The following is a 60948-nucleotide window of genomic DNA, read 5'->3' as shown; positions in this document are numbered from 1 at the left end:
GGTGCCTAAAGAAGTATAGTATTCATGTGCACCTTAAACCTTTCATTCCAACATTCTAGTTATGTGTTTGTTGTTTCTCAGCTTAAAGTGGGGAGAAGGTTGCAGGAAGTGAGTTATTTGATTCTGCTTTTCATTTTCATTTTTCTATCAGGCTCTGCTTGGTTTTGCCTCCAAGAACACCTTGGATAAGTTCATCACCTGAAATTTCATCATTATGGAGGTTGATTCAGCTTTGAAACTCAACACCCTCTCAGCACTTTCAGCTGCTTCTCCCCTTTGATTGTAGAATTGGGAGGTAGAGCAATGAATTACTCCTGAAGCTGTTTTGTTTTTTTTCTGAAGCCAGTTTTTATAGAGTGCTCAAAATTTCCAGCTAAACTCTTATTTTCCACCAGCTGTTCTGCTTGATATTGACTCCATGAGCAACCCTTTGATACCCCCCTTTTAAATTTCATTTTGTATACTGTCTTCCCTTATTAGATTGTAAGATCCTTGAGGAACAGGATAGTAATTCTTTTTCTTATTTGTACCCCCCAGCACTTGGTATAGTACATTGTAGGTCTTGTTAACTATTAACTATTGCTTAAATAGAATATCAACAAAGGAGCCATATGACATGTAGAGACCATAGAGATGATCTAATTTAATTCTTTTTTTTTTTAAGATAAGAGGCTCAAATGGGGGAAATTTACCTACCAAGATCACACAGTTAGTTAATAGCAGGAGTAGTCCTATAACTCTATACCCAGGCTTTCCCCCCATATTCTCAATGCTACATCTCCTCCCTTATGCTATTGTAGAATCTAAAGGTCTTTATACCCTATGTTTTAAAATTTCCAGGGAAGGAGTCTCTATAACCTGCCTTTGTCATACATTTCAGTGTCTTATAGCTCATGCCCAGAATCTTCTTCCTTCTCTCTAATTATTGCTATAATTCATGCCCGTTCTCAGTATAAACTGAGAAGATCCTTTCTGTGCCTTTTTGAACAAGACAACTTTTCATATAGAACTCCCTCATTGGTTCCTTTTACAATGACCTTTTCCTTTCTGATACTAATATATTGAATTCTGTAGCCTTCCCTTGTAAAGTCAAGTACCCCCAAACTCAAATCTAGTGTCAGAGCTTGATCTCTCATTTTCAAGGTTCTTTAAGAGCCAAAACCCAGAACTTCAGAGTCAAAAATCCCATGGCAACTATGCTAAATTCACAGATCAATGGCAGTGGAAATATTAACCACAGGAAGGCAGCTCCCAGGCACTCTGGGTAGAAGCAGCAAATGAGTTAGAAAGGATAGACTTTGATCTGTATTCACCAATTCAATCCATTTTTTCTACCTTATAAAAGGAGCAACAATACATGAAAAGGAGGCACAAAGAACAGACAGAGAATAACCAATTTAGTCAAAGGTTCTTTGTTGCCCAGAAAACTTAATATACCTCAAAGTTTTCATACATTCGCTAGCACCTTGTCCCACATTATAAATATTAAGTGACCTATTTAAAACTTGTATTCTAAGATTCATAAGACAAATCTATTCTTTTCAATCCAATAATTATTTGAGAATATTTCTTATGTACAATGCACTATACTGAGTACTGAAGCTTCAAACACAAACATGAAAAATCCTGCCCTTGAGGATCTTACATTCTACTGTGAGAATATTCAGTGTGGAGTCAATATCAAGCAGAACAGCTGGTGGAAAATAAGAGTTTAGCTGGAAATTTTGAGCACTCCATAAATAAATAGGTAAATAAATGTTACATATAATAACATAAAGTAATTAGAGCTAGTCACATGAGGACAAGTGAAGACCGACAAATGAAAGTCCAATTACAATGACTTATCTATGACTATACTTTTCCCAACTGGATGCCCTCCTCTGGACTTTGCCATCATATCCCTGTGCTTCATACCTCTCCCTCTCTCTCTCTCTCTCTCTCAGGCTATATTTGAACACGGGTCCTCCTGACTTCAGGGCTGGTACTCTATCCACTGCACCACCTAGCTGCCTCCGTATCTCTTTTTTTGTATGTTGTCTTCCCCTACTATATTCCTTGAGGATAGGAATTGTCTTCCTTTTTCTTTTTTCTTTGAGTATTCCCAGTGCTTGACACAATGCTTGACACAATATCTATGTGTAGTTACTAAATAAATGTTTATTGACTGACTGGTCAAACAATAGATCAGGTGATTGGACCAAGATGAAGGTAAAACTATTTTTGTTCATTTTTCCAGTGTTCTCCAGCAAAATCAGTACTTCGTTGTATGTTGAATTTAAATTATCAGTAATTCAGTCCCTGTGTGAAATGTTGTGCTTCTCTGTTTCACATCTACAGAAAACACTAATTATTAGTCATTTAATGTCATATTGTGTTACAAGGATCAAAGTATGTAGATGAATTGACCCATATATTTTATCACTTCTTAAAAAACTAGACACATTCCTTTTTCATAAGACTGCCATGGCACCACCCTATATACAAAAGACAATGATTGTAAGTGTCCAGTAGAGTAGCACTGAAGTATAAGGGTAATGAATCCAGGAGAAGTTGTCTCTTCTTTGGTCACTCAGACAACAAGTGTATTTTATTTGATTACCTCCTTAATCCCCAAATAAATCTACCTTTCCCCAAGGAAAAAAAAAACATTCTATCTGCTTATTTTTTTTTAAATAAGTTTATTCTCTAACCATAAGTATTGCTTTTGAAAACAAAAGCATTAAGTAATTTACAGATTTTATATATTATTAACACTCTGACAAAAATTAATTCCTGCTTAGAATTCTGTACAGATACCATCTTCTATAGTTCACATTCAGAATGGCAGCAGGAATTGAATAAAATCCAGTACAGTCCTATAGCCTGAGTACCTGAAGGAAGAGGGGATGGGAGAGAGAGTTGGAAGACTGGTCAGTTTCTTGACTGCTACATTTCACTCCTGTTTATTCTCACCTCTCTTTTGGAAAGAGCTGGATGATAACAAGCTCTAACAGACAAGTTCAATGAGCCTTTTTTGAGTCTTTGTTTGAGTTTCCATTTCAAGTATAGCTTCATACCTTTAAACTCCTTGTTGGATCTCTTAGGAAGATAGACCATATCCAGTGTAACAGAATTTTCACTTATAATCCCAGTCAACATAGGGAGAATATAGGTGTCTTTTGGGAAAATGTTATCACAGCTTTCAAATCAAGTATTTATCTTTGCAAGGAAGTATGGATACAGTTTCCAATTCATTGACTTAAGATGTGTCTGTCTATACATACAACATGAAACAGAAATTTTAAGCTGTTAAATTGGCCAAGAATCAACATGAGGCTTGAGTTTGGTTCTTTCAAAAAATGATTTAGCCTCCAGATCTCTGCTCCACTATAGGTGTGGGTAGGCACAACCAAAGAGGGCTCATCTGTGTTAAGCAATTGCTGGACCTTTCTGGGTACTGACAGCCAGGAGTGGGAAGTATGGCCCATAGCCCAAGAGTTATTTTTAAAGTTGGATCTGTATAGTTTAGTTACACAGTTACTCCCTTTGTTCAACAGCCTCCTTTTCTTTCTGGCAGTCAGGGTTCTCTCCTCTAGTTGAGCCCATGTTTCATTTGTGGAAGAGAATGTTATAAGAGAGATGATTCTCGATTCTCAGCATCAGCTGAATCAAGTGAGAATACAGCTACCCTGAGAAATTCACAATTTCTTTGAGGGGTGATGGTATGGGAAAGGAAAATCATTCTTTCAGATCCTACTTTGGGATTTCAAAGTGATATTTGTGTTTCCTGTCATTGTGAATAATTCATGAACCATATTTAAGTTTCTTGGGGAAAAAAACCCAAATGAGTATTTCTTTTGCTGAGACCTTTCAATCAGTTCAATTCTTGGAGCCTCAAGTTTCCTTTTGTAAAAAATCAAGGAGGGTAGACAAGATGTCTTGTGAGGACCCTTCTATCTCTAAATATCTTTATCCCTTCTATTTCTAAATCCATAATTATTAGTTACTGATCCCTTCAATGCTTTATTAGGGCTAGTTTTCATTGGGGCACTGCATGTTAATAAAAGGCATGAAAATCAAAGAGAAACCAGGGAATTATTAATGACAATATAGACAGCCAGGTTGAATCATCAAGATAAAATATCTCTATTTTGTCTCTTAAAGTTGTATGTTGTCCCCCTTGTTGAATTATATAGATAATTCAACTCTTCAGCTTTCTTTACTTTATCAAGAGTAACACATGATCTGTTGTAATAACTCTGGCTAAACACAAAGTAAAAATTTGGACAGATCCTCTCCTTCCTATGATCATTTATATGCCAATGATCAATATTGCCAAAAATAACTCCCAGATTGCAAGGGATGGGAAGAGGGACATTGGAATTTGCTTACTTCAAACATTCATATCACTTCAATTCAACAACAAGCTCTAAAAGTTAAGAAAGTGAATACACTTAGGTTCCCTTAGGAACTCAGGGGCAAAAATGAAGTAGCTCCTGCTCTCAAGGAACTTACATTCAGATGGTTTGATGTCCTAATTCAGTTGCTTAAAGAATCTCCTATATACTTCTACTGCCTGAAATTGTTAGTTCTATGTTCTGTAAGGAAAGACCACAGAATACAAAGAATAATAGTACTCATTAACTTCCTCTGAAAGTTCTTGTTCTGCTTAAGTGTCCCTGAAAATTCTGATTGCTTCTTTGTGTTTCTAAGTTAATATGGTATTTTTGCTTTGCTTATTCTAAGTAGTAATCACTACATTTTGGTATCATCTGTTTCACTGACCTCTGCCAGGACAAAGTTGGGATTGTCATAGCCTTTCTTCAACCTGGCTCTGGCATCTTTCTCATTGTAGAGGCACAAGGCACAATGTGGGGTGTCTACTGCTACTGTCTTGCCAAAGTTATGGAAATCCACTCTATACTTCCCTTCCTTGGTCTTGGACACTATAGGGGCAAAACGATAGCCCCATAATACTTCTTCAGGGATGTAGGATGTGCGGACCTGACAAGTGGCACTGGTGGACTCCACTGTTCCATCTAGAAACACCACCAATTCAAAATCTTGCTGGAGAAGGTTTTCAGGTGCCATGTGGAAGAAGGGACTGTTCTGGTCAATTACGTGATAGATAGTCAATGGGGAAATAAAGAATAAGTTTTCATTGCCTGCATCAACCACAAAATTAATATTGATCTGGTCCAAAATGATGGTCTCTCCTTCAGGTGTAACTGTGGTCCTCAATAGCTTGCCATAGATGTGACTGCCAATCAAGAGGCTTTTCCTGAGGTTAGCCACCCGAATCAGAAGACAAAGCTTTCCACCCCGTTTACTGATGACAGCATTCTTACTAAAGGTGATAGTTTTAGCTCGTTTCTTTGGTCTAGAGATCTTGGCTAAGATGGCACCACACATGAAAGAGTTGATAATAACTCCAAGGATTGACTGGAAAATGAGAAGAAAAATAGCAGTGCCACATTGTTCTGTCACACATCTGTAACCATAACCAATGGTAACTTGGGTTTCTAGAGAAAATAAGAAAGCTGAGGTTAAACCATTAATGTTATCCACACATGGAGTATGGTTGCTAGATGGGTGAAACTCTGGAAGATCTTTATGTATATAGGCTACTGCATACCATAGGAGGCCAAAGAGGAACCAGCTGCCTAAGAAGACAGTGATGAAAATAGTCATTTTGTACCTCCACTTGAGGTCAAGCACTGTTGTCCAGATATCCACAAAAAAGAAAAGCCTTGATTGTGCTTCCACATTGCCAAACTCTATGTTACACCTTCCATCTTTGGAGACAAGCCTTGCTCTCCGTTGGGAATGTCCAAAAAGGTGTACAGCAAAATATTTCTGGAGATATTTGAACATCCTTTCTGTCAACACTCCAATCTGGAAAGTCTATCAAAGTAAAAAAAAAAAGAAAAAAATTATAATTCTATTTACAGCTATGATGATGGAAGTAACTCATGCACGGATTTAACTATATAAGAAGAGATTTTTACATTACAATACTGGCTATCAGGCTATTTGGGCTAACTTGGGAATATGGATTGGTCACCAAAATTCTCTTTTCTAAAGGAATTTTTCACTGAAGGGGAAGTTAGGATTCTTAGATATAATATAATATAATATCTTAGTGATAATGGTTTCATAAAACAAAGTTAGAATTCTCTTTAGTATAATTAAAATCAAGAGGAATTTTCTGGAATGCATTTTATGGTCCCAGCACTATTTAGACACAAGAGCAGACTATCCCAGTGTCACAAACTACAGAGAACCATTGTCACAGTGGTTCTCTGTAGTTTATCTGGATCTCAGTGAAGGTAGCAGTCATGATCAGCCTTCCCCACCCATCATCTCATTATGCAAAGATTTCATTATTAGGAACCAGTTATCAAGAAGCAGTCTCAAAATTTCTTTAGACAATGCCATTCTACTCAGTTCTTCACTGCTTCTCTGAGTCAAATGTTACTCTCGTGAACTCCATTTTACAGAAACAAAAAGATTTTCTCTTTAAAAATTCAACTAGTTACTAGTGGAACCAGATAAAAATTTGAGATTCCTTGATTATTGGTCTTTTGTCCTAATCACTGTTTATCACACAGAATTTGAGAGCTGGGAGATGCTTTAGAGATTCTCTAGTCTGAATCTTACTTTTTTTTTTTTTTTTACAGATAAGAAAACTGAGACCATAATCTCACATTATGCAATCAGGAAGCAGCAAAGGCAAGACTAGAATTCATATTTTCTGAATGTCAATGGGTATTAATTAGCCATTACTACATGCCTGCCACTGTTCTAAGTACTGAGAAATACAAAGGGGAAAAAAACCACTTTGACCTCAAGAAGCTTACATTCTAATGGGAGGAGGGGAGATGATGCTAATAAGTAAGTATATATAAGATATATATAGAGCAAGTGGAAGATAATCTGAAAAGAGAAGTCATTAGCAACTGGGCAGAGAGGAAGATTGGTAAAGCACTTCTGCAGAAGGTGGAATTTAAATAAAATCTTAAAGAAGCCAATGAAGCTGAGGTAAAGATCAATGTTCTTTCCATTATACCATGTTGTCTTTCTAGAAAACTTTCTTTTACCATCTCCACCATCAGCCCAAAAGAAAAGATAGGAAGAATGAAAGAGGTTCTAATGGTCCCTATGCTTAGAAATACCCTCATGACACTTTGAATTAAGTGCAAATGTAGTTTTTAAATAAAATTCAAAATTTCCCTTCAGCCATCTATACATTCATAGGACCCAGGAAGTAAAATTAACTAGAGACTGATTCTAAAAAAAAAAAAAAAAAGGAAATGCTCAGAGGTAACTTGTTCACTGAGTCAGACAGCTGAAAACAGAGAAAGACAACTCTAAGTAAAAGTGATCATAATTTAATTACTGCCATTTCATTGCCTACTTTATTTGTATTTGGCAAACCTTAAAGCAAAGAGTAAACGTGATCTAACATTTTTGCTGTGAAAGGGAATTTAAAGTAGAAAATGCTGGTTGACCTTGTCATCAATGTGCTAACAGAAGACTACTCCTCATCCATCCCCTCAAAACTGGGGCTAGAGAGTCTAGATGCAAGAGAAACTGCTTCATTTCTCTACTCCAAAGGTAGACCTCCTATTTCCTGACTTCTTACCTGTTCTGAGGCAAACAATAACTCAGAAGATACAGCACTGGATGTGGAGACAGGATAGACTTCAATTCAAATTTGACCTCTGACATTATTAGTTATGTGGCCCTGGGCAATTCACTTAATCCTGTTTGCCTCAGTTTTCTCATCTCTAAAATGAGTCAGAGAAGGGAATGGCAAACTACTCCATTTTCTCTACCAAGAAAACCCCAAAAGGTGATCAAGAAACTTGGACATGACTATAAATGATGAAACAATAACAAACAACTTTTACATAGTTATGACAATAAAATGAGATAATGTTATAAAAGTGCAAAGTAAAAAAGGGATAATTTTGTAAAAGTGCACAGTACAATATCTGGAACATAGTAGGCCTTATGTGAATACTTATCTCCTTCCCTTCCCATTTCTTGCAATCTCATCCATTCATGAACCTTGTCCCCTGGTACAAAGTATTTTAGACTCTCAATTGGGTGTTTCATACCAGGTTACTCAATGGAAAAAAGGTTGCATATAAACCTTACTTTTACTAATTGAATTTCACATGATAACTTAGATAATTTTTAGGTCACTGCAGTTTTAATTGATCTTTAGTTGACAATGATATCTCAATACCAGCTTTGAGTTTTTTCTTATCATATCCTTAAAATAATGACATTTATAGAGCTCTTTTCATATATGATCTCATTTGATCATAGATTGATAGATTTAGAACTGGGCAGGTAGAAGCTCTCTGACCCCATCACTTTACAATTAAAGAAACTGAAGTCCAGGAAAGTCTTGCAGGTTGGTAGGCATCAGAGATAGGAAGTAAACTCAAGTCTTCTTTTTTTATTATAGCTTTTTATTTACAAAATATATGCATGGGTAATTTTTCAGCATCAACAATTGCAAAACCTTTTGTTCCAACTTTTCCCCTCCTTCCCCCCACCCCCAGATGGCAGGTTGACCAATACATGTTAAATATGTTAGAGTATAAGTTAAATACTATATCTATATCTATATCTATATATATCCATACAGTTATTTTGCTGTACAAAAACAATCAGACTTTGAAATAGTCTGCAATTAGCCTGAAGGAAATCAAAACTGTAGATGAACAAAAATAGAGGAATTGGGAATTCTATGTAGTGGTTCATAGTTATCTCCCAGAGTTCTTTCGCTGGGTGTAGCTGGTTCAATTCATTACTGCTCTATTGGAATTGATTTGGTTCATCTTGAACCAAATTGTTGAAGAGGGCCACATCCATCAGGATTGCTCATCATATGGTATTGTTGTTGAAGTATATAATCATCTCCTGGTCCTGCTCATTTCACTCAGCATCAGTTCATGTAAGTCTCTCCAGGCCTTTCTGAAATCATCCTGCTAGTCATTTCTTACAGAACAATAATATTTCATAATATTCATATATCACAATTTATTCAGCCGTTCTCCAATTGATGGGCATCCATTCAGTTTCCAGTTTCTGGCCACTACAAAGAGGGCTACCACAAACATTCTTGCACATACAGGTCCCTGTCCCTTCTTTAATATCTCTTTGGGATATAAGCCCAGTAGTAACACTGCTGGATCAAAGGGTATGCACAGTTTGATAGCTTTTTGAGCATAGTTCCAAATTGCTCTCCAGAATGGCTGGATGTATTCACAATTCCACCAACAATGTACCAGTGTCCCAGTTTTCCCACATCCCCTCCAACATTCTGCATTATCTTTCTCTGTCATTCTAGCCAATCTGACAGGTATGTAGTGGTATCTCAGAAACTCAGGTCTTCTTGACTCTAAAGCCAGTATTCTTTTCCCTGTTCCATGTGACAGACATCCTAATTCCCAATTTCCTTATTGGAAAACTGAAGCTCAGAGAGGTTCACACAGCTTAGGGTTGAAATAAGGAGTCAGATCCCATGTTTTCTGACTTCCACTGCAGCAGGATCCACTCCTTTTCCTTGCTATTACAAAATAATCTTTTCATGAAATAGCTAAAAATCTATCAGCCAACAACACAAAGGCAGTGACTTTTGTAAAGAGAAGAATCCTTTTTAAATGGGAATAATTTCCTACTAAATTATCTTTTAGGTGGATGTCATGTTTTTCTAATAGCTAAGTACATCTGCATGGCCACATGACAATCAGTCAATCAAAAAATGTTTATTAAGTGCCTATTATGTCCCAGGCACTATGCTAAGAATCAGGAACATTAGTTAGTTTTTTTTTTTTTTTTTTAGTTGTATCCAACTCCTTGTGATCCCATTTGGAGTTTTATCAGCAAAGATACTGGGGTGGTTTACCATTTCCTTCTCTGGCTCACTTTTAAAAAAAAAACACAGCATTTTATATTTTCCCCCATTATATGTCAGGAAAATTTTTGGCATTCATTTTTACAAAATTTTAAGTTACAAAATTTTCTCCCTTCCTCCCCTCCCCTCTTTCTAAATGGTAAGCTATTTTATATAGGTTATACATGTATTGTTATGTAAAACATATTTCCATATTAGTCACAGTTGTGAAAAAAGAGATAGATCAAAAAGGAAAAAAAACATGAAAAAGAATAAATGAAGTAAAAGAATTATGTTTCAATCTGCATTCAGAATCCATCAGTTCTTTATCTGGATAGGGATAGCATTTTTCTTCATGAGATCTTTGTACTAGTCTTGGATCATTATGTTGCTGAGAAGAGCTGAATAATTCATTGTTGATTATCACATAATGTTGCTGATGATGTGAACAATATTTTCTTTGTACTCCTCATTTCACTTTATATAAGTCTTTCCAGGTTTTTTACGAAACCAACTTTCTCATCATTTCTTATAAAATAATGGTATTACTTCACATTCATATACCACAGCTTTATCAGCCATTTCCCAATTGCTGGATATCCTCTCAATTTCAAATATTTTGCCACCATAAAAGGGCTGCTATAAATATCTCTGTATATGTAGGTCCTTTCCCCTTTTTAATGATCTTTTTGGATATAGACTTAGTAGTGATATTGCTGGATCAAAGGATATGCATAATTTGGTTGCCTTTGGGCACAGGTCCAAAATGCTCTCCAGAATGGTTTGATCAGTTCACAATTTCATCAACAGTGCATTAGTGCCCCAGTTTTCCCACATCTTCTCTAACATTTATTACTTTGCATTTTTGTCATATTAGGCAGTCTGATAGATGTGAGGTGGTACTTCAGAGATGTTTTCATTTATATTTTTCTAAACAAAAATGATTTATAGCATTTCTCCATATGTTTATAGATAGCTTTTATTTCTTCATTTTAAAGCTATATGTTCATATATTTTGACCATTTATCAATTGGGAAATGGCTTGTACTTTTATAAATTTCATTCAGTTCTCTATATATTTGAGAAATAAGACTTTTATTAATGAAAGATTGTTTCCCAGATTTCTGCTTTCCTTCTAATTTTGGTTGCATTGGTTTTGATAATGCAAAAGTTTTTTAATTTAACAATCAGAATTATCTATGCTCTTTATCTTTTATTTGGTCATAAATCTGTAAGTCATTTGTCTTCTTTAAGAATCCAGATTCTAGTACAGTGATCCAAGACAATTCCAATAGAGCTGGAATGGAAAATGCCATCTTCATCAGAGAACTATGGAGATTGACTGCACATAGAAGCATACAATTTTCACCTTTTTTTGCTTTTTCTTTCTTATTGTTTTTTCCCTTTTGTTCTTATTTTTCTTTTACAACATTATAAACATGGAAATATGTTTTAAATGATTATAGATGTATAACCTCCATCAGCTTACTTACTGTCTTGAGGAGTGGGAAGGGAAGTTGTAAAAATTTGTAAATAAATGTGTAAGTAAAAAACTGTAATGAAGGGTAGGAGTAAAAATTTGGAACTCAAAATCTTACAAAAATTAATGTTGCAATAAGAAAAAACTTCTCTAATTCAATTCCATTTAGATCACAGTTTCTAAAATGACCCGTGTATTTATTTTGGTACACATTAATATTTGTCCAGATGAAAAGAAAGGAAGGAATACCAGAATTTGTATGTATTACTTAAATTAAAATTTTGTATTAGAATTACTTTTAAGAAAAAAGAATTTGAATCCTATGGCCCTTGGTGCATATATGTTTAGAACTGATACTATTAACTTATCATCTATGGTTCCTTTTAGCAAGATGAAGTTTTCTTCCTTATCCTTTTTAAATTAGGTCTATTTTCTCTGCTATCCCAATATTGCTATTTTACTTTAGTTAAAGCAGAATAGATTCTGCTCCTGTCCCTTATCTTTCTGTGTGTATCTTTCTGCTTCAAGTGCATTTCTTGTAACCAACATATTGTAGGATTCTGCTTTTTGATCCCTTCTTCTTTCCTTTTCCTCTGGAATCATGAATGGTCACTGTGTTCATCAGAGAAACTAGATGAGACAGTGTATAAAGCACACTTGACCAGAGTTCAAATCTGGCCTCAGACATTTACTAGTTATATGACACTGGGAGAAGTCACCTAAGCTGTTGGTTTCCTCATCTTAAAATGAGGATGATAACAGCATCTTCCTTGTGGGATTGTTGTAAGGATCAAATGATATAATAATTATAAAGCATTTAGTATAGTATCTGAGGTAATACATACTGTATAACTGTTACTTGTTATTATTATCATCTATAATTGATCAGTCTCTATGACTTCCAGGGATGTAAACATTCAATTTTTTGAATTTCATGACTGCTTTCTAGATGTATGTTTCTTTCATACCCCTACTATCTTTCCTGACACTGCCTAGCAATTAAAGAAGAATGGGAACAGTGGAAAGTGGGATGAAATTGGAGTCTAATAAATTCAGTCTAATTCTGTGTCTTATTTGACATTGGACAAATAATTTAATCTCTCTGGGCCTCAATTCCCTCATTTGAAAAATGATTGTTCTGACAGTTCTAACTGTATAATCCTATGAACCTGTTGTTAGGAAGAATTATTTACTATCCATCTTTCAACCTCCCTTATGTCAGCTGTATTCTGAATTTTGATCAGCAGGAGATAATGAGTTTTCCAATGTTCATATAGTGTCTATACATACACACATACATACACATACACACATGCATGCATGCACACACAGAGAGATATGTGCCAACTAAAAATAAGATAGTTTCAGGAAAAAAGATTTGGCATTAATATCTGCATATAACATTCATTATTTGATTAGGGAAAACCTATGGTCCTCTCTCACTGAATTCTTTGAACAAAGTGTGGTATTTATACAGAATGCTTTTTACAAATTCTTGGTTACCTCTAAGCTATCAATTTATTCAGTAGTGATAGAATTCTATAGAAGATGATAGGGTACAGAAGAAATTCATCCTCTACTAAACCTATTATTCCCATAACAAACCTATTACTCACATGTCCAATGTGGCTTACACAATAGAGAATAGTTCAGTCTAACCACAGATAAAGTTAATATATATTTTACAGATTATTAAGAGATTAGTGATGTTATGTTATATAATATGCAAACACGTTTTTAAGTTCCTTTCTGTTGAAATAAGCAAATTTCTCTAACAATCAAAACTGTACTGGGCTAATATTTACCAAGGTATTCTTAGTGGATTATATTATTACTGTTTTTTCTCTTCAGTGCTTGTATATGTTGTAATCAGCAAAGCTCCTTACAATTTAAAATCTTTATGTAAACTTCCCAGTGTTACCTAATCTATATATTTAGGCAATACCCAAGTAGCATATGCAAAGACTGGAAGCCTAAAGGTTGAGGGGGAACCAGGATATCAACTAAGAAGCCTCAGTGGTGGGATCAAAAATGGGAATCCTCTTCCTGAGTTCTACTAATTTAGCAAAAAGTCTTTACATAAACCTTGAAACCTCTCAGGAGCTATATGAGGAGGACTTTAGAGATCATCTTCTCTCTTGTCACACAGTTATCGTTTGCCATATCTTCTTTAGCCACTAGCACCTAGGTATTACAGTTGCCAGTTAAGTACCAAATTGTTGCACTCTTCAAAGATCCACATGCAAGTAAATTTGTCATGCTATCTGTCTCAATCAGTCTATATCTGCCTCCTTTTAAAGACCAAGCTCCAACTCAGTGAAAATTCTTAACCCTGAAGTGTGATCTAGATATTTTCAGTACAGCTATTGCTGTGATCTTAGTCAATAACAGAAAAAAAGGCCTCATCAATAAGGCAATAAGGACCCAGGCCAAGCGTATTCATTCTTTGTTCATATAGTTTTCATCTTGGCCAAGGAATTCACATTGTATTCAGGAGATAGTAGGGAGGAAGAGGAGTTTCCCTAACTTTATTTGGCAGATGCCCAGAATATGCCTGCTACATTTTCCCCTCAGCTAAAAAAATGTTCTTCCTACATTTATACATCAGTGACTTTTTCTCCTGAATACAATGTTTTCCTCTGCACCAGTAAATAGCAAGAAGATTCTATGAATAACACATTTGATCATTATTACATATCAATCTAGTCATAGACTTGACAGTCTGGGCATTTCATGATGCTTCTGAAGAGTTCATCTTTCTACCCTCTAAATGGGGAACAAGTTGTCTGAATATCCTTTCTTGCAGCACCAATTTTGAGCTTTCTGGATGGCCTGAGTTGAATGAAGCTGTTAAAGATTCAATCTCTGCAAGTAGTTCCAGTTCCATTAGAACTTTCAAGGATAAGTTAGTGGATAGTATAATATTTGAGCTAGCTTTCTGGAGGTCCTCTTGGAGGGCCTTGGTCTCAGCAGGATAATCACCATGAGGATGGACAAGAATAGAGTCTAAAGTTTTTATTGTCTCCTTCACAGTCTGTCTCCTTCACTGTCTGTGTCTGTCATAGTCTGACCCAGTCTCAGTCTGACCCAGTTTCTTCTAGCAGTCTGCCAGTCTCAACCAGTCTCAGTCTGTCTGATTTTGTCTCCAATTCTCTCAGTCCTTAAATACCCTATTACAATTACATCATTACAGTATACTGAGTATAAGCCAATCTAGAATGATTATATCATATATCAAACTAAAGTGATTATATCATCATATCATACTATATATATATATATGTATATATACATATATATATATATATAGAAACTAGAAAACCATTATCTCATCAATTCCACTGAGTTAACATCTTTTTTTCGAGTATACTTCTCCAGAGTTCTGGTCCTCTACAGAATAGGAAAGGGATGACCTCCATATTTAAATCCTCTCCCTGGCCCAAAGGTTATTTTCAGACCAGGGCAGTCTTGGTACAATCTCCATTTCCTAAAATTATACCCAAATTTTTCTTCCTCTTATATAGAATTTGACTCAGAGCTTTCCCATATGGGCCATTTTATAGCAATACATAATTAGGTTAGGCGCTCCTTCCAGTCTCAGCTTTTCTTTGCACCTGAGCATTCAACAGAAAGTCCAGTGAGTTCCCCTATCAACAAGGAATGGTGGTGATGTATTGTCAACTGGGCACCTCACTTATTTTCTATGGTTATTTTCTAGACTGGCAAATTAGCTAATCTCTTGATTACTTAAAATCGGGTAGCTTTCCAATGATCTTCTATCTTATGTTTTCCTGGGACATCATTATTTTTGTAGTAAGACTCTATGCCATTTGAGAGTAAATCTGAAGATTATGTGGTTGCTTTTTCTTCACTGTGTGTGCTTCCAAGAGGCATCACTAGACAGTAAGTCTCCTTTATCTGGTCTCTCAGTCAAATGATATATTGGTAATGAGTCACACCTTTGGTCTTGCCATCAACCACAAATGTTGTACTTCCATAATCACTGAATTTTTTATCTGATCATAAGTTATTATCATTCCATCTCTTTCTATGCCTAACTAATGTTGACCTATTCTTTGTCTTCACCATGACATCATGACTTCCAATCCTTCTATCTCTCAGACTATGATCGTTATTCTTCACTTTCTTCCTTTCCCAGACTCAACCCTTTAGTGAATAAGTTCAACTTTAAACTACTTCCACTCCAAAATCCCTTATTCATTTGCCCTATCACAGCTCATGCTTTGCCAAAACCCAATCCTGAATTACCCTGAATTACAGATGGTATCATCTGTCACCTTAGTTGTTACTCACAAAATGCTTAACAGATCTAGAGGAAATCATGTCTCCAAATATACTATAAATTCATGTTATCTGGCACCTGGTAGGTGCCTGGTAGCCCTTATTAAAGACTTTTTCACTTCCCAATCTGATTATCCTATTCTTTATAGTGGCTATTCTAAATGTATCCTTCTTTTCCCCAAGATTCCCATATTACTCTCTCCATGCCTTCTCTCAGATAACAACTCTGTCTTACACTTTACCAAGAAAATTAATATTTTTCTATGAATGCTGTATTTTCCCCTTTTCCATATCTCATAATTCCTTTAGGTTATTTTTTATTTATTTCCTCCTTTACTCAAGTGCTTAGTGGCAAACTGTTTTTTCTCAACAACGTCAAATGCCCAACATATACCATTAATTCCCTCCCCTCCCATCTTCTCCAGCAGATTATTCCTTACAATCATTTCATTTATCTCACTAATTTTCAGTTTCCTCCTTTCTATTGTTTCCTTTCTGGCTGCCTACATTCAATGAACCCTTCCTTAAAAAAACTTTTAATATCTCTCAGCCCATCTGGATCCATAATTCCATAAGCCTGATTCCCTCATGGTTTTGCTGGCATAGGATTTCCTTCTAGTTTCTACTCTAGTTCTGATTTGTATACACTGGCTCACTCCAGTTCTTAGAACAATGCATGGCACATAACAGACATTTAATACTGCTATCATATCCTGAACCTCGCCTGGATGCTGGATCCAATAAACTTATATGTGGCTAATGTGCCTTTCAGAAAGGAACAATTTACTAGAATCCAACATCATCATTATAAGAATACCTTAACATAGTGCACAGTAGAAAAAATCTAAACACTTTTGCTCTCACAATAAGGTGGGAATCTGAAATAAAAATCTGTGACCCCATGTAGGATTTGCATAGTATAACATGGTTTGTGTGATTAGTGAGCAATTTCAGGTAGAGCTCTGAGAAGACTAGCCTGTGTGGACTGAAAAATCTTGAATAAGATAATTAAAGAGAACCAGCACACCAAGACACAGGCGTAAGATGACCAGAACTATAATCTGGGGGTCAGTGGTTCTCATTATTAGAACTCTGAAGCAAAAACTTTCAATTCCCATGGTAGACAAAAACAAGATGTCTGGTGGGAGTCTACCAATTCTAATATATGTCTCAAAAGGCTTTCAGGGGGCCTTGGTACTTTTCTATGACTCATGGAAAAGGTAGTTAAGTGACACAAACTACTTAGAGATGCTTATTTATCGGGACAGTCTCATCATCTTTAGATGTATACTGGAAATGTGAATTGAAGCTACTGATAGCATTGCATTAGCTTGACTAGAAACTTGTGACCTAAAGCAGTCAATAGAAAATTGTCAATGTGCCATCTATGGAAGTAAATTTTGTATCGTTGAACCTGTCCTCTCTGTAGGGATGGCAGGGGATATATACAATAAGAGCAAGAGCTATGCTTAGTATGTTCAAACTATTTGAGGAAAATTCAAACTATTTGAGCTGCTTCTGTAAGAAGCAACTCAAGCAACATCCAGCTTTTGAAGCCGATTTATAAATCTCATCTCTGGATGGGGATTGAAAGGGCATGAAGAGCAGTCTATGGGTGATTAACCACTTTACACAGTATACATAGGCTTACCCTACCACAAAGCAGAGCTTTTTCCAAGAAGTCAGAGTATTACGGAAGAATTATTCCTCTGTGTTGACTCACCTACTTAATTTGGATCAAGTTTCCTAGATTTGAAAACAGAAAGGACTTCAGAAACCCTCTATCAAATCTCTCTTCCCCCATTTATAGATGAGAAAACTGATGCTAAAAGAGGTCAAATAACTTGCCCAACACTTAGGAAATATCTGAAGTAGCTTTTGAACTAGGGTCCTCTAACCTCCAAAAACAGCAATGACCTAGCAGGAATCAAGACAATTAGAGCAATTTTACTCCATCTTCAATTTGATCCCAGAAGGTGATTTTAATCACTCCCATTTTAACATGCTAGGGACATGGATGAACAAGGAGAAGGCTTAGTGGACTCAACATGTGGCTTTTTAGTGCATTTCTACCATGCCTTGAGGAGGTGGCCAAAACAGACAGAATGCTGAGACCAAAATCAGTAAGTACCGAGTTCAAACCCAGCCTCAGACACTTACTAGAAGTGTGACCTGGGACAAGATATTTAATCTTTATCTGCCCCAGTTTTCTCAGCGCCTACATGCAAAGTTGTTATGAGGATGAAATGAGATATTTGTAAAGCACTTTGCATAGTGCCTGGAACAGAGTATTTAATAAATGTTTGTTTCCTTCCCTTTCCCTTCAAGTTGATGTTTTAACGAGAGTTTGGCAGCCAGCAATTGCAAGCCTTTGAGCAAAGAGAAGATAGAAGCTCATCAGTAAGCATTTATTATAGTGATCTCTAAGCAACAAACATTTATTAAGTGCCCCTATGTCCCAGGGACTAGGGATACAAAAACAAGTGAAAAAGTACCTGCCTTCAATACATTTACATTTTATCAGGGCATACATACATAGATATATACAAAATACATACCACATTGGGACACGGGATTGGGATGGGGGGAGTGAGGCACCTGCTGCTAAGTGGTTTTGGAAAGGATCTACACAGAAGATGGTGCTTGAGCTAAGTCTTGAAGGAAACTACATATTCCTAGAGGCAGGAGTAAAAAGGGAGTAAATTTTAGGTATGAGAGATGCTAGTGCAAATGTGTGGAAATGGAGTGTTATATATGAAGAATAATAAAAGGACTCATTTATTGGGATCTTAGTTTACATGAAGAAGAGTAATGTGTATTATGGCTAGAAAGGTAAAATGGCTTTAGATCGTGAAGGGCTTTAAACACTAAGCAAAGCCTTATATTTGCTCCTAGATTTAAAACAGTTAATACAGATATTTTTATTGAAATGGTCAAGAATGAATTTTAAGAAAATCACTTTGGCAATTTATGGCAGATGGATTGGAGTGGGGCAAGTCTTGAGTCAATAAGACAAATTGCAGGGGCAGAAAGTATTATAGTAGATCAGAAAAGAGGAAATGAAAGCCAATTCTAGAGATGAGAATATTTGCAAGACATATTATGAAGGCTAACTACAAAATATTTGGCAACTTATTGTATTTATGAAGTGAGGAACAGTGAGAAACTGAGGATGACATCCAGGTTGTGAACACGGGTCTTTAAAGATGATGGTGCCCTCAACAGAAAATTGAAAGTTTGGAAGAGTCGTCTATTGAGGTGGAGGCAGGGGATGAGAATGAATTGTTTTGGACATACTGAATTTAAGATAACTCTTGTACATCCAGTTCAATATACCTAAGTCAGTTGGTGAATCAGGGCTTGAGTTCAGGAGAGAGATCATGAATGGATTTCTAAATCTCATTGTCAGCTGCATAGAGATAAAAATTGAATTAATGGGAGATAAAGAGATCACCAAGTGAGAAGTTAGAGACTGCACCTAAGACAAAACTTTGAGGCAAATCTACATTCAGAGGCTGTGATATGGTTAATGTTTGAAAAAAAAAAACTGAGAAGTAACAATCAAACCAATGGATAATTTGTCCATTAGATAAATTGTCAATGAATATGAACAGAAAGTTCTTACAAGAAAAAATAGTCATTAATAACCATGTGAAAATAATGCTGCAAATTTTTTTTTAAAAGCAAAATTTAAACAAGTCTAAGGTTCCACCTCTTTTCCATAAGATTGACAAAGATGATTTCCCCCCCTCCAAAAAAAATGAAAAGTGACAATTGCCGATGGGATTGAAAGAAAACAAATATATTACTGTACTGTTAGAGATATTATGAATGCATCCAGGCATTCTGTTCAAAATATATACAAAAAATCACTGTGTGACTTTAGAAAGAGAAAAATGATCTGATTATACAAAATATTTATAGCAGCTCTTTGTTCTAACAAAGAATTAGACAGTAAAGGATGTTTATTGATTGGGGACTGTCTGAACAAATTATTGTGAGTGTAATATAAATAATGAAAATCTAGTTTCAAAGAAAATTGAGAAGATATTCTTGAACTGATATAGAGTGAAGAAGAGCCCAGAGAGTAAATTCTATAATGATAAGAACAACAATCATATAAAGAAAAGCAATTTTGAAAGGTTTAAGAACTCAATCAAGGCAATGATCTACTACTATTTCAAAAGACTGATGATGAAGCTACTGTCCCACCACTTGCCAAAAGTACTGGAGTTTTATAATTTATATATGTATGCATATATATGACTGTATATATTATATGTATATGCATATATAGAGAGAAAGATACACAATAAATATGAATGTGTTTTTGTATGACTATGTAGATGTGTTACAGAGGTTAGGCTTTTTTCCCCATTGGTTTAGGGCAGGGGAAATTACAGGAGGATCAGAAGGGAAAAGTCTTACTAATAGAAATGCTCCCCAAAAAAAACTGAGAAGGAGGGAAAGGGGGTCATTGAAGCATTTAAAATGCAAAACAAAAGGAAGTCCAGAATGAAATACAGATAAATATCTGTAAAAAAGCTACATGTTGAGTTTATTATATACTAACAAGAAAAAGCAAGCTATGTGAAACAGAGATTTGTGGTTTCATGCTCAAAATTCTTTTTATGTTTTCTTTGTACCTGGAAATGCCCTTTTTTGATGCTTGTCAAAATTGGGAATTTTTAAAATGAAAGAGAGGGAACAGGTGGAAGGAGAACCAAGAAATAGTGTGTCACAAAAACTTAGAAAAGAAGCTGCAAGAGAAGAGGTTGATCAACAGTGTCAAATTCAGGCGTGTCAAATGATGAAGATGAGGATTTAATTAAGACAACACTATGAGATTTAGAAATTGAGATCTCACTGATAATAGTTGAATGATAAGATTAGAAATCAGATTGCAAAAGAATGAGAAATGAACAAGCAGAGAGAAAGTGCACCCAACAAAAGAAGAAGGTTATTTCGAGGAGTATGGCTGAGGAAAGAGGAGAAATACTGAGTATTAGCTGGTCTAATGTTCAGCTATTATAATGTCTAATAAAGTTTTGATAAGGCTAGAGGGAACTTGGATACATCTGTAGACAGCAAGAAAAAAAAAAAACAATAGATGGAAAGAGATTGAAAAGGGGGTGGTTATGGAGGCAATCTGTTGGAGAAGATGGGAGGGAAGAATTAATAATTCATGTAGAGCATTTGGCCTTGAGGGGAAATCTACTTCATCATCAAAGAATGGAGTAAAAGAAAAAAGAATGGAAGATAATGTCAAGAAATAATGAGATAAGGGAAGAAAAATAAATGCTCATGTTGAAAGTCCTGATTTATACCATTATCATCATCATCATCATTATCATAGATAGCATTTACATAGTACTTTAAAGTTTGCAAATATTATCTCTTTTCATCCTTACAGCAACCTTGAGTGGTAGGTACCAATACTATCCCTATTTTACGGGTAATGAAACAGTCTATGAAAGATAGAGCAACTTACCTATAGTCTCACAGCTAATCAGTGTCTGAAGACAGATTTTAATTAACATCTTCCTAAACCCAGGTCTACAATTCTATCCTCTGTTTATGCAGAAAACAATTAGGGAACAAAATTAAAATAGATGTAAATATAGGCTGTGGTTGACTAAAGATTGCTATCTCAGGGACAAAGAGAGAAGTGATCATTCTAAAGCAAAAATAATATATAAAATGTGCTCTTTGAATTGGATCTTTAAGGATGGAAAGGATTTCACTGAGCAGAGAAGAGCATTCAGATTATTTCAGACTATTGGAGCAGTCATGAAAAAAGTAATGATAGTAAATAAGAAAAATGTTGAGTATGGGACTGAAAGGAATGAGATAATGAAGAGACCAGACTAACTGGAGCAGAGACTACATAATAGGAATAGAAGAAAATAAAATTTAAAATGGGGTTTGGGAAAGAGTGTTATGTGATATAGGAATCTGAAGCAACAAGACTTAATGGATAGAATGCTTTGTTGTTTTTTGTCCTTTGTTCTCAAAGAGGACCATGACATTAGGGAGATGATGCCATGAGATGCAAATGAATTGGATTTAAGTGAGGGAGAACTGTGCAAGGTATCTGCCTCATTTTCCCCTCCAGAACCATCTGGATCCAGTGGCAGGCAGAATGCTTTACTGAATTTAGAAAACCCTGATTTCAAATCCCACCTTTAAACCATAAGAGATTCAGTTTCTTTATCTCTAAAATGGGGATGATTGTGATAAATGTTTATCACTCTGGCTTGTAAGGATCAAATGATATAATTTAGGTAGAATGTTTTGAGATTTGTAAACACCATAAAATATGTTATAATTATTGTTATTATTGTTGAATGCCATACTGAGGAGTTAGTGTCAAAATGGAGTTGAATTAAAGGAATTAAATCACTTTTTATTATAATGACATTTAGGAGTAACTTCAGCTAGTAGTGGAAAAATATCCAGGATTTTTGTTGACCTTCAGAGATTTTATGGTTTACCCCATGCTGGGATATGCCTCTGTTCTGAATTAATTATAGGCTATTACCTGAAGTTATGGGTATGGGTCACCTTCACTTTTCCTACCAGAAATCAGCTGCAGTTGGCACAGTGCCCCAATCTATAGGCATGAGACCTTTTATGCCCCATTGGATAAAAAGAGTATGCCTAGGACTATGAGAGAAACATTAGGGATCCTAGTGATCTAACCTAATGAGAAACAAGATTAGTGGTAATTTTTTTTCCTAATCCAGTGTTTATAGAATATGAACTAGGTTTTATCCATTATGAATTTAGGGCAGTGTAAGCTAGAATACAATACTGGTGGCCCAAACTTGGCAAAACTGTAAAAAGGTAGAATGGTGAAATGGTTAATCTTCTGAGATCCTCTCCTCTTCCTCCTCCTTCTCCTTTTTTTAAAAGTAACTTTGTCTCCCAAACTTCTAGAACCCCATTGCCCTCATGTTGCTCTACTCTGAATCTTAGCTAATTCACATAAAACATGACTCAGTGGATATATTCTTTTTCAAATGGGAAATGGAAAGAACAATCTGTATTCCAAAGGCACAAATGCCCAATTATGGAATTACAAGCACTGTGGCACCTAAATGTGAGGACAGGGAGGCTATGGCTATGTACCATAATTTATTTTTTTGTAATTGAACACCCACTCTGCCTTTTTGCAAGCTTGGCTTTTTATATAACTCCAGTCTCCTTTATTTTGAAGCAAAAAACCATTATTTGCCCCTAGTATTTCTCATCTATTATTCTAGGTCTCTTGAGACTCCCTTTCACAATTTATAATCCAGAAAAAGGAGTATAAACTACCTATTATCATCCACCCCATGACAGCTCTCCTCTGATAGCATTCGTTTACTAAAACTTTACTTTTCAAGATTATTAGTAATCTCCTAGTTGTCAGAACTGATACCTGCTCCCAGTCCTCCTCCTCTTTAACCTTTCTTAAGTTTTTTGACATTGTAAGTCTTTCTTCTGGAAGATGTTTTTTGCTTCTGTATAGTTCCTTCTCCCTCGTGATGATATCATTTTCTTGCACTTCTTCTACCCCTCTTACTATTCTTTCTCAGTTTTCTACACTGGTTCTTTCTCTTCCTCATCCCTAATGCCCATTCCTTGGATTTCTTTTCTTTATAATATCATCCAATCCCTTGGCTTCAGGGATCACTTCTTTTTTAGTTCACATCTATATCTATCTATCCAAATTCTACTCCATGAATTGAATCCCTGTGCATCCACCTCCAATACAACTTCCTAAATTCCAGTTCCATATTTCTACCACAGTTACTGATCACTTCCACAATTTCCTATTGTTTTCTCAAAGTTAGCAGGCTCAAAATTGAACTATTCTGTTTTTCTCTAAGTTTGCTCTTCATCCTAGAAGTCCCCTTCCAAGGATTTACTGGGTTTGGGACCAAAATAGAAACAATTGCAAGTTAACATTCACTCTAAGCCAATCAGGCCCAAATAATAATCAAGTGGGGCTTGACTAGGGATCTCTGCAGGTGCTCTGCTTAAAGGAATGTAAATTTTCATAGTTGAGACCTCTCAGAATATCTTGGGGTTTATGGGCTAGCACCAAGTTTTAAACCCAAATCTCTTAGGTTGATTAATAATAGGTCCCAGACCAAGCCTCACTAGGTCACTATTTGGGCTGGATTGACTCAGAGTGAATGTATAGCAAGTGTTTCCTTATAGACCAGAAACCCTGGGTGTATTCCCCTTCCAGAGAGATTTTTTTCTAACTAGGTCATTCTCTGCCTCATTTCTTCCCTAGCCTTAATTATTAAATGAACATTGCCTCAGTCAAATTGAAATTGTTAAAAGCTTAAAAAGTCCAAGGTCTCCCATTTCATCCAGGACTATAATCCGGTCATCCTGATCTATATTTTACCACTGGACCCAAATGGTATTGGTAGGGAAAGTGAGGCACACTTTCCCTTGAACAGCTCTCCCTTACTTAAATCCAATTCTCTTGCATGTCATGGCATCACTTTCCTGATAATATGATCCTCCACAAAAATAAAGGACAACCAACAACAAGCCCTTCCTCCTAGTCTCCCTGTTTCTATTGATGGGCTCATCCTACTCTCAATCATTCAGGCTTAATTTTTTTTTAATCTTTTTATTTTCAAAACATATGCAAAGATAGTTTTCAACATTCCATCAGAATTGATCATCCCATAATCTTGTTGCTGTATACAATGCTCTCTTGGTTCTACTCACTTCACTTAATATCAGTTCATGTAAGCCGCTCTAGATCTTAACATTCAATTAGCTGTTATATCCTGTAGAATCCATTTCTATAGTATCTCATATTTGCATCCCATATCTCTATTAACATGGCCACCACCCTAGTTCAAGTCTTTGTCATTTTTCACAAAACTATTTTAGTAGCCTCCTTTCTGGTCATCCTGTTTCTAGTTTCTTTTGCCCTAATCTGCTCTAACACAGCTATCAAAATAACCTCTTTAATGCTATGCTCAGATGCGATCAAATCATTCATTCCATTGCTCAAAAACTTTCTGCAACTATTATCCACTGAATAAAATATAAACTCTTTAGCTCAGCCTTTAAAGCTCTTCACAACTTGCTCCAATATACCTTTCCAACCTTATTTCACAAACTTTCCCTTTACCAACCAAATTATTTCAACCAAACCTGAAAATACCCACCTACTAGTAACATACTGCCCCCTCTTGTCTTTTATGCATTTGTGCAGACCTGAAGCATACTCTGCTTGATTAAATATTTCCCTTTTTTCAGAGTCCAATTCAAGTACCACCTTCTCCTTGAAACTTCCCCTAATTTCTAGAACTGAAGGTAATTTGTCTCTCTCTCCTCAAAGTTCTCCTTTGCCTCTATCACACTCTACTCTGTATCAAGTTATTTGTATAATACCCTCTCCTTGACAGCAGGAACAATGTCATTTTTCACTTTTGGATCCTTAGTGCCTTGCATATAGTAAGCATTTAATAAATGGACAAAATTCTGGAGCTGGAGTCAGAAAGACTCTAAATTCCAACTCATACACTAATTAATTCTATCTGCCTCTCTTTCTTCATGTATAGAATGGAAATAATAATAGCACCTACATTTAGGGTTGTTATTAGGATAAACTTTGTAAATCACTTTGCAAATCCTAGTCTTACATAAATGCCAGCTATTACTATTACCATCATTAAATGTTTGATGGATTAATTTGCACTAGAAAATGATTGCTTTAATAAATACCTTGTTGATCCTTTAATTTTCAAGTTACTTGCCTGTGTCCCTCAGAGCTCAGCATATAGTTCTCAAAGCAGCATATGGTGCTGATACACTTGGTGTCTATTGGGAGAGGTGATGTGGTTGAGATCCCAGAGTCTTGGAGCCTTCAGAGATGACCTGCTCCAATTCAACAATTGAGGGTGAAGCTGAAGTTGCCAGGAGACCTGATGAAATACATCCACACAGTCAGTTGGAAAAAGAACTGGAGAAAAGACTGGCTTCCATAAACCAATGGGTCTGTAACTAGCAATAATTTTGATCAATCCAAATTGGAAAAGGTAGAAAGTCAAGATTTTACATTCTAATCCCAAATCTGCCTCAGCGTGATTGTGTGGTCTTGATTTACCTCCCATCTGTGTTCTATAAGTTTTTCTGCTTCCTAGCTATGAAAGCCTTTACACATCAGAATTTTTTCTGGCCTCAATGGTTGGAGAAAGTTTAGCTGTATTAAATGATGCAAAGAATTTTCCAGTCTCATTGAGCCACTTCTGTTATTGAAGGACTACAGGACAAAGATTCTTACAAAAAATAAAATTATGGTGAGAATATTAGTGTATTTTACTTTATGCATTAGATATGATGCCAGAAATTTTTATGTCAGTAGAATTTTAATCAGTAGAGATTCATTATAGATACTTTAAGACAGAGGCAGCTTGTGATAGAGTGCTAACCTCAAAGTCAGAAAGATCAAGATTAAAGACTTCTCTTTTACTTATTGATTGTGTGATCCTAGACAAGTCACTTAAACATGTAAAAGACCTAACCAACTCTTTCAGACTATAACATTCAGAGAAGGTGACATATCTACATTGGTAGAGACGATATTTCCCCAGCAGGAATATACAATTTCAATAATCATAGGTTTGGTTTAGAAAGATATGGTGGAGGGAGAAGGAACTCTCTAGAGAAATAGTATGATAAGGTAGAAAGAGCATAAGATCTGGAATCGGGAGTCCTGAGTTCAAATTCTGACTCATATTTCTGAGTTGAATGACCACTGACTAGACAACTGAATTCTCTGAGCTTTTGTGTTCTCATCATTTGTTGTTCGAATCTATTTTCACTTTTTTTGTGGATTTTTTTCAACTGTGAAAATTTCAGTTTATTTGAAATGTGTAGTCTCTCAGTTGATTAAAGTCATAAAAATTAAAGAAATCTGAAAATTTTTTCTTAAATGAATTCTAATATTGTCCCTATATGCCCCAAAGCAATTCAATATTCAAATAGTCATAAATAATGGTTGAACACCTACCAGTAGAAATCCATATCTGAAATCCTGTTGATAAATTGGTAATCCTGGTTCTGCTTTTATTTAAAAGGAAAGGATTTGGGTTTCTTTTAAAATTTTTTGTCAGTTATGTTCAATTCTCCATGACTCCATGGGGAGTTTTCTTGGTGGTTTGTCATTTTCTCCTACTATTCATTTTACACATGAGGAAACTGAGACAAACATGAAGTGACTTGACCAAGATCACATAGCTAGTACGTGTTTCAAGCGAAATTTGAAAACTCAGGAATATGAGTCTTCCAGATTCCAAGCCCACTGCTTTAGACACTATGCTACCTACCTGTGGCATATGGCTGTGTCTGCAATGCTTAACACAAAACTGGGCACAGAATACTCATTTAATAATGTTTATTGACTGAACCACTTATAAATGAGGATAATATTCTTGCATTATCTTCCTTATAGTGCTGGTGCTGAGAATGATACTTTGTAAACCATAATACATTTCATAAGTGTGGATGATTATTATTTAAAGGAAGTCTTTGAAACTGAAGATTGTAACTATCTTTCTTTTCTCAGCTTCATGACCCCCTCCATGTATAATGTATTAAGGGTTCAGGAGTCCAGTCAAAAGAGAATTTACATCCTACTATCACAAATCAAAGTCAAGGACTTTTAACTTCTGGACTTATGCAGAAAATCTAGGTTTGTTGGCACTACATGTCAGTAGAGTTGTATTTTTTATTATAGCTTTTTATTTACAAGACATATGCATGGGTAATTTTTCAGCATTGACTCGAAGCACAATCTTCTGTTCCAACTTTTCCTCTCTTTCCCCCCATCCCCTTCCCTAGATGGCAGGTAGACCAATACATGTTAAATATGTTAAAGTATATGTTAAATGCAACATATGTATACATACTTATACAGTTATCTTGTTGCACAAGAAAAATTGGATTTAGAAATAAGGTAAAAATAATCTGAGAAGGAAAACAAAAATGCAAATGGACAAAAATGCAAGTGATAATAGGAGTGGAAATGCTATGTTGTGGCTCACACTCATTTCCCAGAGTTCTTTTGCTGGGTATAGCTGGTCCTCTTCATTACTGAACAATTGGAACTGATTTGGATCATCTCATTGTTAAAGAGTGCTACGTTCATCAGAATTGATTCTCATATAGTGTTATTGTTGAAGTGTAAAATGATCTCCTGGTTCTGTCCATTTCACTTAGCATCAGTTCATGTGTCTCCAGGCCCTTCTGGTCAGTAGAGTTTTGATGAAACCACAGTTTAAGTCAAAACACCTGAGCTCTTACACTATTTACTCACCATACAAACAAGTATTAAGAGCTTACCCGGTGTTCAGAATGAATGCAAATAGTAACTGTTTCTGGTTTTGACCAGATTATCTTCCTGAGCCATCTTTTCCTCCCAGTTTGATTAAAAAAAAAAACTAGGTAAAAGAGGCTATTCTTTCCTTCAATATTTTTTTAGTCTTAATCAGTGATTGCATCAGTCAAAATAAGATTTTAGCTTAAAAAGACCAAGGCTTACTCCTGTATCTGGGGCCATCTCCAGTCATCCTGATCTATATCTTGTCTTTGGACCCAGATGACTTTGGAGGGGAAAATGAATCTGGTGACCTTGACCAGCCTTCCCTCACTTAAATCCAGTACACGTGTATGTTATAGCATCATCTCCCTGATGTCATGGTCTTCTTCAAGAATATAGGACAGACAACAATAACATCTGGTTACAAAACATTATACTGGCCCCTGAATTGTCTGATAATTCAAGGTATTGAGATGAGGTGGGTTGCTTCAGGAAGTAATGGGCTCCTCCTTAATGATAAGCAGATACGCCCTTGAGCCCTTCAGTGTTGGACTAGATGAGATGGACTTTTAGAAGCAGTTTAGTGGTACCATGAAGTAAAGTTAAAGAGATCTGAGTTCATATCAGTCCCAGACATTAGCTATGTGACCATAGGCAAGTCAATTAAACTCTGTTTACCTCAGTTTACTCCACTGTAAGATGAGGATAAGAACAGCACCTATTTGGCAAAGTTGTAAGGATATTAGATAATATTTATAAAATGCTTAGCACAGTGTTTGGCACATAGCTTTATTAATGCTTATTTATTTCCTCTTCCTTTCCCTTTATTTCCTACTCTTAGATTTTGTGATTCTTTTTCTTTGTAAAGGAGGTAATTTTTTTGTAATGCAAAAGCAAAACAAAAAACAACTACTAAAAAAAATCCTTTTGTTTTGTCTTGGAAGGTGACATAACTTTTTCAAGCCCTAGTTCATGATCTTCTTATTTTGACATTTGATAGACTAAGAACATTTTGAAACTGTCTTGGAGCTCATTATTATTGATTTGGGCAGTCTTCAATCTAAACTCTGATACCTTATTGTGGCCAGACTGACCCATCTATGCCCCGTGATAGAATCCAACTCAAATTATTAAGAAGGATCAAGGTTGTTAAGGAGAATATGGTCTAATGCCAAGGCAAAAACTTATATAGCTAGAGATACTAAAATATGTGATGATCATGCTGGTGGTAATAGTGGTGGTGGTGATCCTGGTGGTAGATATTATGCCTTGGAGCACTTCTAGGAATCAATGATTATCCATTACTTCCCTTCTGCTGAGTTATCAGAGGCAAATTAATGGCCTCCTACACTCGCTTCTCTAGGCCACATGTTCTGTTTGGGAAAATCAAGGAAGCCAAGGAGATGCTGTCCTCCTGTGTAATAAAGCCACTTTTTGGTTATCATTCTTTACTCACTTCTCTGACATTTTTTGCCTGGAGATTGATTTTTCTTGGGATTCTATCTGAAGACAGTATTTATTTTTCTTTCCCTCTCACCTAGTCTTTCCCACCCCCATCCCCCAAAAGACCTTGTACCAAGTATGCATAGTCAAGCAAAACAAATTTCCCAAAGGTCATGTCATTTTCATTCTGCATATTTAATTAAGGAATCATTTAGGACTTTAAAGTTATTGTTATTATTCAGTCATTCAGTCATGTCTCACTCTTCATAACTCCATGATCCCTAATACACAAAGGCCTCCTGTTCTCCACAATCTCCCAAAGTCTATCCAGGCTCATTTTCATTGAACACACTGAACCACTTCCAACCTGAGGGGTTCATCTTTCAATGTCATCTTTAACTTTTTAATACTGTCCATGGTATTTTTTTGGGCAAAAATACTGGAGTGTTTTGCCATTTCCTTCTCTAGTAGACTACCTTATGTCAGAACTCTTCACTATGATCTTTTTATCTTGAGTAACTCTGCTTAGCATATAAGGTCCATAGTTTCATTGGGCTACATAAGCCCCTTCACCATGACAAGGAGGTGATCCAGGAGAAGTGATCTTAAGGTGCTTACAAACAAATAGGTAACACAAAATGCACTTAATATTAAATCTCACTGACCACGATTTAATTATTGTTCAGTGATTCAGAAACTCCCCCACTGAGATTAAATGAATAGATCATTTTTGTTGCTTTGTTTTGTCTTCTTGTATTTTTCTTCTTTTCATTCATTGAGCACCAAAAATTTGTTAAGTACCTCTAATTATGGAATCTTGAGAGCTGGAAGGGACCTAAGAGATTGTCAAGCTCAGCGATTTTCAAATTTTTTTTTTAAATCTCAGGATACCTTTGCACTCTAAAAATTAGTTAGGACTCCCAAAAGGTTTTTGTTTTGTGAGTTCTATCTAAGGGTTTGCATGTAAATGTTCAGCTACTAGCTCTCTGGAAATATATATGTGTGAGACACTAGTTGTAAGATTAACCTGCATTACTGACATTTCTCCATCACTTTCTTAAGTCTTGAAATTTACAAAACAATAAATTAAGTCTTGATTTATAGCTTTCCCTAATTTCTAAAACATTCATACTGAAAATTTAATATTTTTAAATTAAAAATTAAAAATTTAACAAAATTTAATAGCTTTGAGCTAGCTCCAAGGCATCCCTGAATATCTTATCAATATTTACAATATTATATATTAAAACATCTTAATGTTATTATGAAAATAATTTTGACCTCATGGATTGCCCTCTTTGAGAATTATAAGTCTAATTACATTCCCTCATTTTAGAGAGGAGGAAACTGAGACTCAGAAGGGTCACATGGGTAGTAAATGCTAGGTCATGATCAGAACACAGGTCTCTTGACTCCTAGTCCAATACTCTATAATGCCACATTGCCTCTCTTGAGGATCAATTATTGACATAAGGGCATTACTGTGTCCTAGTTTTATCATTATAGACCTTAATTACCATTATTTAGGACCACAAAGAGAATCTCAGGTATTTGACCTTTCTAGTTGTTTGCATTCTAAGAAAATGGAACTGTACATTATATCTGTGAGTCTCTATTTTGCATACAGATGAATGTTAGTTACCATGAGGAAAACTTTAATGGAGATTTCCAACTTGGCAGAGTTCCCAGCCTTTCGACGAATTCAGAAAACTGACCAATTTCTGTCCTCTGCTCCCCTACCTTGCCTTTCCTCTCCAAGCAGTCACTGTCTAGTAGGTTTTGGACTGGGAAGAAGAATAGGAAAGATGTAAGGTGTGTTTTATTATGGAGAAGCTTCAGAATTCCAGAATGTTTCTCCTTTCCCTTCTCCTTTCTCCTCTGCTCTTCTTTTCCCCTTTTTTCTCTTCTTTTTTTTTAAAATTTTTTTAATCCCTTTGCTTCTTTTCTGCTTCCTTTTGTTTCTCCTCCAATCCCCCATTCTTTCTTCTCTTTCCCTCATATATACCTCCTCACTTTTCTTCATTTTTCTTGTTCCTTGACCACATTCCCCTCCCTTTTCCCCTCCTCTTACTCCCCTTTCATCATCTTCTTTCTTCCTTCCCTTCTTTATTGTTCCATTCTTTTTCTCTTCTCATTCTTTATGATTCTTTTTTCTCTCCTTCTTAACTTCTTTGTCTCCTTGGCTCATCAGTTCCCCCCTCCCATTATCTTCTTTCTCTTTCCTTACTCCCTTTGCTCTACCTCCCCTTTCTTCCCTTGCAATGGCACTTTCTGCCATCCATCTTCCCATACTACTCTCTAAGCCCCATTGTTTTTCCTTTTATAAGTTCTCAGAGTTCTCCCTGAAGTGAATAGGCATTCTGGCATTACTGCAGCAACAGCTGCTGACATGTTCCTTTTACTAGTATGGCAAGACATTTGGGGGAGTAGAGAATGGAAAGAATTCTTCAATGTAAAACCCAAGAAGGGAAAAAGAAGGGGGGAAAATTGGGGCATAAAAGCCCAAAAGGAGAGAGAGAGTGGGAGAAACTGGATGGTAATCAATTGGAATGAATGGTCTCTGGGCTGCAAAGGAGTTTCCAAAGGCTTGGTTGTTTGTACTGGCAGGGAATTCATATGGCCCAGAAATATGGCACAAACCAATGATATACAGCTGTGCCATCTATGGCCAGGCTCTTTCCAGATTTCATAGACTGGGGGTATGCAGAGCTTGAATGAGGCAGACCTCCAATGCTGAGGGAAAATGGTACCATCAGAGGTCCTCCCTCTGAATTAGCCCTAAAATGACTTTGAGAAGTCCTGACCCATTAGAAATAACTGTTTTCTGGAGAAAACACTATAAAGCAAAAGATTGACCTTAACATTTTAGATTAAATCACACTTCTGTGATATGATTTGAAAGATTCTATAAAGGTTTCTCCTTTCAGCTTTGTCACTTGTTATGACACTTGAAATTCTACCATGATAGGTTCCTTCCTTTAGGTTGGGGTAGCAAAGATAAAGGATAACTGTATTTTCACATTCTTGACGTAAGTACAGCTATCCCTTCCACATCAAGATTTTCCCTATTGTGGTTTTGATATATCAAAAATTGGCATAAGAAACTACATAGGAATTTGGGAGAAGTTTTGCTAAAGTTTTAGATGATTTGCAAAGGCTAGCAGGCAACGCAGAGCCTATGACAACTCAAATTTTACAATAAGGTATTATAAACACCCCATAAAAGAAAAGACTTTCTCTGGTTCTGATTTTCCAAATCTCTATACCCTTAACACCCACAATGTAGAAGGGATAATTGTAACATCAGTTTAGAATGAGTCTCCACTTAGTTTTAATATTACTTTTTAATTTATTATTTACTTATTTTAAGCATTTTATGTTCCAGATTCTCTCCCTCCCAACCTTTCCCTACCTACTGAAAAGGTAAACAATATGATATCATTTATACATGTTAAATCATTCAAAGAAGGAAAAAGACTCATATATGCAAAAATATTTATAACAGTCCTTTTTGTGGTGGCAAGAAATTGGAAATTGAGTAGATGCCCACCAAATGGGGAATGGCTGAATAAGTTGTGATTTTTAATGTAATGGAATATTGTTTGAAAAGAAATAATGAGCAGGCTGATTTCATAAAAGCCTGGGAAGACTTACGTGAACTGATGCTGAGTGAAGTAAGCAGAATCAGGAGAACATTGTACACAGTGGCAATGAAAGACCTTCGCTCTTCTCCGCAATACAGTGATCTATTAATAGATCAATGATAAATAGAAAATTCCAATCGACTTGGGATGGAAAATGCCATCCACATCCAGAGAAAGAACTATGGAGATTGAAAGCAGATCAAAAATATACTATTTTCATTTATTTCCATTTTGTGGTTTTCCCCCTTTTGTTGTGATTTTTCTCTTACAATATGTTTAAAATGATTGAATGTGTATAACCTATATCACATTGCTTGCTGTCTTGGGAAGGGGGAGGTAAAGAAGGAAGAAAGAAAAAGATTTGGAACACAAAATCTTAAAAAAATCATTATTGAAAATTATCTTTATATGTAATTGAGAAAAATACTGTTAAGTGAAAAAAATCATTCAAAACCCATTTTCATATTAGCCATATCACAGAACAAAACACATACACATGCATGTACACATATATAAAATGAAATAAGAAAATTATATTTCAATTTGTGCTCAGAGTTCATCATTTCTTCCTCTTGATCAGATAATCACATGTAACAGTTTTGCCTTCCTTTACCCTTTGCTTGGACAAAGACAACCCACTAAACATTCAATCTATTAGCTACCAAGCATTTTACTAAGTACATGTTGTGTGCCAGGCACCTGCTATCTCAGAATACAAATACAAAATGAAGCAGTTTATTGCCTACTTTCAAGGAGCTTATATTCTAGTGGGGAATATATCAAATATTTATATAGGTTTGTGAGAATAAATACAAATAAAAACAAGGTAGCTAAATATTATAGTTTCATAGTGAGGGCACTTGAAGACTAAAGGAGTAGGATTTCACTTACAAGATGGTTCTTGAGTTGTGTCTTTGACATTATTCTTTGAGTGGTGGTTAGGAAAAGTTCATTCTGAATATAAGATGACCAGAATAAAGATATAAAGATAGGAGATGAAGTGTTTTAGAGAATGAAGAGGCTGGTTTGGCAGGATCAGAGTGTGAGAGGGGAAGTAATATGGAACTGAGAAAATAGACTGGGGCTAACTATTCTGAACCTGGAAGACTAACAGCAGCTCAGAAAGCCTTTGTATCTCCTCCCTTAAAATGCCTCAAAATGTCCTCAAAACCAATGACTGAGTTGGATTGTGAACCTAACTTGCCTATTTTTGGTATGCCATAAGCAGATTTAGGAAATGGCTCATATTCAGAAATCCACTTGTTCCATAGACACTATGTGTCACTATTTTTCAACTGTTGCTTCTCCCTGTCTAGGTTTGTAACTGTATAAGGATAAACTTTTTACTGACATATTTTAAAATGTAATAAAATGAATTTTTTCATTATGACAAGATTAAACACAATCCTTCCCAGGAGTCAGAGATTAAGACTTTGACCAAGTATTTAGAAATCTAGAGAGTGCTGTCAACAAATTTTTTAATGATATAGAAACAATTGAGCTTAGCATCTTGTACATAAAAATAAATGAAAATAGGAATCTTGAGGATGACCACAGCTTTGCTCCATTACTGTCCCACCTTAGGTGAATTCTCTCTCTCTCTCTCATCATCATTGCCATAGGATCAGACTGATTGCTTCTTGGGATCTCCATTCAGACCACAGGGAAGGTATACTAATGTTTCTGACCTATGCTTTATTCACATATCACCACTGCCAACTGAATTTGTCTTTTTAAAATTCAATTTAAGATAGTTTTCATGATGTTTGTCTTAGTTCTGTTTTTCAAAATTTGTTCCAGGTGAAAAGAATATCACTATGGCAGGAAACAACTCTCAAAATTCGAATGCCTCTAGGAAGGACATTTTAGCCCCGTAGACTACCAAGACTTTTATATGAATAGTCCCTAGTCATGGCAATTCACTGAGGGCCACTTACCTGAGATCAGGGCACCAAGGAAGGGTAGTATTGATGCAAAGAAAAGAAGATGATTTGGAACATTTTACCTTTCTAGAGAGACCAGCATTGAGTAATGTATCACAAAAGAGGGCTCTGGGAAGAGTTAATAGGTATTTAAGATGTGAGACAGAGGAGGAGGGAAGACAATGGAGACAAATTTTGCTTGCTTTCTATTTATCCCTGTGATATGCTAGGTTTCTTTGGCTCTGGAAGATATTATGTCCTGCAACAACCTGGAAAATCACTGCCTCTTCCCAATCTCCCCTAATTATTTCATATGAAAAAATAGTTTTTCCTGAAGACTCTTTTATTGATAATCTTTGCTGGCACTTTATCCATGTTATTCCCATTAATTGTGGGCATCAAGGGAGCAGCTATGTCCGTGATAAAGTCATGAGCTCAGAAATCAGGAATCAGGAATATCAGAGCTCAAATTCTATCTCAAATACTTATTGGTTGTGGGAAATAACCTTTGCCTCAGTTTCCTCATATGTGAAATGGAGATAATAATAGCACCTACCTCCATGTACTGTTGTGAGGATCAAATGATATGCCTGGCATACAGTAAGCACTATGTAAATAAATGTTAGCTATCATTATCATTTTTAATATTATCTCCCAAAGCTCCATAATGACATTTCTTCTTTTTTGTCCTATACTCTCTCACTTAATGATTTCATCACCTCCCATGGGACCATTTATCCATATCTATGCAGCTAATTTCCAAATCTCTATTGCCAGCCCTAATTTACCTCTAGAACTACAGTCCTATATCATCAATGACTCCCTTTTGTACATCTCATACTGGGTATTCTGTGGGCATCTCAAACTTAACATGTTCAAAACAAAACATTTTTTCTCCCACAACCTCTCCCCTCTTTACAATTATCCTATTACTCTTAAGGATACTACTATCTCCCTCAGGCAACCAGGCTTATAACATTGATAGCACCCTTGAGTCTTCAATCTAACTCACCCCACAAATTCAGTCCATTGCCAAGTCTTCTGCCTTCCTAACATCACTCATATTCATTTTTGTCTCTACTCACTTAGCCTCAACCCTGGTTCAGGCCCTTATCACCTTACATCTAGGGGATAGTTGCAAAAGCCTTCTAGAACACCAGCCTCTTTGCCTCAAAGCTCTCCTAACTCCAATCTACCTTCCACTCAGTAGCCAAAGAAATTTCACTGAAGGAGCACCGCTACTCAACAACCACCAGTAACTCCCTATTATCTACAGGATCAAACATGAAGTTTTCTGTTTCACATTTAAAGTTCATTCTAACCTAATTCCTTCCTGCCTTTCCAGTCTTCTTTCACTTATTCCCTTTTCATATTCTATGATTTAGTTACACAGATACACTCACTATTTATTGAACACAAGCATTCTATCTCCATAATCTTAGCCTTTGCAATAACTGCCCCTATGTCCTCCAATCTAATCACTTCCTCATCTTTTCTTTCTTGACTTCCCTCAAACTCAGCTTCTATTCAAAGTCATGCACTGTACCTTGGGCCATTATCAATTGTCTTAGGACTGGGATGATTCTGGAAGAGAAAATAAGGCTAATCACTTTGCACAGTTCTGCCTCACTTAAATTCAAAGCAAATGCAATTCAAGACATCACTCTTGTAAAGTCATTGATCCTCTAAAAGAATGAATGATACTACCAACAACATCAACAATAACAACAACATATCCCACTATACATGGAAACTTTTTTCCCAGTCCTTCATTGTTTATGGCTTTTCCTCTGGGACTACCTCTCATTTACTCCATAGATATCTTGTATGGCAGTTAGGATGCTCTGTGAATAGATCTGAGTTTAAATCCAGCCTTAAAGATACTTACTAGCTGTGTGACCCCAGTCCAATCCTTTAATTTCTATCTCCCCCAGTTACTCCATCTGTAAAGTAGAGATAATAATAGCATCCACTTCCTGGGTTTGTTGTGAGGATCAAATAAGATAAGCACTTATTATCTTATTTAGCATGTGCCATACAAATAATAAGCACTATAAAAATGTAGGTGTTATTATTATATGCATGATTATTTGTATATTGTCTTCTCCATTAGAATATGAGCTCTTGATTAAGCCATTTTGGAGCCAAAGAGCTATCAAGCTGTGCATATCTTTTGATCCAACAGTGTCACTAATGGGTCTTTATCCCAAAGAGATCATAAAAGAGGGAAAAGGACCCACATGTGCAAAACTGTTTGTAGCATCTCTTTTTGTGGTAGTTAGTAATTGGAAGCTAAGTGGATGCCCATAAATTGGGGTATGGCTGAATAAGTTATGGCATATGAATGTAATGGAATATTATTGTTCTATAAGAAATGATGAGCAGATGGATTTCAGAAAAACCTGGAAAGACTTGCATGAACTGATGCTAAATGATCAGAACAAAAAAGCATTGTACACAGTAACAGCAACATTGTATAATGATCAGCTATGATTGATTTAGATTTTCTCAGCAATACAGTGCTCCAATACACTTGGGATGAAAAATGCCATTAACATCTAGAGAGAGAACCATGAAGACTCATGGTTTTTCCCCTTTAGTTTGATTTTTCTTATGCAACATGACAAATGTGAAAATATGCCTAAAATGTATATATATGTGTGTGTGTGTATATATATATATATATATATATATATATATATATATATATATATATATATATATATATATGAGATTGCTTGCTGTCTTGGTGAGGGGGGGAGGAAGGAAGAAAGAAAAAAATGGAACTAAAAATCTGAAAAGTGAATGTTGAAAACAATCTTTACATATAGTTGGAAAAAATAAAATACTATTAAGTAAAAAAAAAAAGAAGAATATGAGTTCTTTGAGGGTAAAGACTATTTGTGCCTTTCTTTATATCCCCAGTGCCTGGCACAGAGTAAGTTCTTACTAAGTGTTTCTTGACTAATGCCTGACTTCCTGATGTGATAATTGCCATTGTGTTGCTCCTTTTCCATGGATAAAGTTTGTATGGATCTCCAGGACTATAATAACTGAAAAGTCCCAAAGAAGCACTTTGGGGCTATGTTTTGAAGTAACATAACAGCATATTTTGATATTTTAAGATTTAGAAAATGATTTCCTCACAAGTCTGTAAGGTATGTAGTTCAAGTATTGTGCCCACTTACAGATCAGAAAACTGAGGCTGAGGGAGGCTAAGTGACAAGATAATAAATATTCTCAATTTTACTTTACCAAAGGAAATCAACATACTGTAAAGAATAATAATAATAATAATAATAAATACTGAGAACCCTCTGCTGTCCACATATGCCTCCTCCCCAAGAAAAGCAAAGAATTGGAACTAAACTTTAAAAAAAGCAAGAGGATGGGCATTCAGTACTTTATTCAGTAATGAAATATGCTACAAAGAAACATGCTAGAAGCTTTGAGAAATTTCTGCCCCTTGGAGAACTTGAAAAATGTAGAAAACTACTATGTTATCCTGGGTGCCTTAATGATAAAAACTCAATAGCCCATTAAGGTTTACAAAGCACATTCTTCATGACAACCCTTGAAATAGGTAATGCAAGAACTAAGACTGAGAAAGTTGAAGTGAAAAAGAAATATATGGCTCTCAGCCCTGTTGAACTCACTGCCAGTGCTTGGGTTCAAATGAAGGTGGATGGAGAGGTAGAAGTGATTATTTCAGATCAGCACCATAGCTAATATCAGAGTTTGATCTCAGGTTTTCTGTTTCTCCTATTCATTGTACATTATACATCATTATATGGCTTGACCTCCCCTTCTCAAGGGAAGCTGGTAGTTTAATTTTTGATTACAGAACCATGGGTTGTCAGAACTTTAGGGCAAAAGTGTCAAATTCACATGGACTCACAGAACCAGATAAAAATGTTTTAATTGGGAAACATTTGACAAAATAAATAAAAATCCAATGGAATATGTTGTTATTCAGTTGTTTCAGTCACTTTTGAGCTTTTGTGACTCCATTTGGGATTTTCTTAGCAAAGATACTGGGAATGGTTTGCCATTTCCTTCTCCAGCTCATTTTACAGATGAGGAAACTGAGGTAGATTGGATTAAGTAACTGCTCCAAGTTCTCATAGCCAGTATCTGAAGCCAGATTTGAACTTAAGAAGATGAGTTTTTCTGATTTCAAGGCCAATGCTCTATCCCCTGTGCTACCTAGCTTCCCACAATGAAGTATAGTTAATGTTAATATGTGATTTTCTAAGTTGATATGTGGCTCACAGAAATTCTCAGGGGTCATTTTGTGGTGCAGTTTTCATTTGAATTTGATACAACTGCTCAAGAGAATTTCAGATAATATTTAATCCAACCCTTCAATTTACAGATGAGGAAACCTAGGCTAGTGGTGTATTGTCATAGATTCCTTGGATTCTATCTTATTGACTTTAATATGAGACCACAAACCAAACAAAAAATCTCCCCTAAAGTAGTGTGAAGAGTGGAGCAGCTTCCAGTGAGACACCAGTGAGGTGATGTCTGGCTCTTATTCTATCGTCATAAATAAACTACTCATCCATGCCAGAAATCAAAGTACTGACATTGTCCCTTTTATATGCTTGAAGATGACCAAATAGTAGCTTATTGACCCCCTAAGGAGCCTTCATGGGAAAGCCAGGGAGAGCTGATAAATTTGGGAATTTCTAAAAGGTCTCTCTCTTCATTACAACTCTCTTATGTGTCTACATAACAATATGAATACAAATTAGAATTAAAAGTCTAAAGGTCCTATAGTGTGGGCAATTGGGCCTGACCATCCAATTGGGGAAATGAAAAGGAGAAATTAAAAAAAGCATAAGATAGCTAGGGTTTCAATGGGGGACTCTTAGAATTCCCCATCTTTTCTTTCTCTGTTTCGAGCTTTATTTACAATTTCCTTCTGCATGCTCTAAACTTCAGCCAAATTCAAATACTCTTTGTTCTCAGAACATTCACTGTGTGCTTCCTTTGTCCCTTTGCTTATATTGTTCTTGATGCAGAACCAAAACTAGCATGGGGCAATCAAGACTGTGATCTAGGAAGTGACAGGGAAGGCACAGGAAAACCCTTTTCACTCCCCCTCTAAAGCCTGCCATGCTACTGGCCCCATTCCCTCAGCCTCTGCTACCAACCTCAGAGTCTTGAGGTCATTCATAACCATCTTTTAGGGCTGTTTAGAAATTACACTCTGTTTTCAGTACCTGTCTTGCAAGAAGAAATTTTAGGGCTAATTTAAGATGAGAAGGAGGCAGTGATTAGCAATGAGGATTGACAGTGGAGCTGGTTTCTGGGCTTGCTTCTCTGCCACATAGTAACTGCTCACTTAGTACAGCTACTGTATAGAGTACATGGACTGAGTTCAAATCCAGCCTCAGATATTTACTAGCTGTGTGACTCTAGGCAAGTCACTTAATCCGGTTTTCCTCAATTTCCCCAATTGTAAAATGATATGGAAAAGGAAAAGGAAAAACCTCCAGTATCTCTGCTAAGAAAACTCCAAATGGGATCACCAAGAATTGGACAGATTGAAAAATAACTGAATAATTATATACAAAATTGAACTTTTGGCACCTTTGCTTTCTTTTTTGAAACCACTTCCCCCGCCCCCCCCCCAATTATCCATTCTTTTAGTCCTATCCAGAATGGACCTTATCCTTCCTAGTTTCAATTTCCCTTTGAGCTCCCTATGCACTATGACTTATAGAAGCCTACTCTATTCTCAACAAATTCCTATTTGTCCTAGATCCTTTCTTCTTATAATCCTTCCATCTTCTTGTACTTCATGAAACCTAAAAAGCTCCCATTTCTTGCCAAGACTGAATGATCCTTCTCTCATATCCCCAGGCACTTGCGATAGGCAGAAGGAATCAGCCTACTCTTTACTTCTCATTTCTGCTTTCAGAGCCTTCCTCTGCTACCCTCACTCAGCACTCATTTCTCTTCCTTTAATGTCTACTGAGTCCTTGTTGCCCCTCTAGCCTGCTATTCTGAATGCATCGTCAGATATATTTATATCCATCCAGTACCTGACTCTTCTTTAGCCCAATCCTTCCTCCATTCAAACTACCTGATCTCTCAGTTCTAGTTCCTCAACCTCCTCAATTCCTGTGATCTCTAATTTCTGTCTGTCTCCACCATACAAAGGAATGATCCCTTCTTAGTCCCATAACCAAATGAATTTACCATAGGTATCAGAATTCCTAGTTATGGTGCTTTTCTTGTACCAGCAATGTCTTTTCTCCTCTTCTATACTTGTTGAATTCCTTATTATCTTTTAAAGTTCAAATAAAAAAGCATCTCCTCATTGAGGCATTCCCAGATACCTTCAGCTGAAAATGACTCAGATTCTTTTCCCTCTGCAGAATTCACATAGCATTCTTAGGCAACTTTTTAATGTATTTGTAACATACTTGATAGCAGTCCTAGTCTTATCTAAATCTTAGCATAACTGTGCATATATAAATGCTTAATAAATGTTTGATTTTTGCAATAATTAAAGTTTAATCATGTATTTATTAAAATATATTTAAACAGCATCAATCACTTCCAAAATGCAAAACAATAAAATTTTTTAATAAGCTTAGAATGCTTAGTTAGAAAGAATTGAAATATTGATAAAAGAAATGAAACACAAAAGACAGCAAGAGATGAGCTCCCAAGTTTTCAGGGAATGGGTATGTGTTTATATGGTTTTGAGATGGGGGAGGTGATATTCAATGAGAGCAGGTTGCAGACAGCACCTCTCAAAAACACAAAACCCTCCAGTTCTCTTTCCCTCCAAGGATCCATTAGGTTAAAGGAGGGAAAGGCTGAGAGAAGCTTTTATTAACAACTATTATTGTAACTTTTATCTGTCCATCCTTTCTCTAACACATAGGCAAGTCATCCCTGTGTCAGACTTTCCAGACCCACCCTCAGCACTGTCAATATATCCTTCAGGACATCTCACCATGCCTGAAGAGGAAAGAAGATGTAACCAACGTTCTGATTTGCGAACCACAATGAACAGAAGTCTGTTCTTCCCGGATGCAGGGAATAAAATTAACAAAAGGAAAAATGAGGATGGAGATCAGAAAGGAAAAAGAAATAATGACAATAAAACCATGAGATTAGATTAGATTGCAGAGATCAAATTGTAGCAGGCCAATTGGATTTCCTTTGAGGATTGCATGACAGAGTTTCTGGGTAAAGGAAAAGCTAGAAATGGATTCTCTCTGGGTTTTGATGAGCTTTTTTTGACAACCCTACAAAATCATTCTACCAACAAATTCCTATCTGGAGCTATATTGCTGTCCTAAATCTAATTGAATACTATAATAAAATGGAAAGGTCCATGCCTAATTTGAAGGTCAAAGTAGAGAAATGAGTGGATTATTGCCTGTTATCTTGCAGGTGAAGATTCCCAAGGCCAATTATTTTACAAGATATTAAAGAATGTCTGGTTTAAAAGAAACATTAGAGATCTTTTAGCTCAACATTTTTGGTTTTTAAGTGAAAAAAATGAAGTACAGAGTTGGCCACTTATTCAACATTTTATGGTTCCCTGACTCTGATTCCAATGTCCTTCCTCTGCCTCTTTAATTAATATAATTCAATCCTTCATGATTATACTGTTAGGTACCGTAATTTTAACTTATACCTCCCAATGTTTGTCCATCTTGGATCCCATCCAAGGGGGTTTAATTGCTAGAAAGATGTTATTAAGGACTAGTCTCATTTATAACCCCATTCTATGACCCAGACCTCAAGGAGTGTATTACAGTAAGGTTCCAGTATCCTGGTGGGATCATTAGAAACAGGGAAGAAATAGTGTTGACTCTAAGCCAAGGCAGAGTAGGTGGCCACCTATGTGGTATGGTTTTTAAGGGTGGTATGATGATACCTTCACTTTATAGACTTGAGATTTGCAAGACTGGTCATTAGGAAATTGTTTTATTTCATCTTAAATGCTTTACTCACAAGTCACAGTTTGGACAATGATGAATTTTGTTTATGTCTTACAGTTCCTAAAACTGGGATTTCCATCAGCCATGCTAACTGAAACAACCAACCAATCATACCCAGGTATTTTTTTAAAGTGTGTCCTATAGATAGGACATTATATTAGGCACTAGAGATACAGATATAAAACTGAAAAAGTTCCTGACTTCAAGGGAAGTATTTTTAAACACTGTATTGTGTATTGCAACATATACATGAATATGGATAAGTTATGCAAATAAATTTCTATATTTGTGATCTTATCTGTGAAGACATCTTTTGTTTGAAGAATTTCCTTTATCAATGAAGATTAGCCCCTTTTATGAAATTTGCAATCTAAGAGACTATTAGTCTAGGTGCCTGGAACACTGAGAGGTTAAGTTACTTACCCATGGTCACCCTACTCATACATAGTAGGAGCTTGAGTCAAGTCCTTCCTGACCACTAGGCTCTCTAGCCACTATTCTACACTGCCTCTCAAACCAATAAATACAAGAGAAATTGGTGGGAGGGGGCATAGGATGCAAGATTTTGCTGATGTAACATTTAAAGGCATGTAGGGGCAATGATCTGTGACAGCAGCAAGCACTGAAAAAAATGTAGATTATTGGAGAATATTTATCTATCATTTTAGAAAACATCTTACATGCATTAACATCATTTGATGACCACAGGAACCTTGTGTGGTCAAGAAATGCAAGATCTCCATTTCCATAGATGAGGAAACTGAAAAGACATGACTAGTAAGAAATAGAGCTCAGATTTAAGTCCAGTTCCCTGCTTTCAAGTCCAGTGTTCTTTTTCCGCACTATGCTATCTCCTCTATGTACTTGTACTTCAGCCCCAATTTTTTGAGCATTGCTTGTTCCTTCTAGAATTCTATTCAAACACTATCTTTTTCAGGAAATTTTTCTTCATTCCCCCAGCTGCTTGTCCCTCTCCCACAAATTTCTTTTACCAGAAACCCTGAGAATCTTCCTTCCTAGAATGATTTTTTAACTAGGTAAAAGAAGCCATTTTTTCTCCCAGTTCTTACCTAGCTTTAATCATTGAGTGGCTATTGCCTCAGTCAAAATGACACCTGGAAAGGAAAAATAGAGCTGAATTGACTAACTGGAATTGACCTTCATTTTGCACACAAGGACCCCAGAAAATGAGCCTACAATTGCACAAACTCAGATCCCAAAACTCACAGTTAAGCTTAGTTTCATCACACTGTATCACTTTTTACAAACAACAACTCTTGGTTGAGGGATTGGGTGATTCAAATGGATATTTGGTTTGAAGCTAGAGACTAGAATCCATGATCTCTTCTTCCTATCACTTCAACACCTAGATAGAAAGTGAAATGAACCTGGAAGTGAATCCCAATAAAGCACATTATAAACAGCTTTCCATACAATTGGAAGGATCAGATGTGCTAAGGATTCTGTCCGCCATGGTCTCTGATTCTGGGGATTGCATAGAAACAATAGCATGCTCATCCACGTTGGAGTCTCTGGGTGAGAGGAAAGAACTGAGTAGTACTGCTTAGGGAGACAATGTAATTCAATGGAAATACATGAAAAATCAGGAATCAGTGACTTGCCCTGGTTCTCTTGGGAACTAGTTTTTACCATCTTAGGTTAGTCATTTGACTTCTCTGTCTGGGACTGAAACCCCCTCCTTCCTTGGAGGGTTTTTGTAAAAATGAATGGAATACTGTGCATACATGAGAACATTCTGGAAAGTTAAATATACTATACAAGTATATGGGATAACAGTTATTAACTCTGGGCATGGCAAGCAAAAATCTATCATGTCACTCTTTGCTTCTCTGCCATGACTTTTCCCCATCTCAGACACAAGTAGAGCCCAAGAATAGACAGCACAGTCAAGCTTTTAGCCTCCAGTCACCAGTAAAATGTGCTTTGAGTTTAATATATTTGCATTTGGAAATTAGCTGGGCTCTGGTCTGACTGTTAGTGTCCCTGGGGCCCCCCATCTCACCCACACAGTTGAGCAGTCAAAGATGGAAAATATTGTGCTGCCAACTTCCACCCACACCCCTTTCCAGAACTGAAATGACTAGCTGAGGAGACTAAAACAGGACAGTTTTCTGAGCTGCTCCGGTCTTCTCTAAGGGAATTCTAGTGAATGGAATACAGGTAACGCAGACAAGCCAGGAGTAAAGACTACTATCTACAATGGGAGAATGGCTCCGTGATAAGGACAGTGTTCCTTTCTAAAATGCCAGAAATGTTCCTGGATATGTAAGAAGGGCAAATGTGAAAGAAGTGGTGTGTTCTGGCATAAGGAGTAGATGGTGGAAAATTGGGTAGTGAGGAGGGGAATGACCTAAGGGAAGATTCGCAACACCTCTTGGCTGGCTGAGACTCAGTGGTGCCTCTGAGATCTTAAGGTGTCAGCTCAGGGTGGGAGCTATGGGAAATTTGTATTCTGTGAGGAAAGCTGATTTATGGTAGAGAGTTTAGCAGCTTGAAGAAATTTTTAAGCCCCAAGAGCTGACTAAGAAGTATTTTGTCAATGATCCAATACCAAATTATAAATCATTTAAAATCCTTTTTTGTTCTTGCTGTCTGGCCAAAATGAATTGAAGTATCTGGGGAAAACCACCTGTTACCAGAAACATATCTAGATGAGTTCATGGAGTTGGAGTCCAGAATAGAAAGGGACCTTCAGTGGTGACCAAGTACATCTCCTGCTTCCAAGCAAGACTTCATCGAAATTACTCCTGCAAGATTATATTACCTGCCTAGTCTTTAAAAATTCCTAAGAATCAGATTACATATATTGCCTTGGAAATTCATTCTAATATTCCCGGAATTCCTTCCTAATATTTTACCAGAATCCTTCATTTAATAATGGAAATTTGCCTCCATTTTGTCTCTTGGAAACTGGGAAGCAATGAAGCATCCCTTCATATACTTGGAGAATCATCAATTTAAAATTTGAGGGGATGTTAGAAATTATCTTGTACCATCCACTTATACATGCAAACTGGGTCTCCCTCATTGTGACCCCTTGGAAGATATTCATTGGTTCAAAGGATACCTAGGGTCAGCATCTATTCAAAGCTTCACTGAATGAGCCCCCACTTAATGTTTTCTTTAATATAAATAGAATATATTAATTTAAGGCAATGATTCAATAAGTTTTTTATTAAGTGTTTACCATGTTTGAAGCACTGGGGAAAGGCAAAAATACAATATTTGCCCTAAAGAACACATAATCTAATGGGAAACATGTAAACAATTATATATATATATATATAAATATATATAGATAGATAGATAGATATAGATCTATGTATATATATATTAGATATAGACATTGATAAAATCTGTATATAGATATAGATCTATGTATATATCTGTCTTATATATCTACTATGCATATAGTACAAGCATGAACATTATAAATATATATAGTAAATATATATAATATATATATACAACATGTACATATCTGTTAGATGGGTAAATAGATCTATATACAGTTATAAATCTGAATATTTATATGTGTCTATATATCTATCTTTTATATATATAAAATATATGATATATACACTATACATACAATGTAAATATATATAATATATTATACTACATGTAAATATGTGTGTTGTGTGTGTGTATTTATGTTAGATAGATAAATAAAGTAAATGGGAGGTATAATGTCCAGACTAATGCTTGGAGGGTCTCAGGATCAATCAGAGTCTGGATCAATCAAAGTCCTTGGTCTTTAGGGGGAGAAATGAAGGAGGCAGACAAGTTGCCATGAGGCTTGCCAAAGATGGATTCTGGACTCTAGAATTCAGAGCTTCAACCCTCTCTCCTCCTCATCCTGCAGCTGAGTGACTCTGACCTCTCTCCCTCAGCCCTCCAATCCTTGCCTACAATTACCTCACCAGCAAACATTCAGCAAGTGCTAACTTGAGGAGAGCTATCACATCACCATCTCATCTAGAACCATTATCTCACATCGAATAGGTAATTACCCTTAAGTGCTCTGTGGTCTCAGATTCAAGTATATCTTTTCAGAGTTTCAGCCTTCTACAGGGAAGTAATCTCTGAGTGACATTAGCCACAGGAGTAGAATGATTAGAAAGGTCTCTTGCAGAAGATGAGATTTGAGCAGTTTTGAAGATGAGATTTGAACATGGAAACTAATAGCAGAGAGGAGCAAAGAGAAAATGCCTGCTATTAAAAAGGCATGGATCTGTCAGGAGATGGAGTGTCAGGTTAAAGAATTCACAAGAAAGATAGTTGAGATGGATTACAGAACAGTCTATGGAGGGAGTGTGAGGTGGTGCAGTGGAGAGAGTGCCCAAATGGAGTCAGGAAGACTCATCTTTGCGATTTCAAATCTAGCCTCAGATGCTTAGTAGCTATGTGATTCTGGGCAAATCTCTTCCCCCTGTTTGCTTCAGTTTCCTCATATATAAAATAAGCTGGAAAAAGAAAATGGCATATCACTCCAGTATTTTTGCCAAGAAAATTCCAAATGGGGTCATGAAGAATCAAAAATGAATAAACGACAATAATAATGACCAAAGAAAGATACCAGAATAGTTCGCTATTTCCTTCTCCAAGGAAATTTTACAAACAAGGAGACTGAGACAAACAGGATGAAGTGATTTACCCAGGTTCACACGGGTAGAGAGTGCCTGAGGCCAGATTTGAACTCAGAAAAATGATTCTTCCTGACTCCAGCTGGGTACTCTCCACTATACCACCTAGCTTCCCCAAAAGAGAATCAGGAGAAAATAATGTTGCAAAAGCCTAGAGAGAAACGAATATCTAAAAAAAGAGAGTGGTCTGTAGTATCAAGGCTATCGAGAGACCAACATGTATTATAGGAATACCAAGACAAATAACAAGAAAGAAATTCCCTTTTCTCCCTATCCCCACAAACACTTCCATAGAGTTGCTTACTATTTTTCATTTTATCAAGGAGAAAGAAAACACTTGTAACTTGGATTCATCATGCTCTTAGGAACATGTCTTAACTGAAACACCTTTTTTGCCTTCAGAGCTAATGCTGCAAATTTGTTGATGTCTCCTGAAGGGTTACTTTCTCCTTTGAATTTTTTTGATGTAATCTTCTAGGCTGCTTTCTCTGTTAATTTGCTGTCTGCCATTCTCCACTGAATTCCTTCTGTGTTCTACTATTTCTCTTCAAAATTACTATGTTGTTTCTTTCCAAAAGAGAAATAGGGTAGAACATTTCTGTTGTACCCAAGAGCTTTTTCAGCTCTTTTATATGTATTCTACTTCCCAAACTGCTGGATGTTTGACAGCCATGCCCATGAGTCCATGGCTCCTCCACTTAGACCATCACTTGCACCTCCTTCTTATCAGAAATCTGGATTCGACTCACTGAGTCCCTCCGTTTTGAAAGCTCAGCTTTTCTCTTCTCTTCACACACCAATCTTCCACTCCCATGACAGTGTACACACTCCCTTTCTAACGCCTCCTTACATCTTATCTTCCCTCACTAGAATGTTAGTTCTTTGAAGTCAAGGACTTTGTTGCTTGCTTGCATTCATCTCCATAACATTTATCCCAGTCCCTGGTACATAGTCACCGTTTAATAATTACTCTGTCTCTCTATCTATCTGACTCATGACTGCACCTATTCAATATAACAGTCAGCCCCTCAAACCAACTTTATGTATTTACTTCCTTTTCAATAGGACCCTGAAATATCCATTTAGCAGTTGCTTGGAATAAAGAAATCCCTTTAAAATCCTACCACTATCTTGACTATCAAAACAATATAGATTACTTGGTTTGTTGTTCAGTTATTCAGTTTTTTGTGATTCTTTGTGATCCCATAGACCATATGATCCCTGGGGTTTTCTTGGCAAAGATACTACTGATGGTTTCCCATTTTCTTCTCCAACTAATTAAGGCAAACAGAGTTAAGTAATTTGCCCAAGATCACACAGCTAGTAAATGTCTGAGATCATATTTGAACGAATGGTCTTCCTGACTTCAGGCATAGTGCTCTATCCACTGAGTCCCCTAGCTGCTTGGAATAAACTGGTTAAGAAACATTACCAAGACCAAATAGAAGCAGATCAAAGTCCCAACTATATTCCACTATTTCTCAGATCAAAATCATTTTCAAGCCTTCCACTCCTTTAGTCTTAACTTTCCAAATGTTTATCTAATTTCTAAGTTCTGCCTCCATTGACTTTAGTTTATGTTCATAAAAATATATTTATTCTTTTTTATTATTTCTCTCTCAGGTCTCACATTGTTCCAGATAACAGCATTTATCAGGTCCTTCCCATCCACCTCCCACCAAAAAGTATAAAGTCATTATTTCTGTAGACACCCAAATTGGCAAACATCACTATTGGCTCCAAAATAAATAGTAGTCAAAATAAAAATATTTATCTCACAGAAAGGTCTATAAATTCCAAATACTGCACAAAGTTTGCCTCATTTTTCAGCAGTCAGTTTTAGATTTCTACTTGCCTAGCACATCCCATAATATGTCCCTTTTGTTCAGTTGTTTTTTGGTTGTGTCTGACCCCATTTGGGGTTTTCTTGGCAAACATTCTGAAGTTGCTTGCATTTCCTTCTCCAGCTCATTTTTACAGATGAGGAAACCAAGGCAAACAGGATTAAGTTACTTGTCCAGAGTCACACAGCTAATAAATCTTTGAGGTCAGATTTGAATTCAGGAAAAAGAATCTGCCTGACTCCAGGCCCAATGTTCTATCCACTGCCATCTTGCTGCCCCTACCCCTTGTTCCAACATCATGTAATTAGAGAATCCTAGAGTTGAAAGGAATTTGAGAGATCAACTTTTAGAAAATTATGGACCACTGATCAGCCACTACTTCCTTACGTCTAGTAACAGGGAATTCATGATTTCCCAAGGCAATTATTTTCATCTCTGAATTACTATAATTGTTAGAAGCATTTACATATATTAAACAGAAATATCCATTCCTATAGCTTCTTCTCATTTGATCCTAGCTCTATCAGCTGATCTTTCGAATAAGAGTTTCTCAAATAGAATGTGATTTCTTGAGGGCAGGGATCATGTTTTTGCCTTTCTTTCAAGTCAACAAACATTTATTAAGAAGTCACTATGTTCCAGGCATTTTGCTAAGACAAATAGGAGCTTAAAGACAGTCCCAATTCTCAAGTAACTTACATTCTAATGGAAAAAGACAAATCACAAGAGGGATTGTAAAGAGAGAAAAATAAGGAACCTGGAGAGGGGGTAGAATAGAGAAAAATCCAGTGAGTAAAGATGGTAAGTCAAAAGGGGAATGGAGACATAGTTGGCCTGGTCTTCCTCCTTTAAATGGTGGTTCTGAGAGTTGATCAAAGGGAATAGCTTTAGAAGTATAGATGTGTTTGGAGGTGAAGTGGGTTTCCAGGGTGAAGAGATTTCTCTGATATGGTATAGAAAGACCCAAAGAGATATAGGAATGCAGTCCAGGCAGGAATTTATCCCATTATTTTTTGTATCTCCTGTGCTTAAGAGAAATGTCTGACACATAGTAAATGCTTAATTAATGTTTGCCAATTGATTGTTCATTATAATAGATGGGAACTGATTCCTCTTTCACCTGACAACTTTTCAGATAGTTTCCACTTATATATACCCCAGATAAAACATGCCCTATTGCTTAAATTTCCAGTGCTCTCCCCACCTCAGTTTAGCTTTTTCCAGGTATTTTTTGCATCTCAATATCCTTACTAAAATGTCAGGTTCAAAACTAGTTACAATGCTCCAGATACCACTGAAGAAGGATAGGTTCAAGGATCTCACTTCCTTTCTATCAATAAGTGAGCTCCAAATTAGCTTCCACTCTGGCTTGTAGACTCTTATGGAATACTTCATCCAGTGTTCCTTTCCTCTATCCACATGCAATGCATTATTCAAATCGTTTAGGTTTTGCTTCTTTCAGGAAGCCCTTCTGGATTACCAGAGCCTTAATTAAGCATATTCATCTTTGAAATTCTTAGTTTGTTTCTTTTACTTTGTCTGTTACTACATGCTGCCTTATACTATAATCGTGACTCTTGTCTTTGGAAAAACAAGATCCATCACCCAGCCTAACCAGGTTAGTACGAGAGCTCCTGCCAAAGATCAAACAGAGCAGGGGAAGAAGGGGAAGCAATGTTCCTACAATCTAGCTGGGCCACAATTTAACAATTGCAAAGCTACCATTTCAGCTTCATTTTCCAAGTCTTCTCTTCCCAAAGCAATTTCAAATTCATTGAAGTCACATTTTTACATCTTGTGAATCTCAAACAGGTTCATTGAGTTCTTCCTTTTCATAATAGCACTATTGTATTATAGAGAAACAAAAGAGAAATAAATACAGGCAATAATCACATCTTATACTCTCTGAATCTCTTATTGGGACAAACCCAGAGTAGAGGGAATGAGAGGATTAGATCTATGTTTTCTTTTTTTTTTATTGAAAACTACTTGGTGAAGAAACTTTCTTTCCGTAATTTGTAGTCTTAGAGAGTTTCCTAGAGTACTAAGAGGTGAAGTTATTTGCCCATGGTCATATAGCCGGTATGTGTTAGTTTTCATGTCAGAATTTGAACATAGGTTTTCCTGGCTCTGAAATCAGCTCTCCACCTAACTGTTCTCCAGATAAGACTAGCAGATTAAAAATCTCTTCTATTTCTAAAAAAACTTCTGAAAATATAGTTCCTGTATTTTTAAACTTTCTACATACTTCTTAAGCCATCCTTTAATTGTCTTCTCCAAACCCATTTCAGGTTGTCTATATTCTATGCGTAATTCATCAGTAATTCAAACCACATTGCAAAAGCAGAATATTCTGCCTGACCTTTAGAGGGTCAGTTGGTGCTTTGAAGCATGAGACTGTGATTACTTTTATCTCACTGAACATCTTGTTACTAGTTACAATGGATGTGGCCACCAAATGGCTAACTTTCATCAGTCTGTCTTTTCCTGTGGGAGGCACTCTCATTAGTAGAGAACTTAGGTCTGTTCCACCACTCAAGGACAAATAACAGATCTGGATGGAGCCAGAAACCTCTGAGAATTTAATCACAGTCAGTGAACTGTGGAAATCTTCCCTTAGGGGTGATCACCTGAGAGGGTTTGAAGAGTTTAAATTCTCCAGCTACAATGTCCACCTGCTGTTTCTCAGGTACAGCATCCCATAAACAAATCCATTCTGTGAAGACAAGGGTACATGTTACTAGACAGGCATTAAGTACCATTACCAAGACTCTAACCAAACTAATTGTTTTGAGATACAGAGGGAGAAAGCGGGAAAAGAAAAGAGTAGTAAGTAAGTACAAGATAAAATTTCCAAGGCAAGGTAATAATAATTTTTGGCTTGGGATACTAATATATCCATAAAGATAAATCATTTTTCTAAGTAAAGAACCAACACGGGGAATTACCATGGATCCTTGCTTGCAAAAGGAGAGACGGAAGAAGGAAGAAAAAAAAAAGTGAGGTAGATATTATTTATCCACAATGACCTTGGGAAAGCACATTCTTTATTCATAATGAGGATGCCAAATGATTTCCTTTCCTGCTGGGGTTTAGATGTTGTATTCATAACAAGAATATTTGAGAAGCAACAAATTGGAATTGAACAATTGAGGAAACTAGAGCTGTTTAGCCTGATGAAGAGAAGACTTAGGGGAGACATGATAGCAGTCTTCAAATATTTGAAGGGCTATCACGTGGAAAAAGGATTAGATTTTTTTTTTTGTGGTTCCAAGGGGCAGAACAAGTGGGTAGAAATTACAGAGAGGCAAATACAAAGAATAATGAAAGATGACTAAAAGGGAATTGGCTTCCTGTAAGGAAGAAAGTTCTCCACCCCTGGAGTTGTTCAAACAGAGGCAAGTTGACTATTTGATGGGGATGAGTACTCAGCTAGGTGTCCTGGGTGTCCTAACTAGCTATGTGGCTTTGGGCAAGTTAGTGTTCTAACTGGACTCCATCTATAAAATAAATTGATTGCACATAATAATTTCTAAAGTACTTCCTGGCTTTCAGTCTCACTGATTCTGTGTGGTAGAGGGAGTACAGCTTGTACTAAATAACCTCTAGTACTTTGTGATTCAATTTACATGGAATTGTGAATCCCTCACTACCAAATCTTTTCACTTTTATTAATGTAGACAAACTAGTGGGGAGAGCAACAGACCCTAAAAATGGTGTGTCTTAAAGCAATTTTAAGTCACCCAGAACAATAGTAGTAGTAATAGAAACAGCAGTAATTCACATTTTATATCACTTCCCTTACAACTTTTTGCAAGTATTATTATCTTCATTTGACAGATGAGGAAATTGAGGCTCAAGGAGATTAAATGGACAAGTCACTTATTTTCTGTGGACTTTGTCACATGTTTGACAATTGGAGCCAGCACCTGAATCCAAGTCTCTTGGCTCCAATATCAATACTCATTCCATCAAGGAAGAGATTTTTTTAAGCTTGCTTTTGAAACATGGATCATTTTGCAATCTGATGAAACCAATGGATCCTTTCTCAGAACCAAATTTTTAAATATGTAAAGTAAAATATATAAAATTGCAAAGGAAACAAACAAAATTGAAATACATTTTTTAAAAAATCTTTTTAAAAAGTTCATGGACTCCAGGTTAAGCAGTAGAAAAATTAAAATATTCTCTTTTCCCCCTTCACCAAAAAATAAATAAATAAAATTCAGTTTCCATGTTATTCCGCTCTTCCTCAACTCCTGAGTGTAACTGAGAATGATTGACAGAAGAGTACTGTGGGAATGCCAAGTATTATTCAAAAGGGAGTTAAGGGAGCCAATGAAAGAGATGGACAGCATGGCCCAGATGTGGTCTAAACAACATTGCTATGAATATTCTTGAAATGAGTAACCCTTCTTCCAGATTTTCCCTCAGCACTCATTTTACTCCCCCTCATGCCTGCAGTCTGGAAGGTAATTGAAAATGCAGACAGACCATGCCACATAGAATTTGCCAGTTTCTGCCCCTTGTGGGTGGAGAGGCCCAATTTGAAGAAAAACCCCCAAAATGGCTCCAAGAGAAGCTTTAAAAAACCAATTATAATTCTTTCTCTTCTATAGCAATTTAAGCCATGAGCCATTAGCCTTTATTAATTCTTTAAGAAACCCTCTGATTAAGGGACCAACAGATCTGTTCATCATTTGCTTGTCACTCACAAGGATAATAATTAAGGTCTAGAAGATCCTAAATATGTACCCAAATATTCATACCAGCGCTTTTGTGGTAATAAAGAACTGGAATCAAAGTGGGTGCACATCAATTAAGGAATGGCTGACGAAACTGTGGGATGTAAATGTAATGAAATATTATGGTACCATAATGTGGCATTACAGTGTTTCAGTAATAGTGTTTCATCTCTGTGGGAGTAATAAGGCCCTAGAAATACCCACTGAGAGAAACAGAATTAAAGATACTGAAATGTGCCAAAATCTAAGCTTGAGGCTCTCTATGTCCTTTTTCTTTATATTCTAAAGAGACTTTTAGCTTGGTATTCAGGCTATAGAGAGTAGAGAAAACCAGGGCATTTGAACTGAGGCATTCTGCCCACTGTGTGAGCTACCATGTAAGTAAGTGACAACAGACTGTGGAAGAAAAAATCCTAGGTTGCTGCTATTTGGGCTTACCCTTCTGTCTATTATGACTGGGTCCAATGTCAGGATCCCTGAGACTGAGGCCAGGCTCTTGAGCAGCACAGGCCATATCCCAAGCCTCCTTATCTTCAGTGCTTAGAACTGGTGATAAGGATCAATGTCAATACCAATGCTGAGACTGGAAGTGAAACCAGAGCATGAGGACATCCCAAATATCAAACACTTGTCAAAAAGGACAGTCATTTGATGATCCCCTTCCCCCTACTTCTCTGGTGTATTTATATTTGAAGATTAAGAGCTGGGGACTAGAATGCACATATCTCCCCAAATATTTCTTCTCAACAGTCTGTGAATGTATAAATTCCCCCAGATGCACCCAAGAGTAAATAAATAGTAGGTGGGCAGAGGGGTCCATATGGGACTGCTTATTATGCCTAATAAAGAATGTAACCATAATATGATGATAATGGAACCCTAGATTTAAAAGTTAAAGGGATCTCATAGACCATCTAGTTATAAATGGGGAAAGCAAGAACCAAAAATATTAAATGACTTACCCAGAATTATAGGTAATAACTGAAAGAAGCAAGATTTGAAATTGTTTTCTTGGAGCACAAATCTGCTTCTCTTTCTACTATGAAAATCAATCAGACTAGAAATGAAAATGGAAACCAGTGTAAAAGGAGGAACAAGATGACAGAGATTGTTGGCTATTGCAAAGCCATTGTACCTGTATTCAATGATTGATTGTGTTTGTTAGTCAGAAAGATGAAATTCCAGATAGAGGTGGACTAGAAGGATAGAGTTCCTCCTTTTCAAAATATTCTATATCATCCCCTAGTCTAAATTCAGAATCTGACTTGCATGGGTTTTAAGTTAGCCTGATGCTCTGAGTTAGTAAACAACAATAGAAGTATCTTGTATGTGAGAAACTCTTATGAGACCATATTGCAAGTGGTTCAATTATAGTATCTTCTAGTAGGGCAACTCAGAGATTATACTCTCTGGCTAGATAATTATTAGTGATATACTACCTTCTATAGGTTTATCCTATTTCTAAACCCTAATTGTCACATGGAGTATCCACAAAATGTCACCCACAGCCCATATGTCAAGATACAAAATACAATATATGAGAAATTCATAGAAACATGGTAAAACTTATATTAATATATACAAAGTAAAATAGAAATGAGAAAACAATATACACAAATGGCTACAATAATGTAAACAAAACAAAAATGAAAACAAACACTTCACCAGATCAATCTCATCCCTGAGAAGAAATAAATACACTTCCTTTCTTTCCTTGGAGAGGTGGGTATAGAATTTTGCATATTCTATCCTGTGTGGTCACTTTGGCATTGGTGTAATTCAAATGTTATGAAAGTCACTCATTTGTGGGGATAACATGCAAGAAGGAATATACTAAAAATGACTAAAAATGAAAGGCAAAATTAAATTTTAAAAATTAAATAATGTGTAAATTTGGCATATTTTCTTAAGAACTTCTAGTGCCTTATGGACAAGATTTCCCTTGAGAACTTATTTCCTAAGTCTTGTCCAGTCATAAGAGAATAACTCTAGCATTGGGTAGAATTGAATCCATGAAATTATTAAAGTAATTGGCAAGTTAGTGTCAGCCCCTAGAAATTAAATCAAATGTTCTAGTCCCTTTCCCCATCCTTTCTAACTCACCCTTTGAATTAAGCCGCCTAAACTGGTGTACAACGTAATTTGTCAAACTGGATGATAGGGGGCTGCAAAAGGCCAGAAACTGAGGTTGCTGGAAGTCAATAGCAACGCCTTAATAAAATCCCATCTATTTACAAAAGATAGGAACCAGCTTAGGTTATTGCGGGCCATGCTATTCCTCTAGTCTCAGGGAAGGGCTCTGTTGAGTGGCTAAACAAGGTCTTATAGAAGCCACTTAGAAGAGTGGGTCTCTGGAGAAAAGAACTCCAAGAATATTCCTGACTCTTTCTGAGGTCTGTGATCTATGATCCCCTTTCCATATTTACCCACCTATAAAACTGGGCCAAGAGACTGGAGCAGTTGGGGGAATAAATATGATTTAATATAACAATTATGATAAATAACATTTATGTAGTACTTAAAAGTATTCTACCCATATTATTTTATTTGAGCCTTTCAATAACCCCAGTGATATGGGTACCATATGCATGATTATTCCCATTTTACCAAAGAGGAATATGAGATTCCAGAATTTTTAAGTAGCCTAGAGGATGAAATATACTTCAGAAATCTCTTGAAAGGAAGCAATCTTTTAAAGCTGACTTATTCATTTGGGAGGCTTCATGAAGAAAGACGGCATGTATGTAATAGTATAATAACATTAGGCCTATTAACAATAATATAGCTAACATAATAGAAAAAGAATGATAGTCTTCATGATGACTACAAACAGCAACAAAGCTTAATTTCTTAGATGGTTATGGAATTAAAATTTGCGACAAAACAAGCTTTTGGGGGGTTTGCTATCTTCCCATTTAAGTAACCTTTCTCTTTGGGCTCCAGTTTCCTTTGCTATAAAATAAGGGAGTTATATTGAGTAATTTTTCCTAGCACCCAGATTCTATAACTGATTCCCTTGCCAGGCTTCCAAAAACATCCCAAGAATCTGAGACCCCATGGGTGCCATAGTATGGGTAGGAACCAGAGAGCATAAAATGGAATTTTGATCCTTTAAAAAACAACCAAGAAGACTACTGAGCTATCTGTAGACAAGAACAAGAAAACATATTGTAAAGAAAAATTAAAAAGGGAGGGGGACACACATGAAGAGCTTTAAGGTTCAACTTCAACTTGGTATTAGCAAGTACCTTATCATAAAATCAGAGGAAAAACAAAAATCCATCCACATCCCCCAGTTTCCTAGAACCGTTGACAAAGCTATTACTTTTCCCCCCTTTCTTTCAGAGTTTTGACCTTCACTTGAGATAATGGGATTTTAAAGGTATCTTTACATGCTTATACTTTCACTGAATATCTCAAGTACCCAAAGGTGGGATTGCCGGTGTCATTTATTTTTTCCCTCTTCCCCTTCCAATATTTTACTATTAAAATCAGATCTGGCTTATTTGTGGAAAGTTGACACTCTAGCAATGCACAAGAAAATAGGGCAAACCAAGCTTATATTTGAAAGGGAGCCCACTCCAAGCTAGTTGACTCCTCTAAGTATGTGAGTAAGTGTAGATCATCTTGACATATCAGATCACTACATGATATATTCTTGAATTGCAGTTATGGACTGTTTTTCTTATTCTATTTTGTTTGTTTAGCAGAAGAAAAAAATATTGGGGGAAATAGTTTTTTTCTCCCATAACCAAAGAATAAAGACACAAAATCCATATTGATCAAAGCCTTTGAATGTCAAACACAGATTGGACCAGTGTGTATGAAGTATAAAGAGAGATTTTCTGCTGTTTCTACTTCTTCTTGGTGCCATATAAAACATACCAAATGGTCAAACACCTGGCATCCACTGGTGTTTTGAATTTGTCAGTTCTGTAGTTAGAGGACTAAATCATTATCAAGAATCCCCCATTCATTCCTCCCAACTCTTGAGAAGCTCCCCAAAGAAGGTTCTTACTGTTTTTTATGTGAGCACATTAAGCCACAAAACTTATGCAGAATAACAGAGTATATTCACCTTTCATCTGGCTAGACTTTCATTGCAGACCTCAACTAGCATCTTTATCTCCACTTTAGCAATGGGCTGCCCACACAGGCAAGTTTAACCATCCAAGGCCACCAAGACAGAATTCCTACATACCACATTTCTGATCCCTGGAGAAGACTGCTTCAGGTCTAAGGGCATTTTCTAGAGATTTCTTGCTAAGTAATGAGGTGAACCAGGAGTCACAAATGTTTCAGGCAGCTCTTCTCCCTTTAATTCTAATGAATTACCCATAGGAATAGAGGAAAATCAGCTTCTTTCCCCTCCCCCCACTCCTTTCAAATGTAATGTCATGATATAAGAAAGATGTCTTGGTTGGCATCCAACTTCAAAGAAGTGAGATGTCAAGAAGTGACAGGAGGCAATGAGCAAGGGATTGTCTGTGCAAAAAAACAACAACAAAAAACAGGAGACTGGGGTGGGAAAGAGGCAAATTTAGCACACTCTGATCCAAAGAAAGAGGCTAGACAAATAATCAGGGTACAGGGGGAAAGTGTCCTCCCCCAGCTTACACTTCTTTTCCCCCCAAAGGAACAATGGATACCCCAAAGGAAATATGGAACACCTCCTCTTACCTTGTGGGATGCCAGAATTGCTGTCAGGGCAAAGCCCAGCTGTCCTGCTGTTTTCCCAAGAGAACAGCAGATTCCTGGAGTGACAGGTCCCTTGACACTTTGGTCCAACAGTTCTAGTATTTGGAGTGAGACAGCCTAAGGCCCTGATGGTTTTTATGAGTCAATAAGTCAGCTCAAACTGGTTGCCAACTCATCTGTATGCAACCGCACAGCAAGAGAGCAGTTTACTTTATAACCGGATTTAACAAGAGTAGGAGTGGCTGGTTAAATGTGGTAGATAACATGAAGGTGTTGAGCTGCCAAGACTAATTAAGGGTGATTTGTTTATAAAGCTAGAGCTCAAGACTGGGCACCTGAAGAAAGCCAATATTTCACAAGGCCGACCCAGTCCAAGCTTTCCAAATGACTTGAAGTTATGGTTGAATGAGTTTGAAACCTTCTGACAATTGGTACACTTGTAGGTAAAGAGTGTGTAAAGAAGGCTTTGGACAGGAAATGTCTCTAGAGTGTCTACATTTTCTTTTCATAGGATTACAAAATCTTTCAATTGGAAGGTACCTCAGAGGCCACTGAATGTAACCTGAACCCAGATAAGAATTCCTTCTACCACACATTATAAGAGAGTGATACTGTGTGTAAAGAATGATGATTGAAAAACCAAGGACCCCAACTCAACTGTAGTCTCTTTCACTTCAGAGCAGTGTGACCTTAACCTCCCTCCTCATCCTTAATTTCTTCATCTATAAAATAAGGGATGTAGATTAGATGACTTCTGAGATTTCTTCTGGCTCTTAATCTATTCATTCACTTATTTTACTTTTTCTTTTATTTTGATTTATGGAATAAATCTAAGCATTTCCATAACATAGTATAATAAAAAAGGTTACATATATACAACTTGCTGTTCCTTTTAAATATAATAAAGTTATCGTGTACATTTCTTTTTTTCTTCTCTCCTCCCACTCTAGAGATGGCTTCCATTAGACACAAATATATATATATATATATATATATATATATATAATTATTCTATACATAATTCTATTTATGAGTTCTTTTTCTGTATGCAAATGTCTTCCTTCACTTGTCATTTATAGTTAACATGTCAAATAATTTATTAGTTTGATCATCTTTAAAACAATATTGCTGTTAACTGTGTACCACATTCTCTTGGTTCTAATCATTTTGCTCTTCATCATCTCATGGAAGTCTTTCCATGTTTTCTAAAACCATTGAATTCATCATTTCTTATAACACAATAATATTCCATCACAATCATACACCACAATTTATTCAGCCATTCCCCAATTGATTATGGTAACAGAAGTGGAAATTGCAATGATGTCCAATACTCATTCGTTTTACTGTTTTTGCTTCAAGACTTCAAATGAAGAGCTCTCTTGCTCTATGGCCTAGTCTCAGGTTAACTTTTCTTGATCCTCTGTCACTCTGACCCATGTACAAATATGGGTTTCTAACCTGCCAGAAAGAACTAATAAGATATCAGTGGCCCCTTCTTGACTCCCATCTCTTAACATACTCCAATTCTCAATTTTCAAACATCTAATTGGCAGTCCACTAAAGCAACAGCATAACAGATCTCCAAAGGTGGAAGTGGCCACAGAGACCCAGAAACATTAAATAATTTACCCAAGGTCACAGAGGTACAGTTGAGAGTTAAACCCAGGTCTGGAGGCAGTGCTACTGCATACACACAGAATGAAGGATATTTCCATGGAGACATCATGAAAAGAAATAGCTTTCCCAACATAGTTAGATGTTTTCTTTAGGACTTGGTCACTGGAAAATAACCATTTCAATGCAAATTAAGCTCAAGGAATATTCAGTGGCAAGTCCTCTGTGTTAGCCATTATGCAAGGTTAGCTAAGGAGGACAAAGATAAATTAGATGGCTGCTTTGGAGGAACCTACTTTGTGTACTTTCACATTTTCTATTTTGAAAGATATTTATCTGTGTATTTGGCATATCTACTATTTAGAAAAAGAGATAAGACAG

The 60948-nt window shown here is 36.3% G+C and overlaps 1 protein-coding gene across 2 annotated transcripts; it reads right to left on the bottom strand.

Annotated features, from left to right (window-relative positions):
• Nucleotides 1-3404: 3404 nt before the first annotated feature.
• On the bottom strand, nucleotides 3405-59138 carry KCNJ1 (potassium inwardly rectifying channel subfamily J member 1). Of its 2 annotated transcripts, XM_031960911.1 has the most exons (3): nucleotides 58933-59138; nucleotides 25451-25618; nucleotides 3405-5883 (listed from the first exon to the last, which is right to left on the bottom strand). In XM_031960911.1, the coding sequence occupies exon 3, from the start codon at nucleotides 5851-5853 to the stop codon at nucleotides 4735-4737; it is 1119 nt and encodes a 372-aa protein (XP_031816771.1). In that variant the 5' UTR covers nucleotides 5854-5883; nucleotides 25451-25618; nucleotides 58933-59138; the 3' UTR covers nucleotides 3405-4734. The 2 variants fall into 2 exon arrangements, with proteins under 2 accessions (XP_031816771.1, XP_012400598.1); XM_012545144.3 differs by lacking the exon at nucleotides 25451-25618.
• Nucleotides 59139-60948: the final 1810 nt, after the last annotated feature.

The sequence above is a fragment of the Sarcophilus harrisii genome, chromosome 3, assembly GCF_902635505.1.
Source record: "Sarcophilus harrisii chromosome 3, mSarHar1.11, whole genome shotgun sequence".
Taxonomy (NCBI): Eukaryota; Metazoa; Chordata; class Mammalia; order Dasyuromorphia; family Dasyuridae; genus Sarcophilus; species Sarcophilus harrisii.
Note: the sequence above shows the minus strand (reverse complement) of the source record. Positions and strands in the feature narration are given on the sequence as shown.

Coding starts and splice junctions, on each gene's coding strand:
- KCNJ1 (XM_031960911.1), bottom strand. CDS start 5,853: ATGTTCAAATATCTCCAGAAATATTTTGCTGTACACCTTTTTGGACAT.